Source organism: Dipodomys merriami, unplaced genomic scaffold (assembly GCF_024711535.1).
Source record: "Dipodomys merriami isolate MVZ:Mamm:240054 unplaced genomic scaffold, mDipMer1.0.p SCAF_787, whole genome shotgun sequence".
NCBI classification, from domain to species: Eukaryota; Metazoa; Chordata; class Mammalia; order Rodentia; family Heteromyidae; genus Dipodomys; species Dipodomys merriami.
This window is the reverse complement of record NW_027206387.1, coordinates 381110-453198: the sequence shown is the minus strand read 5'-3', so window position 1 is coordinate 453198 and position 72089 is coordinate 381110. Positions and strand designations below refer to the sequence as shown.

General features: G+C 38.9%; 2 non-coding genes across 2 annotated transcripts; one reads left to right on the top strand and one right to left on the bottom strand.

The window, feature by feature from the left end:
- Nucleotides 1–29152: 29152 nt before the first annotated feature.
- Nucleotides 29153–29259, bottom strand: LOC138818892 (U6 spliceosomal RNA). Its single transcript, XR_011369251.1, has one exon. It is a non-coding gene; the product is annotated as a U6 spliceosomal RNA (small nuclear RNA).
- A 38250-nt stretch (nt 29260–67509) lies between these two features.
- LOC138818890 (U6 spliceosomal RNA) lies at nt 67510–67616 on the top strand. Its single transcript, XR_011369249.1, has one exon. It is a non-coding gene; the product is annotated as a U6 spliceosomal RNA (small nuclear RNA).
- The last annotated feature ends 4473 nt before the right edge of the window (nt 67617–72089 follow it).

Here is a 72089-nt window from a genome sequence, read left to right as displayed (position 1 = left end):
ATTAAAGCTACCAGGTTCCCACCAGGGAGAGGAAGGGTGCACATTTGCGGCTGTGTGGCTCCATTACTCCAGGCCAGGGGCTATCTGGCGCCTCCTCCTCACCCAACCATGTATCTCCCCATTTCCTGGAAAACTGGCCCCTAGGGTTGGGGGGTGGGATCCTGGGGTCGCCACCCACACACACCACCCACCCCTGGGTGCATTTGTGGCAGAGCCAGGCCAGACTGTGGGGCATGGGGGAGGCACAGGCAGGAAGGGAGAGGGGAGGCAGGAGTCACGGGTCCGTGTCCTGGGGGAGGAGGGGAGAAAGGTGGAGGAGTGGTGGGGAGCGGGGTCACAGGGTGTGGGCCCTGTGGGCAGCCACTCAAGGTGCTGCTGGGAGAACTTGTAGGTGGTGGCTCTGGGTGAAGCGGGCCCGGAGTCAGAGGACCAGGGGCCAGGACCTGGTAGGGGCATCAAGCCGGCCAGGGTCGCATCATTTCCACCGGGAGACTGAGAGAGGCGCCACAGATCTGAGCTGGCAGTGCCATGTTTGAAACAAGGCTCAGCGAATCCTCTCCATGTCCAGCTCAGCCACCACCACTTCAGCTGCCTCCTCCTCAGAGGCCGCTGCCACAGCCGCTACCATTTCCACTCATGCCACCATCACCACCGCCACCGCTGCTGCCACAGCCGCCTCTTCACCTGTCTCCTCCTCAGCGGTCTCCTCCTCTATGGCTGCCTCCACCACCGTGCTCCCCATGCTGGAACCTCAGACTCAGGGCAGCCATGGCTGATGCACTTTCCTGGGGCTGTGCAAGGCGATGCGCCGGCTGCGCCAGCTCCACATGCTCTGTGCTCCTGGCCAAGACCTGCGTTTCAATTGTGGCCTCAACAAGACACTGAAGCTGCTTCCCCCAGTGTGTGTGCTCACTCCTCTCTGCTCTCTCTCTATCTGCCTCCACTCCTCTTGCGGGCCACCACTCCTCATCTGCGCATTTGCGCCTGGCCCTGTGAGACCCTGGCCACTGCTGCTAGCACAGTGAGGCCCCTGGTCCCTGGCTCCTCCTCTCCTCGGCCCCACCCGCTCTTCCCCTTGGCTCAGCCCCAACCCTTGCCCTCAAGAGCAGCCCTGACTGGGCCATATGTCTTCCATGCCATTGGAATTACATCATCACTTCAGCTCAGCATTCTGTCCCAACCATACCACTTGCTCAGGGGATCAAATATCCCCTCAGACCCACCACTGGAGGAGACTCTCCTCCAAGCCTCTTCACTCCACATATCAAGCATGTGCACGGTGACCCCGTGTGTGTGTGTGTGTGTGTGTGTGTGTGTGTGTGAGAGAGAGAGAGAGAGAGAGAGAGAGAGAGAGAGAGAGAGAGAGAGAGAGAGAGAGAGAGAGAGAGAGAGAGAGAGAAAGAGAGAGAGAGAGGGATTGTTGTGGATAACTACCTCTCAAGGACTCAGAACATAGCACGCTTTGGGATGACTCAGCACACAGCACACTTTAAAAAATAGCACAAAGCACCCTGTGTAAAGGACTCAGCAAGCACAATGTGCCCTTTGAAGGACGGAGTCCATAGCATGTAGTGTATAGGACCCAAGCAAGGCACGCTTTGAAAAACTGAGCACATAGCACTCTTTCCCAGGACTCAGCACATAGCACCCTGTTTTAAGTGTCCATACACACCACCCTTTGAAGGGCTAAGTATGTAACACACTTTGTAAAACATTCAGTGCACAGCACCCTTTGAAAAACTCAGCACATAGCACAGTTTTGAAGGACTCAGCACATACCACCCTGTGGAAGGACTCAGCACACAGCACCATTTGAAAGACAGTACAGAGAACCCTGTGTAAAGGATTCAGCACACAGCAATCACCTCATCCCTCTCTTCTCAAGGATGTAGCACATTGCACCCATTGGCATGACTCAGCACACAGCCCCCCCCCTTTGAAGGAATCAGCAAAAGTATCCTGTGTAAAGGAATTGGCCCACAGCACCCATTGAAAAGCTCACCTGTCCCTCCCTTCTCAAGGAATAAGCACATAGCACCCTTTGGGATGAATTAGCACACTGCACAATTTGAAGAACTCAGCATAAAGTACATTGTGTAATGGACTCAGCACACAGAACCCTTTGAAAAACCCATCATGGCCCACTCTTCTCAAGGACTCAGAACATAGCACCCTTTGGAATGACTTAGCACATAGCTCTATGTCACAAGTTCAACTGTCAGTAGAATTAGGGTGCTTTCTTCATTATCACCATTCTTCAGAAACACTCCACAAATCCTACTAGTTCTCATTGAGCTAATGTGTGTTTTATGGGGGAGGGTCAAAGCATGGGGGCCCTGTCCCTGAGCTCTTTGGTTCAATGCTAGAGCTCTACCACTGTGATCCACAGCTCCAATTTGGTTTTGTTTTGGGGTTGTTCTTTGACAGGCTTTATGGTGATCAGGAAAGCCAAGTTGGGGTGTCCATGGGCAAAGGCTCTTAGCTCGGCCTGGAGCTGACTTCTCACTTCCTTGTGCCCCTGGGAGCCAGGCCCCCTGGAGCTCTCTTGGCCTAGGGTGGACCAGATCTGCTCTGGAATCAGCACTCAAGGTGAGCAAAAGTCAGCTTGACCCTGGTCACTTCCCCAAATTGAACTCTAGAGGAAAATAGTCCCCCACAATGGCATGGGGCCACATGTTCCACGTCTGGCCAACAGGGGGCAGGAGGCGCCCACCATAGGCATTGTAACCTATGAGTGCGTTTACTCTTTTTTTTTTTTTTTAATATTATTTTATTTTATTTGAGAACATACTGTACAGAGGGGCTACAATTACATGGGCAGGATAATGCATACATTTCTTACCAAGCATTGCAGCCTCCTCCTTTGTTTACCCTTCACCTCCCTTCCCAGCCTCCTCCCTCCCCCCACCCAATTATACCACCCTCCCCCCCCCTCCACCGACATTGTAAAGCTGGTTTTGACATGACATTTTGTACTTCTCATTGTTGCAACAGGTCCACCTGAATCCTTAAACGACTTGTTTGCCCCCATCTCCTCCACATGTTATACTGACATCAAATATAGTGAAAGTGGGGGTTACACTGTGGGGGAGGGACATACAAAGCAACAAAGAAATAATCTTATAAATGCGTTAGAAACATATGCATGAAAGAAACGAAAACATTAAAATACATATTTAAGGGTTCATTTTCCTAACATCACATTATCTGACCTTTTCTTGTTTCCCTGGGGCCCCCATCATGCTTCTTTCCTGGACAAGAAAGACCTTGAGACTCTTACCTACAATTAACCATCGAAAAGCAAGTGGGGCTGTGATTCAAGTGGCAGAGCACTAGAGTTGAGCAAGAAAACTCAACGATAGGGCCTAGACCCTGAGTTCAAACACACACACACACACATACACACACACACACACACACACACACACACACACACACCACCTGCATGCAAAATTAGAGATTTCTACACTGAAATCTTTGGGTATTCTCGACCTTTTCCCCTCTGAGCCTGGTGGCTGTTGGCCTAGGTGTTTGATGCATCCAACACCACCTGGCATCTTTAATTTTGGGGAACAGAATGGCTAGAAGGCCATCTTTCCCCCAGCCCAGCTCCTTGATTGGGTCAAGGTCTATCCAGGCCCTTTGGGGCAACTTTTACAGACTCACCAAGATGTCTTCAAAAGGTATCACATGCTGGGCACTGGTGGCTCATGCCTGTCATCTTAGCTACTCTGGAAGCTGAGATATGGAATCACAGTTCAAAGACAGCCTGGGGAGGAATGTGTGTGAGACTCTTATCATCGATGAACCATCAGAAAACAAGAAGTGGCCCTGTGACTCAAGTGGTAGACTGCTAGCCATGAGAAAAAGAGCTCAGGGACAGTAGCCAAGACCTGAGTTCAAGCCCCAGGACTGGAAGAACAAATCTTTATTGGATGCTTGAAAACAATTTATAACTTTGGAAACAATTTATTCTTTGTGATAAGCATACCATGGGCCTCTTCTCTTGCCAACAATAGGCCATTAGATGTCCCTAGAATTTGGGCCGCCTCCTGGCAGCCTTTGCCCTACTCAACCCGCAGTTTACCATTCCCATCACCCAGCATATGGAGGACTGAGAGAAGGCCACCTGGCCACCTACTTGTGGTGGCTGCTGAGGCCTTGAAGAGTCAGTTTGTCACATAGAGAGTATCATCTACATCAGTCTACAGAAGAAAGGGAAGGAGCACTTCTCACCCAAGCCTGCGAGCTGTGGGTGGCTCTGGATGTGGGACATCTGCGGCAGGACATGCTCTGTGGGGGAGTCCTCTATGGGGTTGAGAACCCGTACCTCTCCTCTGGCAGTTTCCACACTGAGTTGAAGTGGCAATTCTTCAAAACCTTTCTGCTCCTCCCTCATTTCGCCCACCCTGGAGCCTGAGGCCACTGAAGCGGCGGTGGTGGCTGGAAGCTCAGCCTGCACTGCATCTGGAGCCCACTGTCCGTGTCTTCCCAGGTAAGGAGTGACAGCGGCTCCCGCAGCTCTCTCCTCTTCTCCATCTTCTCCTAGAACAGCCAGCACACAGTCTCAGGTTTTTTCTGACACAGCTCATCCAGAACGAGCATCTGCTCTTTACATGCCACGAGGGACTCATCGACAGTGTGATGTGTGCCGACAGCTGGCTGCAGCTATGTTGGAGATCACCCTCTGGACTATGGAAGTCCATCTCATCAGGCAGGTCATGGACAAAGTAGAGTTTCTTCTCAGATACCCACCTGTCCCGCTTCCCATCCCCACACAGGCTGTGGTGCCAGCTCACGGGATGGAGGGCTGGTGGCTGGAGCTTTCTCTGGCACTGAGCTGCCAGGTGAACCAGGCACCTTCAGTGGGCCTGCCACTCCTGCAGCAGGAGTTTCCCCCTGTGGATTTCAGCCAGAATGCTCATAAATCCACGTCCCTCTCGGTTTGGGGAATGTCTCTATCCTCTGCGATGGTCATGTTGGGGGGAGTAGCCTCCCCCTGCGTCTCTAGGGTTTTTTACTTCCCCTTCCCTAGGGAAAGCCAAGAAGCTCAGCTGGGCCTGCAGCCTCTCCTTCTGTGGTATGGTTGCTTTTAGGCACTTGAGAGTGTCCTGCCACTTTGGGGGGCACCACTTGGTCCCCCCAGTTGGTCGGGCCATGCACTTGCTTCAGCTGCTCCAGGAATTGGGTCTACCTCTCTAGGTGCTACTGTAGGGCCTCCTTCTCAGAGCTCAGCCACTCATTGGAGGTGATGTGCCACTCACAGGTTGCAGCTGTGCCAGGGACTGCTCCTGAGATGCTTGGCTTTCTCTCTCAGTCACTTCTTTCCATTCCTCTATCTTTTCCTCTGTGCAGTCCAGCTGTTCTCGCAGGTGTTTCTGCACCTGCTGCTCTGCGTCCAGGATGGTGGTGAGCTTCTCCTCACCGCTAAGCCTGTGGAGAGTGTCTTGCAACAGGGCCAGCTGTTCCTCCAGCTGTCTGTTGCACATATATGTGCATCATGGGATCATGGGGATCTCCTGCCAATCCTTGGCCTTCTCCTCCAGTCTCCACAGTTGCTCCTGCTGCTCTGCATTATGGTGATGAAGCCTCTGGTTTTCCTGGATCTGGATGTGAAGTTATTCGTCCAGGTTTTTCAACTCCATTTGCGTACAGTAGGCCTGGGCCTCCAAGTGCCACTTCGACTGAGATGGTCCCGCGGGGGTCATGGCTCTGCCAGCTTCCTTCTCAGTTCCCCCAGCTCATCCTCTAGGTCGAACACCTGCCTCGTCCCTCACTCCTTCTCCTCTGTCAGTTGGTTCACCCGCTGGGTCAGCTGCCAGGTCCTCCTCCTTCCACGCGGACCTCTCAAGGCTCAGGACTTCTGGGAAGGTTTCTTTCTCTAGATTTGCTGTGCTCACCAGCTAGCTCACTTTGTCCAGTAGTCTCTTCAATACCTCAAGCCCAACCAGTGCTTGTTGGAACTTGCAGATGCTGTTCTTCCTGTTGCTCCACTGTGTCCAGAGCACTTCCAGCTTCTCCTGCAACTTTGAGTTCACTTGTGCCAGGTCATCGAAGCTTCTGGTATTTTCCTCGAGCTGAAATGTCACATCATTCAGCTGTTAGAAGAACATTTCTGTCTCATTCTGTGAGCAGTGACCACAGAAGCTGACATCTACAGGTCTGCCATGCACTGTTTTGCAGCCTGCAGGCAGCTGGTGAGAGATTCGTGCTCCCTTTCTCTGTCATTGGTGGCCTGCTGCACGTGGGCGGGTGCCCATTGTAAATTGCTTTCTGCGGAAACCAACCTCTGTATATGGGTGCCTTGTGGATCTCTAGCTCCGTTTTCCATGCTGCGTGCACCTGGGCTATCTTCTCCCTCTCTTTCTCCCATTGATCCTGCAGGTCTCTCTTTTCCTGCTTCAATGGTTGGATCTTGGAAAAGAGTGCCTGGTTTCTTCTTTTGCTTGGGTCCAGGGTGGGCACCACGTTTTGGTAGCGCTTCTGTGGATCCTTGGTGGTATCAGGACCACTGACACTCTGGGCTCTGATGGCTGTGACTGTGTCCAAAGGCAGGGGAGCCCTGTGGTGAGCATCACCTTTGGCCGGACCCTCCATTGAATCACGCTCCCCAGTGGCGTTTGTATTGGGGATCCTTACCTTTTTCATGTTCTTTGTTTTCTTGAATGTTGCAGGTCTTTCAGGAGGATTCTTCTGGCGGTCTTCTGGCGGCAGTTTCTTGACCGCAGCTCTCTCATGGAGTCTTGTTTCAGACATCTGAGCGCTGGGATGGGAAAGATGGGCTGGCCACGTTCCCAGGCTCTGGGATATCCTCTGTTCCACTCACTGTCCACTCACTGACAAGGACATCAATTTCCTACTCTAATCCAAAGTCACCTGGAGTCTCTTGCTCACCACTTAGCCACCTCTACCTTTCTCAACTGTTTGTAGTAGTGTCAACCAACAGAGGGACTCCCGGTGCTATCAGGCAGCATGGAATATGGGTGTGGCCGCCATTCTTGTATCCCATTGGTCAGAAAGAACCATGAAAGAATTGGGGGTGTGACCAGAATCCTGTGATGCAGGCAGAATGGGCAAAGTCAAGATGACAGCAGCCCCTTTCCCAGGAAACTCTGTCCAATACAGTTGGGGACAAGAGTGTGACCTGCTTTAGCTGGATGGCTGCACAAATTGTTGTGTGTGTCTGTTTGTTGCCTGTCCCAGACCTTGAACTCAGGATTTGGCACAGTCCTTGAGATGCTTTTACTCTAGGCCAGGCCTCAACCTCTTGAGCCAAAAAGCTCTACTTCTGGCTTTGTTGGCACTGAAGTAGGACATGGGTCTGAAGGACTTTCTTGCCTAGGGTGACTTTGACCATGATACTGCTACCACAGCCTTGTAAGTATTAAGGAGGACTGCTGAACCCCACTGGTGCCTCCCTAATCACTGGTCTTGCTGATGTTCTTGGACAGACCTGAGTATTCCCTATACTTGGGTTGAAATGGTGGGAACTGGAGCCCACAGTTTGAATCCTGGTCCTGTCACCTCCAAATGGCAGGAGATCCTAAGAAACTCATTCCTATCCATATGAATACCAATGGAATGTGATATATGTCATGATTGAATGGGCAGTTCTTGAAAGATTCTAGGATAAAATTATACACAATTATATGCCAGGACACTGATTGATTTTAACTAACACTTTATGAAGCATTTAAACAATCACATTCATTAAATGGAGGCATAATGAAATACTTAAGAATTGGGTGTCACATAGTAGAAAGGTGCCATTTTTTCTGTCAGGACTGAGATTGGAACTCATGGTCTGGGTAATTCTGTTGCACTGTGTGGGAATGGGAAGCTCACCTCCTTGAAGTCAAGAAATTCAATTCTGTTCCTTAGGCCTGAAATCGATCCCCAGCAATAGAAAGCATCCTATTCGTGTACATTTTACATATATTACTTATATTTACATACATATGTTGACTCTATTGCGTTCAGTGTAGTTATTCATTTTATTTTTGTTTTATTCATGTGTTGACTGTTTATACATTGACATAGGATATAGGTCTGCATATGTATTCCACTTCATACCTGACACCCAGGACTTTCACAGAAAAAGAAAACATGTGTCATCATCAGCTTGTTACTCCACGATTCATTGTTTAGGAGTGCTGGCCCAATTCATGAATGGGTGAATGTCAGCACGCCATCCTTGGGCAAATTGAGCTGACAGGCAGTTCCCAGGATCTGAGATCGAGCCCCAGGGGTTGACAAAATAAGAACAGAGAGACATCCACATGGTAGTATGCTAATAAATATACATCTTTATAGAGTGTCAGAGATGTCTACACATTATTCAGTTATATAGTCTACATTCCTACCAATTCTTGGGTACTTATTATGCCTCCATGAATTTAATGTTATTGCTTTCATCCTTGTACCCAATTAAGTAAATCAGGCTCCTGAAATTATTGCATCCCTGTAAGAAATAGTAATCTTTTAATGTTTCATATTAAATAAAATCAGTCTACTGAAATTATGATATCTAATTTTATACAAGTAGCATTCATGATCAGCTCATTCAACTGTGACATTGATAATATTCCATCGTTATTCCTATGGATGGGAAGGAGTCTCTAGGATCTCCCACCATCTGGAAGTGGCATGACTGGGATTCCATCTCTAGACCTATGTTCCGGTACTATGGCTTCCCCAATAGGCCGCCAGACTTCAGCATGCAAGATGAAGTACCCTTTGGAGCCATGTCATTCAGACCCAAATGTTCACGGTGCAAAGGAAGAAAATGTAAAAATGCAATCATGCCACTTTTTTTTGGTCGGTCCTAGGGCTTGAACTCTGGGCCTGGGCACTGTCCCTGTGTTCTTCAGCTCAAGGCGAGCACTCTACCGCTTGAGTAACAGCGCTACTTCCAGGTTTCTAGTGGTTTATTGGAGATAAGATTCTCATGGACTTTTCTGCCTGGGATGGCTATGAACCGCGATCCTCAGATCTCAGCCTACTATGTAGCTTGGATTACAGTTGTGAGCCACCGGTGCCTGGCTCCTCCACTTTTTTTCAGTGCATATTTTTTCCCCACGCAAGGCCTGGAGGTCTAGGATCCAAGGATCGGCTATGGCTCAAGTGGCTGCACCCTAGCCTAGGGTGATGGAAGCTGAGGCAGACTTACCATGGCCTGAGTTCAAGACCTTGTTTTGCAAAAACAAAAACAAAAACAAAAACAAAACAAAAATAATTAGCTCCCTGGCTTGCAATTCACACCGTTTATTCTACTAGGCTTTGGATTTGATCTCAGGGTCTGGGTAACTCTGTAGCACTGTGGACGAAGGGGAAGCTCATCATATTTGAAGACAAGAAAGTCGGGCCTGGTCCCTAGGCCTGAATTCCACCCCCAGCCCTGGAAAACATAATATTTATATACATTGTTAAGATAGGATTTATACTTACCTATAGATGTTCAGTCCATATCCTTTTTGTGGTGGTTATTGATTGTATTTTTGTTTTATTCAATTATTTACAGTTTAGTGAATGTGATAGCATGCATTCCATTTATTATATTGATGACATCCCATCACATAGTGTATAAATTTGTAGACGTGTTCCCCATCATGTTTGACACCCAAGACTCTCAGAGAAAAGGAAAACAGGTGTAACAATTGTTTTTTTTTTATTCCACAATCCAATTGTTTGCAGTGCTGGAATCTGAACTCAGGGCCTAGCAGAACCAATTCATGCATGAATGTGTTAACACGGCAACCTCTAGCCAAGGAAGCTGCCAGATAGTTCCCAGAACCTGAGATTGAGTTCCAGGGGTAGACAAAATAGCCATACATTGATAGGCAGGTGGCAGTATGCCACTTAAATATATATTTGTATAGAATTCCAGAGACATCTACCTAGGATTCAATGAGATCAACTACATTCCCACCACCTCTTAGGCATTTATTAACCCCCATTGAAGGAATACTATGGTTTTCATGCTTCATAAACCATTCATTAAGATCAATCAGCATCCTAGGATCATTGCGTCCCATTTAGATTCGACCGATGCCTGCAGAAACTTATTCAATCATGAGTTTCCAAACATTCCATCATTATTCCCGTGCATAGGAACTAGTCTCTTGGGAAATCCCCCCATTGGTAAGTGTCAGGACCAGGATTCAAAATCAGGGCCTATGATGTCATATGGGTCTGTGGCTTCATTGAAATCCGCTAGCCTTGCCCAATGCAAAGCGAAGTACCGTTGTAGCCATGTTATTCAGACCCAGGTTGGTCATCATGCAAAAGAAGAAAATCTAAAATATCCATCTCATGGCTAGTTTTCTGTGAGGGTTTTTTGTTTTTCTCCTGCAAGGCTTCAGGGCCTAGGATCACAGGATCGTCTATTCACCAATTGCATCCCACCCAGCCTAAAGCGATAGAAGCTGAGGCAGAGTTGCCATGAACTGAATTCAAATCACTTGGTTGGCCAAAATATAATAAAATTAAATAAAAATAATAAATAATAAACTACCCTTGCTCAGAATTTGCACCATTTTTGTGCCGCAGCTGGGATTCCAACTCAGATCTGGGTAACACTATAGTACTGTGGGTGAAGCGGAAGCTCACCATCCTTGAAGACTACAAGGTCAGGCCTGCTCCCAGGTCTGGCAAAAATCATATGCCCACCTATTTTAAACATAGGGTCTCTATTCACATGCATGTGTTGAATGCATCATGATTTCAATGTAGTTATTCTTTTTATTGTGTGTTTTATTCAGGGATGCATTTTGTATTTTATTGATTATGATGACAGATATAACTGTGCTGGCAGGGATGCAACTTATTCCCATGTCTATAGCATTGCTTAAGCCTTCTCCATCTTAGCTGAGACTCAGAACTTTCACCAGGCAGGAAAACAAGTGGACGGATTAGATTCTCACATCTGCATTCCTCTTTTGGCAGTGTTGGGGTTGGAACTCACAGCTTAGCAGACCCAATAGGAGAAAGGGTCAATGTGAGGATACCATGTTGTGGGCAAATAAAGAACTAAGCTTTTCGCAGGACGTGAGATCCAGCCCCGGGAGTGGGAGGGGGAGAGCACAATACTCATCTACTCATAAGCTGAAGGTAGTCTGCATATTTGTATACAGTAGGAGAGATGGTGACCTGTGATGGAATCCAATATACCCCATGACTACCGATTCTTGGATCTTTCCCCATGCCTCCATTTCATGACTGTGATGATTGTGGTCATGCTTCATCAACTCTTCATGAAAAATAATCGATACCCCATGAGTCTTGCCTATCATTTCCTACTTGCATCCTGCAGAAGGTACTCATTCAAAGATGAGATTGATCGAATTCCACGACCCTTCCAAGTGCTGGAAACGAGCATCTCAGGATCTCTCGCCATTCCCTCAATGGAGGGGGACGACCGGGATTCGACCTTGAGGTCTCCGATATCCTGTCTCCTTTGGGCTTCTCCGAGAGCCAGCAGACCTTCAGCCACACCAAGTCACCTTCACTCTACAGGCTGCCGATTTCGAACCCAGCATGGTCACCATGCAAAGGAAAAAATGAACATAAATGCACCAGGTGGGACTTTCCACCACTTTTTTCCCCTCGCGGCTTTTTTTCCTGCAAGTCCTGGGGTCCTAGGATCCTAAGATGGGTTGTAGGTCCAGAGGCTGCAGCCTAGGATTATCAGAATTGAGGCAGAGTTGCCACGACTTGAGTTCAAGCCCCGAGTCTGGTTAAAAAAAAATACAAAGGAAGAATCCCAGCTCAGAATTCACTCCATTTTACTGCCAGAGCTGGGATTTGAACACACTTCTGGGTAGCTCTGTTGCACTGTGAGGGAAGGGGAAGCTCACCATCCTTGAAGAATACAAGGTCAGGCCTGGTCCCAGGGCCTGAAGTGAAGCCCCAGCACTGGCAAAAATCATATGCCCACCTACTTTACACATAGGATCTCTATTTACATATATGTGGGGAATGCATCATGCTTTCAGTGTAGTTATTCATTTTATTGTGTGTCTTAGTCAGAGATGGATTTTGTATTTTATTGAGTAGGATGACAGATATAACTGTGTTGACATGGATGGGAACCTATTCCCATGTCTATAGAGTTATTTATGCCTTCTCCATCCTAGATGAGACCCAGGACTTTCACAGGAGAAGAAAACAGGTGGACCAATGGGCTTCTCACATCAGGATTCATGTTTCATTACTGTTAGGATTTGAACTCAGAACCTAGAAGGTCCAATTGGAAAAGGGTCAAGGTGAGGACACTGGCCTGTGAGCAACTGAGGAGCTAGGCCATTCATAGGACCTGACATCGAGCACCAGGGAGGACCAGGATAAGCATAAATTCATAATTTAAACATAGGATATACATTGATATACATGTGTAGACAGCATATTGTGTTCGGTGCACTTCTCCTTAATTTGTGTCTAATTCATGGAGGTATTGTGTATTTTACTGAGTGTGGTGACAGGTATAACTGTGCTGACCTGGATGAGGACCTGTTCTCATGGTTATAGGTTTGTGTATGCATTCATTCTCCATCCTTTCTGAGACCCAGGACTTCCACACGAGAGGAAAATAAATGCAACAATTGGCTTCTGACATCAGGATGAAATTTTTGTCAGGGCTGTCATTTGAACTCAGGTCTGTTTAACCCCATTGCACTGTGGGGGAAGGGGAAGCTCACCATCCTTGAAGACTAGAATGTCTGACCTGGTCTAAGGTCTGATTTGAAGCCTCAGTACTGGATAAAATAACAAGCCCACCTTTTTTAAACATAGGATCTCTACTTCCATATAGGTGTGGTATGCATCTTGCATTCAATGTAGTTTTTTTTTTGTGTCTTATTCATGGATGTATTGTGTATTTTATTGAGTATGGTAACAGGTATATCTGTGCTGCCCTGGATGGCAACCGATTCCCATGATTACAGAGTTGCCTATATACCATTCTCCATCCTAGCTGAGACCCAGGACTTTCACAGCACAAGAAAACAGGTGCAACGATTGGCTTCTTACATAAGGATGAATTTTTGGTAGGGCTGGGATTTGAACTCAAGGCCTAGCAGGCCCAAGTGGTGGATGGGTCATGATGAACACACCAGCCTGTGAGCCACTAAGCATCTAGGTTGTTCCCGGGACCTGAAATGGAGCCTCGGTGGGGGCCTTTATAGTCATAAATTCATAATTAAACCAGAGGATCTCTATTTCCATACATGAGTGGGCAGCATCTTGGGTTTGGTGTAGTCATTGTCGTTTCGTGTTGTCTTATTCACAATGTATTGTGTATTTTCCTGAGTATAGGATGACAGATATATCTGTGGTGACCTGGATGACAACCTATTCCAATGAGTATACAGTTGCCTATGCATTCTCCATTCTAGCTGAGACCCAGACCTTGCACAGCACAGAAGAACAGGTGCAATGACTGGTTTCTCACATCAGGGTAAATTCTTTGCAGTGCTGGGATTCAAACTGGGGGCCTAGGTGGCCCAACTGCCCAATGGGTCCATGTGAGCACACCAGCCTTTGAGCCACTATGGTGCTGGGCCCTTCCCAAGAACTGAGATCTTGCCCTAGGGAGGCCACAATAGTCCTCAAGGCATCACTGAAACATGGGATGTCCATTCATATCCATGTGTGGACTCTTGTGCAATAAGTATAGTGATCCTCTCTATTTTGTGTGCTATTCATTGATGTATTGTGCATTTTCTTGAGTATATGATGACATATATAACTGGGTTGACATGGATTACAACCTATTCCCATGAGCATAGGGTGGCCCATGCATTCTCCATCCTAGCTGAGACCAAGGCCTCCCACAGGAAAGGAAAATAGGTGTAACCACTGGCTTCTGACATTAGGATGAATCTTTTGACACTGCTAGGATCAGAACTCGGGGCCTAGCATGCCCAATAGGCGAATGGGTCCACGTGAGCACAACAGCCTGTGAGGCACTAAGGAGCTAGGCTGGTCCTGGTCCTGGAGAGCACAATAGTCATCCATTTATAAGCTCAATATATTATGATAATAAGCACATATTTCTACAGAGTAGGAGAGATGGCGACCTGTGATGAAATCCAATCTACGCTGTGACTACCGATTCTTGGATTTTCCCCTATGCCTACATTTCAAGACTGTGATGATTATGATCATGCTTCATCAACTCTTCATGAAAAATAATCGATACCCCATGAGTCTTTCCTATCATTTCTTACTTGCATCCTGCAGGAACTACTCATTCAATGATGAGATCAATAGCATTCCATGACTCTTTCTGGGTCTGAAAACGAGTGTCTCAGGATCTCCCGTCATTCCCTCAATGTAGGGGGGTGGACCGGGATTCGAAATTGGGGCCTCAGTTGCCTGGTTGGCCTGGGGCTCTTCCGATATCCAGCAGGCCTTCAGCCATGCCAAGTAACCTTCAATCTGCAGGCCGCCAGGTTCAGACCCAGCAAGGTCACCATGCAAAGGAAAATAAACAAAAATGCATTAGGTGGAACTTCCTGCCTCATTTTTCTTCTCATGGCCATTTTGTTGTTGTTGTTGTTTTCCTGCAAGCCCTGGGGTCCTAGGATTCGAGGATGCTCTGTGGATTCAGAGTCTGCAGCCTAGGATGATCGGAGCTGAGACAGAATTGTCTCTACTTGAGTTAAATCCCTGGCTATGGAAAAATAATTAAAAAATTAAAAAAAATTATGAATGTAGCACCCTAGCTCAGAATTTGTGCCATTTTACTGCCAGAGCTGGGATTTGAATTCAGGTCAGGGCAACTCTGTTGCACTGTGGGGGAAGGGGCAGTTCACCATCCTAGAAGACTACAAGGTCAGGCCTGGTCCCAGGGCCTGGATTGAAGCCCCAACACTGGCAAAAATCATATGCCCACCTATTTTACACATAGAATCTCTATTTACATACATGTGTGGAATGTATCATGCTTTCCGTGTGTGTCTTAGTCAGGGATGCATTTTGCATGTTATTGAGTATGATGACAGATATAAAGGTGCTGACATGAATGGTAACTGATTCCCATGTCCATGGAGTTGCCTATGCCTTCTTCATTCTAGCTGAGACCCAGGACTTTCACAGGACAGGAAAGTAGATGGATCGATGTGCTTCTCACATCAGGATTCATGTTTCGGTACTGCTAGGATTTGAACTCAGAACCTAGCATGTCAATTTGCGAAAGGGTCAATGAGAGGACACAGCCTGTGAGCAACTGAGGAGCTAGGCTGTTCCCAGGACCTGATATCGAGCCCCAGGTAGGGCCAGGATAGGAATAGATTCATCCATGATACATAGGATCTATATTGACATTCATGTGTGGACAGTATCTTGCATTCAGTGCTCTCCTTCTCCTTATTTTGTGACTAATTCATGGAGGTATTGTGTATTTTACTGAGTATGGTGACAGGTGTAACTGTGCTGACATGGATGAGGACCTGTTCCCATGGTTATAGGGTTGTGTACATCCTATCTGAGAGCCAGGATTTCCACACGAGAGGAATACAGGTGCAACAACTGGTTTCTGACATCAGGATGAAACTTTTGTCAAGGCTGTCATTTGAACTTAGGTCTGTTTAACCCCATTGCACTGTGGGGGAAGGGGAAGCTCACCATCCTTGAAGACTAGAATGTCTGGCCTGGTCCAGGGCCTGATTTGAAGCCCCAGCACTGAACAAAATAACAAGCCTACCTCTTTTGAACATAAGATCTCTGTTTACATACAGTTGTGGTATCCATTTTCCATTCAATGTAGTTATTTTTTTGAGTCTTTTTCGCGGATGTATTTTTTTGTCAATAAAGAAGCAACTTTATTGAGAAGGTTCCTACACTGACCGGCCAGGGCCGCAGCACAGACTCGGGAGCTGATATTGCGACCTTGTGTATATTATTGAGTATGGTGACAGGTATATCTGTGCTGCCATGGATGACAACCTATTAACATGGCTATAGAGTTGCCTATATAGCATTCTCCATCTTCGCTGAGGCCCAGGACTTCACAGGACAGGAAACCTGGTGGATTGATGGGCTTCTCACATCAGGATGAATCTTTTGGCAGTACTGGGATTCGAACTCAGGGCCTAGCAGGCAAAACTGGTGAATGGGTCAAGGTGAGCACACCAGCCTGTGAGCTCTAAAGTGCTAGGCCGTTCCCATAACCTGAGATTCAGGCTCGGAGTGGGGCTGGTGCACCATATTCATCCATTCATGAGCTGAAACTTGTGTGCTAATAAATACCTATTTGTATAAGAAAAGAGATGTGGCAAGTTGTGTTAGAATCCTATCTACCATGTGAGTACTGATTCTTGGATCTTTCCCAATGCCTCAATTTCCTGAATGTAAGTATTGTCACACTTCATTAAGTCTTAATTAAAAATTATCATTGTGCCAAAGGTCTTGCCTATCATTTCCTATGTGAATCGTATATTATCTTCTCAACTCTTCCCTAGACTTGAATTCTAGCACCAGCCTGAAAAACCTAACATTTATAGACATTTTAAATATATGATTTATACTTACATCTATATATTCAGTCTATATCGTGTTTGTTGGAGTGATTCATTATATTTTATTATTGATTGGTTTAGCATTTATTTTATGGACTATCAGTGCACCTATAACATTTATTACATTTATTCCAATCTATTCCATAGCATGTAGCTTTGCAGATATGTTATGTAGATCATACCTGACACCCACTACTTGCACAGAAAAGGAAAACAGGTGTCACACATGGAATCTTACACCAGAAAGAAACTTTTGGCAATGATGGGACCTAGACCATCATTGGTCTAGGAGGCCCAATTCATGAATGGGTGAGTGTCATCACAGAGCCATTAGCCCATTCAACTGCCAAGTGGATCCCAGTACCTGGGATCAAGCCCCAGGTTTGGCCAAAATAGCAATAACTTTCTATGCAGATGATGGTATACAAATATAAATAAATTTAGATATTTAGATACTGTCAGAAATGTCTATCTGGTATTCAATGACATATATTACATTCCTATGGATTCTCAGGTCTTTAGTGAGGACTCCATCTAATCAATAGTGTTCTTTTAAAGCATAATAAACTATGAATTAAAATCAACGTATCCTGTGATTATTGGGTCTAATTTTATGCTAGACTGATTGATGAACTACTCATCCAACCATGACATTGATCACATTCCTCAGCTGTTCCTAGGGACAGGCAATAATTTTGTAGGATCTCGAGCCCTTTGTAAGTGACATAACGGGATTCAAACTCAGGGCCTAGGTGTCCAGGTTGGCCTATGGCTTCGATGTCAGGCCTCCAGCCTTCAGCAATGCCAGGTGACCTACAGGTTGCAGCCTTGCCATTTGGACTGGGGATGGTCACCATGAAAGGAAGGGAAACCCAAGAAACCACTAACCATCCGCAGTTCACAGCTTTTTTTCGATGCCATTTTCATTTTGCTTTCCTGTCATCCCCTGAGGCTTAGGATCCCAGGATGGACTGTGGGTCCACAGGCTGCACCATCCCAGCCTAGGGTGATGTTAGCTGAGGCAGAGTTGCCACTACCTGATATTAAGCCATGTGATTGGCAAAAAAAGATAAATAAATAAATAAGAAAAACATAAAAATGGTAAAGGACTAATGAAGCTCCCTGGATTGGAATGTGTGCCCTTTTTTTTCTGCCAGGCCTGGGGTTTGAACTAGGAATCTGAGTAACTCTGGTGCACTGTGGGGAAAAGGGAAGTTCACCCTCCTGGAAGGTAAGAAATTCAGTACAGTTCCTACATAAAGAAGGACAAGAAGAACAAGAACTGGTTATATAAAATGCTCCCTAACAGAGAACAAAGTAAATATATTAAAAGTAGATGAGGCACAGCTCCTAACAGTAGGTGTATAACATAGCAGGAATTATTAGATATTTCACAGTCTCAACTTTCAATATCAATGAACTTAAAGTTCCAATTAGAAATCATAGATTAGATAGTAGTATCAAAAAACAATACACGTCCATCCAGTGTCCACAAGAGATATATTTTATTGACAAAAACAAACGTACTCAAACTGAAAGGCTGAAAGGAAAAATTTCAAGCAAATGGACAACATAAACAGGCCACAGTAGAATTACTAACATAAGATAAAATAGAATTCAAATTAAAATTAGTAGGAAGAGACATTACATTTTGATAAAGGCAACATCAATTAGGAGGATATAACCAGTTTAAATATCAATGCCCTGAATCCTGGACCACCACACATCATCAACAAAATACTACATAACCTAAACACACATCTTAACCCATCATTGTCATCCATGGATTGGTTATACTGGAAAAACTCAACCAAGAAACTGAAGACCTAAATAACTACATTGACCACCTAGCCCTAATAGACATCTACAGAATATACATTCAGTATCAGTTTATACATTCTTCACAGCAGGTCATGGAAGATTCTCCAAAACAGAACCTATCCTATGTCCAAGTTGAAAGAAAATTCTGTCCAAGTTGAAAGAAAAATTAATTGAATTCTCATATCTTGTCAGACCACAACAGAATAAAATTAGAATTAAACAGCTAAAGCAAAAAAAAAGTCAAACCCATCAAAAGTGAACAACACATTGGTGTTTGACCAGTGGGGCACTGAAGAGATTAGAATGGAAAGCTGAACGTTTCTGGAATTTAACAAAAATGAACACACAAAATACCAGCTCCTCTATGACATATTAAATGCAGTACCAGAGGAAAATGTAGAACTTTGAATGCCTACATCAGGCAATTGGGGAAATCTCAAATCAGTATTTTAGTTATGTATCTCAAGTTCCTTGAAAAGAGGAACAAGTCCAAAACCAAGTAGACAGAAATAAATAACAAAATTAAATCAGAAATAACTAAAGACAAAGATCAACAAAACAGAGCTGGTTCTTTCAATAAATTAACAGACTTGACAGACCTTTATCATAGCTTACTAAAAAGAGACCTTATGTAGATAGAAAGATAAATAGAAAACATACAGATTGGGAGAAGATCTTTAGTTGCTCTGCGACACACAATGGCCTCATATCTCAAATATTCTAAAAGACTCAAAAGTTAACCCTCCCCCCAAAAAAACAAATCCTCAAAGAAACTACAACCCTCATAATATAAGTGGGCTTAAGATTTAAAGAGAGACCTCTCTGAAGAAGAATTATGAATGACCGATAGACACATGAAGAAATATGCAACATTTCTGTCCATAAAAGAAATGCAAGTCAAAGCAATATTGAGATTCCACCTCACCCCAGTTAGAATGACCATTATGAAGAAAACTAATAATAACAGATACTGGGCCGGTGGGCAATGTGGCCAAAAAGGAACATTACTGCACTATTCGTGAAAATGTAAACTTGTTCAAATACACTGTAAAGAAGTATAGAGGTTCGTCAATAGAGCTCCCCTATGACCCAGCAATGATGGATCAAGAAAATGTCATAGATATTCACAACAAAACTCTGTGCTTCCGTCAGAATGAATGATATTGCCCCACTTGTAAGGAAATGGAATCATATGGAAACATAACAAGTCAAATAAGCCAGACACAAAAAATCATAAGCTACATGTTTTCACTCATTTGGAAATGAGCTCCAAGAAATGGATACAAGATGATTGTATAGTGAACTGTTTTTACTTATTTCTATGTAGTTTTTACCCTTTGGTTTATTCCCTGTAGTCACTGATTTTGATTTCTTTACCCTTTGTCTTATACATGTTAATCTGATTTGGGGAAGGGAAGGGAAATCACAGAAATGGTGGGACAAAGATTAACCAAAGCAACGATGATATTCACTAGATACTATGTTAGAAATTAACTTTATAACTTTGTGGGTGTGGGGTGTCAGGGTTGAGGGAAGCAGGAAAAAATGGGGAAGGGATAACACTGTTAAAAATGTAGTAATTACTTATGTAACTGTAACCCACCCTTCTGTATATCACCTTCATAAAAAAATACCCAAAACAATAAAAGAACTCATACAAATAGAGAAAATTAGAGACAAAAATGAGACAACACAACAGATATAAGCAAAATTGAGATGGTTATAAGAGAGAACATTGAAAACTTTATGCCAATCACTTGGAGAATCCTGGAGAAATTGATGCTTTCCTATACTCGATCTGAACCAAGAAGTAACACATAAGATGAAATTAAAATGTAATGTCAATAAATCACTTCCCATTCCAGAAAAATCTAGGACTCAATGAATTTATCATGAAATTAAGGCCTGCAAAGAATTTACAATACTCAGATCTAACTCTTCAATGGAATAGAAAGGGAAATGGAATTATTAAACACATTCTATGAAGCTAGAATTAGACTCTTCCCCAAATCACATAGGGACTCACCAAAGAAAGAAAACTATGAACCCAACTGTTTGACAAGCAGTGATGCAGAACTTCTCAAAAAAAATTCTCACAAACCAATTTCAGCAGCTAACAAAAAAGTCATATTTTATAATCAAATAGGATTCATCCTAGGATACATTTGGATTCAATATTCTTGTCAGTAAACATCATACAAACCATCAGCAGAAGAAGGGACAAGAAACATGATTGTCTATAGGGATGTAGAAATAGCTTTTAACAAGCTCTAATACCACTTTATGATTAAAAGGTCTTAGAAGCTAGGAATACATGGAACATTCCTCAATATAATACAGAGCATGTATATGACAGATATAATTAGCATTTACCTATCTGTGGAAGCATGAAGACATTAAAATCAGGAATGAGAAAAGGATGTCCATTCTCTCTACTACACTTCAATATGGTAGTGGACTTTGTAGCAAGAGCAATATGCAAGAGAAAAACATAAATGGGATCCAAATAGGAAAGAAGTAAAATGATCCCTTTTTACAGATGAAATGATTCTGCATTTAAAGGATCCTATAGCTTCCTCCCTCAAGTTAGTGAAGTTGATGCTAAATTTCAGCAATGTAGCAGGGTATAAAACACACAAGAATCAGTAGTTTTTCTGTGTTACCAACAATGGAAAGATCTGGGCTGAAATCCAAAAAACAACCTCATATGTATTAGCCTCAAAATTAAATCAAATCTAAACAAAACAACAATAACAAAACTAGAAAGTAATTACTTTAACTAAAAATGTGAAAGACCTCTTCTCTGAAAACTTTAAAAATCTAAAAAGGGAAATTGAAGGAGTTTCAAAGAAATGAAAATCTTTTAATGCTTCTGCATGGCAGAATTTACACGATGAAACCGCAATACTGCCCCCAAGCAATTGACAATGCAATACTCGTCAAAATCCCAACAATATTATTCAATGCAGTAGAGAAAGCAATCCAAATTTAATATGGAATTACAAAATTACAGATGAAACAGTAGGCTTTCAAGTGAACTCATGGGCCTTTACTCATCTTACACACACACACACACACACACACACACACACACACACACACACACACACACACACACACACACACACACACATACAATGAAATTCTATTCACCCATCAGAAAGGATGACTTTTAACCAGTCTTAAGGAAAATGAAATGCTTGGGAAAATTATACTAAGAGTATAGAGAACGAAATGCAGACTCAGATTAATATAGGTTTAATGGATTTATTCATTTATGATAGCTAGAAAATGCCCACAAATCTACAATTAAACAAGACAGATTCTACCTAGTCCCAGTTAGAATGGCCATTATCAAGAAAACTAACAATAGCAAATGTTGGCATGGATGTATCCAATTGGGAACTCTATTACACTGTTAATGGGAAATTAAATTTGCTCAACCACTGTGGAATACAGTACGGAGTTATCTGAAAATCTAAATATAGATTTCCCATAAGACCTAGTAATTCCCTCATGGGCAGTAATCCAATAAATAACAAACAAGCTCACATGAAAGCTACTACCATAACGATTTTCAGAGCTGAGGCCCAGAGTTCAAGGAATGGAAAAAACTTACCACTGCTGGGTTTGTTTCCACAAATATGAACCTTTTGACATAAGATACCAAATCATTCTATTTGCAGTAGCTAGGATAGGAATTAAGTGTAGTGGGTGATAAAAAGGCTTCTTTGTTGAATGTTAGGAAAAGATGTAGGTAGTCCAAGAAAAGAGAAATTTTTGTTGTTGTTGTTGGTCAAGGGGCTTGAAGTCTGGGCTTGGGCACTGTCCCTGAGCTCTTCAACTCAAGGTGAGTGCTCTACCTCTTGAGTCACAGTGCCACTTCTGATTTTCTGATTATTAAGTGGAGATACGAGTCTCAGGGACTTTCCTGCCCAGGCTGTCTTTGAACCGCAGTTCTCAGATTTCAGCTTCCTGAGTAGCTAGGAGTACTGCTGTGATCCACTGGCACCAGGCTAAAAATGAGGAATTTTTAGAAAAGAAAACTTCAGATACCACTATTAGGATACTTCAACCTCAACTCATTTCATCAGACATTTGTAAATTTTCTCTTTTCCTTCATATAGGAATACTGCAGTCAATATCAACTCAGTTGTGGGACTAGATCAATTGTATGTAAATTGCTAGTACCTAAATCAAGAACTGTTACATCAAAACAAATGAAACTCTCATTTGGAATAATTGTTTTCTCTTTTTTATTACAAATCTTTGCTTGATTACTTCCTAATGTGATATTGGACCTAACAGAGTGATGATATTTTCTTTCCCTTCAGCAGTTGTCCTTCTTCCACATGTGGTCAAATATTTAAGATTTCAAAGATTTCCATTGATAATTCACTAAGCTGACATTTAAGAAATTGTGCTTTTCTGGAATTTGGTTTGCTGTCTTGTTCTTTCATACACAGGCTTTCTAAGATTTATTAGTTCTAGAAGAAATTCTACTTTCCATTTTTGGTATGACCAATTTCAGTCTCTCTCATCAGTCTTTAAGACCCTGTCTCTGGAGTCTAATTGCAGTCTGCCTCATAAAAAATTATATTAGTTATTAGCTAAATGACTCTCAGCTTCTGTTTCTTGCCTTCATGTCATCTGTGATAGCAGCCCTGACTGGCTGTGCTTACTGGAGTTTTTTGTTTGTTTTGTTTGTTTGTTTGTTTGTTTTAGAGGTCTAGGAATACTATTCAAAGTAGTAGCTTCTTTGGGCCCCAGTGATCCCTTGACCTATATTCAATGGGTTTTTCTCCTAAAGATACAAAGAACTGCTGACTAAATTCCTGTTTTAATTTTCTCAAAATGAGTCAATCTGGCATCCTTGCAAAGCCATAAGTAATCCTCTATAATCACTTACAGAAATGGTCTATCAAATTGGCTTTTCAGAGTTGAGTGTGAAAAATGTTCATTTCCAAGTCTCCACCACAAAACTGATCACATCCCTTGGAGGTTCCCCTTCCTTCCTTATCTTATGATAAATCAAACCATAATATTCTACAGTTGTGGTCAGCCTGGAGCACATTTCCCCAAGAATATTCTGTTGTGTATAAGAGGACCAACTATCAAAATAAAGGTGAAAATAATTGTCTACTACAGAATGATTTATTTATCTTGTTTATATCCATTGTTATTTTCATTACTTCCAACACATGGATAATTTATATTGGGATTAGAAAAGTGGCAAAGGATTAATGGAATAAACCTTCAGTTTACTTTCATATATCCAATATAATATACTTATCCCATTATGGAAAATTAAATTCAATTGTAGAAACAATGTTAGAAATATAAAATAAGCCTCAATACGTGTACTCTGGCACACATACACCATCTACTCAGAAATTCAGTCTCTTTATAAATATTTATTTGGTACAGAATAATAAAAATTTAATTAATGAATATGACTTTATGTGTCATCTGAAATACTCCTCGTGTACATAATTGTATGTAATTTTATAGATTTCACCTACACAGGAATTTAAAATGCATGTAGAAATCAAATTTCCATAATTTAAACTAGATGAGAGGAATCATACCCTCATGTACTGTGTGGTGTAAATTTTCCCACAGTGCTAAACTTTTCCACCTAATACCGAGTCATGTGCAATAATTTATTATTTGATGTTAAGATGAGTGCTAAGTGTAGAATGCACTTTGAATTATTACAACAATTCCCAGAATTAAAGCAGTAATGATATATTATTTGTTTATATTCTAATGTTTCTCAATTTCACTATGCATGAAATATATTATTAAAATTTGTTTCACTTAATTCTTTTCTATAGCTGCTAAAAGTAAAATTATATATTAAATATTCAACATTAAGAAATCAATAATAAGTAATCTATTATTAAAATGATATAGTACTAAACTGTGATTTTAACCATAGTTCTAACAAATTGTGATGTAAACAACATTTAATAGACTTATGGGTTAAATTTTTAAACTTACCAGCTTGTTATTTGTTTCCTAATTTTGTCATTTGTTATTTTTGGTCCAAGTTGTCTCTTAATTGTTTAGTTTTCTATTTTATCTCTATTGGTTTGCTGATTGTGCATTTTGTTTTCCCTTTTTAATGAGTGACATGAGGCTGAAAATCTGTATGCTAGTTTATTACTTGCTATGTTAAAGTAAAATTACTGCTCTCCAGACATGTTCTAATCTTTGTATAGTACAGTATTTTCCCCAGTTCCATATCCTATATTGCTGCTCTCATCTATTTTATTTTATTTTTTATTGAAATTTTAGTGTCAATTTAATGTACAGAGGGGTTATAGTTACATAAGTAAGGTAATGTGTTCATTTCTTTTATAACTTTTTACCCCTTCACCTATTTTTCTCCCTCTTCCCTCCAAACGGCCCCTCCAAGATTATTTCCAACATGTTGTCTTGTGTATATCTCTGTTGCATAGGTTCCTCCTTTGTCCTTTGTCTCACCATTTTTTCCCATTCCCTTCTCTAGTTCAGATCAACATATTTACAATACCTAGGGTATTAAAATCAAATACAGTGACTACAGGGGATAAACAATAGTTGGGGAAAACACAAAAGGATGAAAAAGAATCACATAGTACATTAAGAACAACAACAAAGAACATGTCTTGGAGTTCATTTCACTTAGAATCACGTTATATGGTCAAATGTACATAGCTATAGAGCTATTCTGCTCATCTACTAAACTTATCCTTGATATACACAATAATGCTCGCCAATTACCTAGTAATCCCACTTGTGGGCATTTAACCAGGTGACCACAAACAAGGCCACACTAAAGCTTCCAGAACAATTATGTTTATCACAGTATTATTTACCATAGGTAAGATATGGAATCACCCCAGATTCCCCTCAGTAGATAAATGGATCAAGAAAATGAGAAGCACACACGCACACATGGAATACTATGCTTCCATCAGAAAGAAAGATACCACCTCATTTGCAAGGAAATGGAAATTCTTGGGAAAAATCATATTAAGTGAAATAAGCCAGACTTAAAGAAACAGAGGTCCCATGGTTTTCCTTGTTTGTAATAATTAGTTAACATCAAGGATAACCTCATGTATTTTAATTTGACATTTTATTCTATGTTGAGCATCCAACATTATTGCCATATTGTTTGTTATTATTTCTGCAAATAGGCAGATATATATTTTTTAAAAATGTTCTTCTTATCCATTACTGAAAGAAGAACATCTAAAAGAGCAAACCCTACTAGGAAGAACAACTCCTACTTACTTAGCTTCATTCCTATGTAGAACCAGTGTTGTCCCTTGTATCCTCATGTCGTACCTTACAACTGTATTCCTCATCATCCTGTATATCTACTATCTTCTATATTGGGATCTAAATACCCCAGAAATTCCAATTTGCATTACTTTAAAAAAATTCTCTCTTAATGTTTGAGGTTGGTGTGTGTGTATGTGTGTGTGTGTGTGTGTGTGTGTGTGTGTGTGTGTGTGTATGTGTGTACAAAAATCAGAAGACAACATTTTTCCTCTTATAGAATACATCTTTGAGGCATTATAAGTTGTGGCTAATGGGAGAAGTCTCTTGCTATTTTAAGGATGAAACAGAAAAATATATTTGTGCATGCACACAGTTGCTTTATTAATCTGTAGTTGAATACTGAACTTCGATTTATATATTAGCTGTTGTTGTGAATAATGTGAATAACAATGAACTACAGATATGTTTATGAGTTACCCAGAGAGAAATAATCGCATGATTGGTGGGTCAGATGATATTTCAACTTTTCGTTAGAAAACGGCATACTAATTTCTACAAGGAGAATACAAACCTGCATTTTGACCACGAGTGTAGAAAATTTCCTTTTCTCTACACTCTCACCAGACATTATTATATTTTGAGTTTTTTTAAAGGGAAGGTTTTTACTGTGTGCAGTACCTAAGACTGGCCTTAGACTGAAATCCTTCTACTCCAAACTCCTAAACGCTTGGAATTACAAGTCTTTACCACCACATCTGGTTCCTTCGTTTTTTTGATAAGAGTTATAATAGTTATGAAGTAGTATCATAGTAATTTTGAATTACATTTCTCTAATGACTTCTGTTCACAAAGCATTAAGCCAGCACTGAAGTTTTATTAAACGCAACTTTTTAAATCGACTGGCGATATTCAGGGCTTTTTGGAAAACATGTCTATTCAGAACTTTTGTCCATTTTTAATCAAGTTTCTCGTTAATCTCATCTTTAATCTCTCTATACAAAATCAATAATTAATTCAAGGTAGTAGAAAGGAAAAAAATAAATTCCTAACATTTTTCAATTTCAATAACATGATACTGCTTAAATTATTTTCTGTTTATGCTTGAGACTTTATAACTCAATTTAGTTAGACCTTTTACAAGGCTATATGTGTTTTATTTATTTTACGTTGATGGTTCTTTATAAACCTGTGTGAATAATTTCCCTTGGTTTCTTTCTCTGTCATGTGGTTCAGATTTCAAAATGAAGAATAAATGGAAAGAAGCAAACAAAAATACAGTTCCTCTCATCTTATGATGCCTCTACAAAAACGAGGAAAGAGTTCATTTTTCTAAGGACATATGTTAGAATATCAAAAAGACAATTCATTCTTCTAGGTCTTCGTTATCTTTGTGATGTAACTTAAATGATGTAAAACACAATATACTGTTCAGATATTTTTATGTTTTATCAGGTTTGCACATCTTCATATGGTCTTCAGCTCAGTCTACAACATTCCTTGATGATTCTCTCCGTGATAGTTTTACACTACCAAAACATAAGATAATCAGTTTGATTTACAGCATGAGAATTTATCCACCTGGCTTCCTTGGAAGCAGAGCATGGTCAATAGATAACATTACTTCTGGTTGCTCACTGTATGTAATGGTTTCTCTAATACTTATTGTATTCTATTTAGGATTTAAAAAACTCTTGGCTCAACTCAAAGCACATTCATAGAAGTTTATTTTAAATATTTCATAAATTTTATGTCTCTTAATTCTTAGGATAACATTTGTTATAAAACTAACGTTATTACCATTTTAGTTTTGGGAAAAATTGTAATTAAAGACAGTAAGTGCATGGCCCAAAGACACACGGTGAGGAAGGAAATGATTCAAAGTTTCCAAAGGTCTTTAAGCAATACAAAAAAGGTAGGTAAAATCCCTATATTTTCTTACTCTCTCAATTCAATAGTCATATTGTCCAAGAAATAATAGCATACCAAATAATGCTCATGGTGATTGTTTTCTGTCACATTTTGTATTCAACACAGACTGTGTTGGTGACATTGGGTTAGCATGCACAGAGCTGAGCCGATAAATTGAGGTCCAAATAGAGGTAAATTTCTTCTGTCCCACAGTTCCATTATCCTTTTTAAAAAGTACTGAAACTTTTAAATATCATCCCTTACTGTCTTTTAAGAATCCAAAAACGAAATAAATTCACACATAATCACTCCTAAAGGCTTTCAAAGTAGGAGATTATTCTGAAAGCCTTGTATTAGTTGGTCCCACCTGTAATCCTATCTACTCGGGATATTTACTCAGGAGCCTGAGATCTGTGGATAACAGTTGAAAGCCATTCAGGGCAAAAAAATCATGGAATTATTTTTCAAATTTTTTAATGAACTAGCAAAGAGCCAGCAATGGAGTTGTAGCTCATATTGTAGCTCAACAATCTAGAGAGGAAAGGCCTAGCAAGACCTTGAAACCCTGATTTAAAACTCTGAGCATGCCAACACACATGCATATGTGTGTGGGTGCACGCATGAGGTCACAAACACATACACATTTATTCATATTTGCTCCATTCTTTTACTCTCTCAATTCAACATTCATATTGAATATTGGGGTTATATTTACATGAGCAAGTTAATTAGTAAATTTCCTAATAAGCATTGTTATGTCCTCCTTCATATTTCCCCTACCATCCCTTCCCTCCCACATCCAGAATTATGCTCCCTTCCTCCTTTCTCCCCACCTAAATTTTAAAGTTCATTTTTCAACATAGTGTCTTGTGCATCTCATTGTTACAATGGGGCAAACTGTATCCTTATTTGAGCATTTTTTCCCCTTCCCCTCCCCAAATTAGAGAAGTGTACATACAAGATGTAGGGGAACCAAGTTCAAATACAATGAAAACAGGGGTTATAGCGTGGAGGAGGAACATATAAAGAAACCAAAAATGACATAGCACATTATAAGTACGTTAGAAACAATAGCAAGAAACAAACCAACAAAAAAACTCGTGTCCTTATCTTGGTGTTCATTTCCCTTAACATCATCGTATCTGGTCATATGCACATAGCTTTTGACCTTTTCTGCTTATCCCAGACATATATTTGTTATTGAAAATAAGGGAAACCATGGGACCTATGTTTCTTTGGGCTTGGCTTACTTCACTTAATATAATTTTTTCCAAGGCTTTCCATTTCCTAACAAATGGGGCGATGTCATTCTTTCTGACGGAGGCATAGAATTCCATTGTGTATATTTACCACATTTTCTTGATCCATTCATCTACAGAGAGGCATCTGGGTTGGTTCCATATCTTAGCTATGGTATATAATGCAGCAATAAACATAATTGTGCTGGTAGTATTAGTATGTTCTTGTTTGTGATCATTTGGGTAAATCCCCAAAAATAAGATTGCTGGGTCCTATGGGATCTTTATGTGGAGTCTTTTGAGGAACCTCCAGACTGCTTTCCAAAGTGGTTGAACAGTTTACACTCCCACCAACAATGCCGTGGGCACATGCCCTCCAGCATCTGTTGTTGAATATATATGGAACGATCCAGGAATTTGCATGTCATCCCTGTGCAGGGGCCATGATAATCTTCTCTGTATTGTTCCAATGTTAGTGTATGTGATGCTGAATTGAGTACAGGATATTTTTATATAAAAAGTGTAATTAATTTTATTAAACTAGACAATTCAGCAAAAAGTATGTTCAAAACAATTGTCATGAAATTTTAGAACCAAATATTTCTTACATAAACACACATTTAAGTATAAAGTCTAGATTGATATGTCAAAAACAAAATAATTCCAGATATTTGTTGTTCAAGAGATTTGTAGGAGGAGGAATTCAATTATTCTATTCAAGGCACCTGTCATAATAAACACTACAGCAAGTGTTAAGGTTTGTTAAAAGTTTTAATGTTTTAAATATGTTTAATTTTGGGAATTTGCTTATATATGCCAAAATTAGGACAGTTTGGCAAGTATAAACTTTTCTATAAAGTATTTAAGATTTATGGTAGCAGACATATACTACTAAGTATGTACATTTCAGAGTTTATAGAAACTTTATTAATGAGAAGTTCCAAAGTATTTGTGTAAAGAAGCAGAATGAAGAGTTAAGACTTTAACTACACAGTTTCTTTTAAAACTTCAGGGATTCCTAACTTTATTTGTTAGCGAGAAACAAATGATGATGTAAGCCATAAACAAATGATGAGATGAGCCATAACTGGTAATCTTAGTGGCTAATTTTAAAGACTACTCATATTCTATAAAACTCTTTTTGAACATCATAAACTGCCGGAGCCTGCAGGCATTGAAAGGGAATCCTGAATTAGGGGGTGAGGACGGAAAAATAAAGACATAAGACAAAGGATGGGGTCGGGAGGTCTGTAGCTCAAGACTAGAGCACCGTTTATTTTTAACTCTCCTTAATATATACTATTAGAATTCAAGAGGTAACCTAAGGTCACCATAGTGCAGAAAAGGAAGGAAAATTTTAATAAAAACAAGGTGCAGATTGAAACAAGACAAGGTCAACTGATAGAAAGTAAAACTAACACTACAGACACAAACCTGGGCACCTGGTGCTTTTCATGAAAGCCAGTTCCTTGTACGCGCCTGCAAGGGAGCACAAGGGTCAAGATGACCTTGGAGCTTTACTGTCGGCTCCCAACAATAAACTTAGCCATAGTTAAATTTACAGGAATATGAGAAAATAGTAAAATCTAATATGCAGTATACTTCAAAGACTGAAATTGGTTTGTTCTTTTATTTTTTTAATCATTAATATTTAATTATTGGTTTCCTTTATTTGTAGCAATTTTTTACTTGCTATAATATAATAAAACATTTGTAAGTCATCATTAGGAGGTCATCATTGAGAAGGTTACTGGGATGTCCATACCATTTTTTATATGTGCATGTGAATTTACAAAGAGGAAAATTAAGAACAAAATATTTATTTAAAAATGAACAAATAGAGTCTGAATCAGGAGAGTTGGTAAATGTAAACACCTAAAATCTTAGCCCTAGGCTGACACAGCATTATTGCAGAGTTGAGGCCACAAAAGTGAGAGACTGTGTTTTGTTTTGTTTGGTTTTGTTGATTTTGTTGGTCATGGGGCCTGGGTTCTGTACCTCAGCTCAGGGCTAGCGCTACCACTTGAGGCACAGCACCTCTTCCATCTTTTTCTGCTTATGTTGTGCTGAGGAATCAAATCCACGGCCTCATGCATGCAAGCCAAGCCCTCTAACACTGAGCCACCTTTTCCACACCTGAGAAACTGTGTTTTAAAAAAATCATCTAAACAATATTTGCTTTCTGCTTTCGGTCATATAATGAAATATATGAATATCTTTTTATGTTTTTGTGAATTGTCGTACTTCTAAATTTATACTAACTTCAGCCTCTTTATCCTTTACCAAGTCATGAAATATATCTAAGAATTTGTTTCTCTGAAGATTGTTTTTCCATTTATAATTTCTTCTGCGTCATTTTTATTTTTATCAAAATAGCATTATATTTCATGTTGATGGGTTATCATACATCAAATATGAATATTCTCATACTGCTCTTGTTTATCTGTTATGCACTTTAAATATTATGATATTTCTCTCTCTCTTTCACTCTCTCATTTCCTCTTTCTCTTTCATGCTCCATGTCTGCTACTTAGAATTTCTGCTGGTCTACTATTATCCTTAAGGATCCACTGGTTTTGTGGCAGCATGATAGTGACCATCAGTTACTTTTGTATTCTTTAAGAGTTATAAAAGTGACGTGATATTATTCTTTGCGATTCTAAATGGCAAAACACCAGATCTCCCTTTTACTACTATTTATGTAAATTTTATCTCATAGGAATCATTGGGATAAATAAGATACTTTAACCTATAACCTAAAAGTACTTTTTCTTTTACAAACAATCTTTTTCTTTTATTATCAGTTAGTAACTTCCTGTAATGAAAACAGAGCTATCCTATGGAAAGTAGACAGAAATTGTTCACAGGGATGAAAAACAAAGGAATGGGGGAAGTGAGTACAACGGATGCACATCATACAGCGCAGATCCTCAGAGCAATTTATCTTGTACACTTTGTGAGAATGACAATGTGCTGGTAACTATAGAGTAAAACACTGAACAACAGATATATATGCACATATATTTATATGTGTATATTTATTTACATATGCATATATGTGTGTATATGCTCTTATATGTGTACACATGTATGTTACTATTCACAAACATACATATACACATGTATACATGCACACATGGAGAAAAACACATAGTTACAGCCAACACAAGTTTCACAAGTTGTTGAATATGACTTACACGGAATGCTTGGAACAATATATTCTGAAGATATATTTGTCCCTAAGATTTCTTTACCACTCCTCTTATCTCTTAAATCCGGTGGTTTTAGAGAGATTTTACTGGTAAAATGCAGTACAAGTGATAGCAAGTCACTCGGAAATCTCAGTAAGTATAAGTCATATTGTGTCACCCTGCTCCTCATGGAATGCTTGCTCTGGTAGACACTCTCAACAACCAAAGCAGCAGGAGAATATCATGGTAAAGAATAAAGTTATAAGGCTTTAAATGGCATGCTTCTTTGAGCTCTTTTCCAACAGGCAGCATCAATTCCTAAGCAAAAGAGTGAGTCCTCAGAAGACTGGATTCTATATATATATTTAACCAACCCACGTGAAAAGTCCTATGTGAGAAATGCTGACTGAGGTCTTGCTGATTTCCTGGTCAAGAAAATAAATAAAAAAGAAAGTATTTTTAATGTATTAATGTTTAAGAATAATTTGTAACCTGTCAATAAATGTGTAGAAAAAAATTATAAGAACTGACAAAGAATGATGTTTCATTTATGTGCTCTTGGATTGGTGAGTGATTTTAGGTGTGTCTACACAAGTAGAATCAGCATAAATCAAGCTATCATTACTTCAATTAAGATATAAGGAAAGAATACAGGTTGACCCATTGTAACAATGAGATGTACAAGACACTCTATCAGTGGGGGGGAGGGGTGAATGGGGGAGTTGGGGAGGTGTGAAAGAAAGAGATGGTAGGGGAAAAACAAAGGAGGGAGTAACAGTGTTTAGGAAAAATGTGCTTATATCTTAGCTATGGTAAATAATGCTGCAATAAATATAGTTGTGCTGGTAGTTGTAGTGTGATCTTGTTTGCAATAACAAGTATATGTCTGAGTCAAACAGAAAAGGTCAGATAAGTTGATGTTAGGGAAATGAACCCCAAGATAAGTATTTAAATATTTTTTTTTCTTTCACGGGATTGTTTCTAACATATTTATAAGATGATTTCTTTGTTGCTTTGTATGTCCTTCCCCCATGGTATAAAACCTGCTTTCATTGTACTTGATGTTGGTATAATTTGTGGAGGGGAATGGAAAAAAAAAAACAAATCGTTAAAATAAGGATACAGTTGGACCCATTGCAACAATGAGATATACAAGTCTTTATGTCAAAAAACGAACTTTACAACTTCGGTGGGGGGGGAGGATCAGGTTGGGGGACGTGGGAGGGTATAGGAAGGGATAGGAAGGGGAAACAAAGGAGGGGGCAACAATGCTTGATAAAAAATGTACTCATTGTCTTGCTCATGTCATTGTAACTCCTCTATACAGTATTTTCACAATAAAAAGAAAGAAATGTACCCATTACTTTACTTATGTAACTGTAACCCCTCAGTACATTATATTTTATGTATATACACGCACACAAACATAGATAGATAGATAGATAGATAGATAGATAGATAGATAGATAGATAGATAGATAGATAGATAGATGATAGATAGATAGATAGATAAATGATAGATAGTTAGATAGATAGATAGAAGGAAAATTTCTGTACTTATAAGAAGTTGTAGGGGGCGGGGGGAGGCTGGGAAGAGATGTGAAGGGTAAACAAAGGAGGAGGCTGCAATGGTTGATAACAAATGTACTCATTATCTTGCCCATGTAATTGTAACCCCTCTGTACAGCATGTTCACAAAAAATTAAAATTAAAATAAAAAAAAGAAGTTGTATTTGTCACTCAATATCAGTAAGGTATTGGTTTTAGGACCAGAGGTATATTAAAACTTTGGATACTCAAATTCTCTACATGAACACAGTAAATTATTTACATTAGAAGCTGCCCACAAGCTAGTGCAGTATAATTGCTATGATAATTTTTACTGCATTCTACGTTTGTAATGAAAAATAATAATATATGCACTATCAACAGATACAAAATTTTTCAAATAAATTTTGTCTGCAGTTTGTGGGTGGAATTGGGACAGCAATTTTGAAAAGCACAAATTTCATCACCAAGACCTGTCTGCAAATTATAACAAGGAGCTAATACAGCATCATTGAATAGTATGGAAGTCCACATTGAAGTACTTGAATTGAGACATTATCAGAAAGTGTAACAACCCAGGGACTTTGATTTTATTATTGTGAAAATACTGTACAGAGTGGTTACCATTACATGGGCAAGATAATGAGTACATTTCTTATCAAGCATTGTAGCCTCTTCTTTTGTTTCCCCTTCCCATCCCTTCCCACCCTCCCTCCGCCCCCCTACCCAATCCGCCTGGCGACCAAAGTTGTAAAGTTCATTTTTCGACATAACGACTTGTACTTCTCATTGTTGCAATGGGTCCACCTGTATCCATATTTAAACGATTTGTTTTTCCCCTTCCCCTCCACAAATTATGCGGACATCAAATACAGTAAAAGCAGGGATTATACTGTGGGAGAAGGATATCCAAAGCAACACAGAAATAATCTTATAAATGTGCTAAAAACAATTTTCAATATCTAGTATATGTCTGAGTCAAGCAGAAAAGGTCAGATAAGGTGATGTTAGGGAAATGAACCCTAAGGTATGTATTCAAACCCAGGGACTTTTTAGAAATGCAGCTGCTAGTTCTCTGAAGGAGAGTTTTCAGAACACTTATTGAAGCACAAATCAGAACCTCAGTGAAGTGTAGATGGTTTTCCCTCATCTTTCTGACATACTCAGTCATTATTAATCAACATGTAGCTCATCTTGAATAATCCTCTAATAACGAAATGTTGATGGAGTGTTTATATGCCGAAAACGTGGAAGGCTAACTTTTTCCATTTTGGACAGTCTGTATTCTATGATCCAGCAGAGAGAAAACTAAGTATCAATTTACAACCTTCTAAATAATTCTGATTTTGCCCACATCAGTTATTTATCCATACTTGTGCCTGAGTGAGATGATTTTAAAAGAATTTAGTCATTTAAAATTTAAATTTAGATATGGAATGAAATTAGTTCCAATGCATTACATTAAAATATTTAGCAACAACTGAAAAACCTAAAGGTCTATAAAAAAATTTTAATGGAATGAAGGGATGTTGGAATTTGGTACTCTTCAGTTTAAGCAATTTGCAAAAAGAATTGGCAAAATAAAATTTACATTTGCAGAAGACTTGACACTTATTAAAATTTGTATATTGAAAGGAACACAAGCCTCAACAATATGTTAATGCTATCCTCTTATTTATCTTTAAAGGTTTATGCTTCTGTTCTCTTAATAATAAAACTTCAAAAAATTTATTTTTACCTAGTTGTGCAAAGGGGTTTCGCTTCATCATGTCAGTGTTGAATAAAGTGTATGTGCATTTCAATGTATAGTGCATCTGGATCATTGTCAAACTTGCCATTTTTCTTCCTTCCCTTACCCCAACCCCACCTATCCCTATCCCTAATTATATTCTCACATATGTACATTGAGTGCTATATGTATATTGACTATATTAGTCCACCATTTCCCTCTCCATTATTCTGCCCTACTCCCTTCAAGCCCAGATCCCCTTTTAAGACTTGTTTGAACTTCATGGTATTTTGTTAAATATCTTTACCTTTGGAATTTGGCTATGGGCTTGCCACATCCACTGTTCCATGTTAGACCTACATAAATGTGTATATTTCTCTACATTTCTTATGTCTGAATGGCCAAGATAAGTCTCCTTTACTATTCACCTTCTCTCCTAAATTTAGAATTTGACCTTCAGGGCCATCCAATAGTGCTCTTTTTTTTCTCTACACTCTTAAGATGGAAGGGAAATAATTTCCATGTTCTTAGCATTATGGTTCCATCATGAATTTCCATCACATATTACTTTAGCAGTCTAAATTTAAAGTAATATTTTCTGCATTATATTCACACAGTTTAAGTGAATATCAAGGGTAATTTACCTAGTATTGGACGATCTTCAATTTCTGATGATAGAAGCAGGAGTCAGTTTTAATTATGCAGATAAAACTATTTATTGAGCCCTGTAGTCTAAATTTTTAATAAATTTCGAGTTACTTTTTATTAATAATTTTAAAAGTTTTATTTCAGTATTTGAAATGCTGCTCCAATTATTTTAAAAGTTTCACAATAAGTTAGACTGAACTTTTCCCCCATTTTCCCTTCTAGTTCAGATTGTCTCCTTTGGCTTTATTGTTTCAGAAGCCAAGGGAAGAGGATAAACAGAGAGATGATCATTACTCATGTATCCCCTTCCTTTTCTGTTTCTTCTATACTTGATCAGAGGAAGACTGGAGCAGAGTGATGCTTGACTTCACCATACAGGGAAGCATTCCTGGCATGTCAATTATTGTTTCTCAGAATCACTTAAACTGCTTACTCTTGCCTTCTCTGTAACAGTAACCTAACTGTGGCTACCTTGCAGCAGGAGGAAGCACACTAACAGGTTGTTACCTGTAAATCGTTATTTTAAATCTCAGCTTACTACTACCAAATATAGAAAGCTTTGTCTACAAATATGCAAAGGTACTGATTGTCCAAAAATACCTTAGTGAGGAGTAGACAATTCCACTCAGCTACCCCTCCTCTCGTATCCTCCCTTCCACTCCCCTCACCTCATTTACCCAGCCTTCCCTACTTATTTCTTTGTGTCTCTCTCCTCCATATTCATCTCTATCTTCTTTTTTTTTCTTTTCCATTAGCAAGTGATTTGGTTTATCACACGACACATAAATAATTGAACAAATATTTCTTTCTCCTCTTTTTGTGATTATTTATTCTTGAGAAGTGAGTTCTAGATCTCTCTGTTCTATTCTAGCTCTCTCTGCTACCTAGCTCTTTCTCTGTTCTTTTCTAACTCTCTCTGCTCTCTCTCACTGCTCTATTTTAGCTCTCTCTGCTACCTAGCTCTCTCCCTGCTCTTTCCTAGCTCTCTCTGCTCTCTCTGCTCTTTTCTAGCTATTTCCCCTCTCTTTCCTCTCTTTCCCAGCTCTCTCTCATTCCCAGGCCTTTCCCAGCCACGTGGAGTTCCAATCTTGCCAGGTCCCAGCAGGTCTACTGAATAAACCTACCCCTTACCTGAAAAAAAGTGAGTTCTAGCAGAACACCAATGGCTTAAACATAGATACTGGGTAGGTTCAAATTTGACAATTGCAATTCAAAGCTTTTCCAAGTAGACAAACCTAAGAGATTCTTTTCTCAACTTGTGGTAAAAGGAAGAAGTGAAGTTGTGGCCCAGGTGGTATAGAGCAAACATTGAGAATTAAAGCCCAGATAGAACTCAAGGCCAGGAGTTCAAAGCCCAGTATCAGCATAATATTAAAAAATGAATCCTTTGTGCTTGAAAAGGGATATTTCTCCCAAAATTCATACCCAGGACAATTTTCAAGGTCCAAGACTCTTTGAAAGTCTCTTTCACATATTAAACTGATTCAACTGTTTGATTCACATTATGGAAAATAGGAGTCACACTTCACATTAGAAAGTATGCCCACTGCTGAACAATTCTTACAATTTTTAATATAAAGGAAGCATGAGAGCAGAATTCACCTCACTTGGTTGAGTTAGGTTTGACTCACTGACATACTTTTGCAAGTAAATTAGGGACTTTTTACATGTAAGGAAGTCTATATAAATGGTTTTCTAGGAGAGAGAACCAGCTAGCTGCTGTCCAAGTTTGAAACAGAGTAAGTTTATTCCTATGATATGGTAAAGAGAAGCTCATCTCATAGAACACTATGCAGACAGTAATTCCAAAGGATTAAAAACCCATGTCTATGTTTTGAACAGCCAAGTTTTCACAAACAAGAAAGTTTTCTGAGTCAAGAAAATATAAGTTAGAGCAAAAGGAACTATGTTAAATATAGTTAATGGCTGAGTGACATGTGTAATCACAACCAAACTATAAAATTTTCATCATGTCCTTAACAAGAATCTCCAAGATAGGTCTTGCTAAATCTGTCATAGAGGACTGGGTTTATGCAATTGTCCATTTTGTTTAGGGTCCAATATCTTCTACAGTCACTTGGGTTGCAAACCGCTCACATGACATGCAATGTTTAGAGAAAGGTGCAGTCTTGTAGGCACCTACGGGATTTTTGTGCCACTGTGAATATTGATCGTTTTTCTTCTTGTAATTATACATGTCAGTGTGAAGTCCTTTCATGTAAGAAAATGCTTAACATGTTTTATAGAAATAGGTTGACTTTAGTCCAATGAGTTACTCTATGCTGCATTTTTATTTACTTTATATCCAGAAAAGCTAAATTCTTACCTTATGATTTTCCTTGGAATTAATACACAGGTTTAAGCTCTGATGGGTGACAGATAAAGATATAAACATTTATTAACAGTGGCTAAATTTAGGCTGAGGAATCTAGGTAGAACTATATTCATGCAGATAGTCCTCATAAGTCATGAGACCAAGATATCCAAATGTTAACCTATGCTTCCTGAAATCATGCTTATGAGATTTTGTGTATTATAAATAGTGGTTATTCGCATGTTTTATAAACTACATCATTTCATGTGTTAGGAATTGAAATGAGATATTATACTCAGAACAAAATTTAAGGAGGCATCCAAAATTAGTTATCAATATATACATCATTTAACACAATGTTTTTAAAATGCAAGATATGGAATTAATTTATGAAAAATAAACATTTACAATAAATATGGAATTAGTATGACTTATTTTTCTTTTATCCCAGTTGCAATATGGCTTGTATGATGACTTTTATGGTTATATGTTTGGTTAGAACTTGATATTTAGTTGGAGAACTTATGTTCTTTGATTTATTTATTTGTCAGATCAGAGGAAATGAATTCCATGCCAGAGTCAGCATCCATAATACAGTTGTATTCTACTACTTTGCCAAAATTTCAAATCACCTCAAGTAGCTTGGGTCTTTTTTGGATCTAAATAAATATGTATGCAATTTTGTCAGTACTAGATTTTGACCACCCTTTATTTAAATAATATTTTCCAAAAACTTCTTCTATTGTTTTTCATGAGATTTTTAAATTCATTTATATAATGTGCTGATGTTTTCCTTTAGATAACCCACATTCAGTCTTCTATAAGCAGTGTAATTTAGAGTACTTTTAAATTATGTACACTCGTGCACTTCTCAGATTCTATTCTTTGCATATTTTGTTGTAGTAAAGTCCGTAGTATTTAGTTCTCATTATGAATATTTTGGACTTACTAAATGCATTTCTGAATTTTTAAGTATGTCATGATCTTTTTGATTTGATAATGTAACATTTTTAATTTAAATATGTGCAGATCTTACTTCATATACAGTTACATTCATTTTAAACAATTTGATGCATTCAAGGGATTTGCTATATTAGGTTCATACAGATGAATTTAATTACAAATTAACAGAACCTTATTTTTGAGAGACAGTTATCCTTATAGCTCTACTCAAATTAACATGTACTTGAATGTTTTGTAGTTTAAAAAATAAACTGGCACAACATATTTTTGTTACTGGGCAAGTTCCAATTTGTTGGTTGTTTTTCCAGCTGTGATGGCTTCAACATATATGTGCATTTTATTTCAATTTTTTTGTGTCTATATTTTGATTCCTATAACAGAAAACGCAAAAAGAATCGGTGATTTAGGATTTTTCCAAATTGAATTCTAAGAGAGAAGCTTGAAGTTTTGTGGCACCTGGGAACAGGGAGGTCTTCTTAGTGGAGGGGTTAGCAGAATAACAGAGACGTTGTTTGACGTGATTTGAACTCTGCCACTTCTTGCCTCACTATTTCCAATGGCATTACTTCAAATTCTTTAGTGGAAAGAAAATAATTTTGTCTGTATGAACACAGAATTTTTGGTTTAATTGAGACACACTACATATTCATATTTGATTTTAACTCTAAAATATTTTTCCTTAGTTTAAAACCACAGATGTGAATTTATAATGCTAAAATAGCACCTAGAATTTCTATGAAATGGTCCAAACTACTTTCACTTCACACTATATGCAATATACAATGTAATCATAATAGTGTGTGAGATATAGTATGTAATAATTGACCTTGGGGAAAGTCCATTACAGTGGATTATTGTGAAATACTTCATAATAGTAAGAATTATATTTCATTCTATTAAAAAATTCAGTTACATCTAAAAATAACTCATAGTTATAAACTAATCTTGAAAAAATAAGATTGTTTACTGGAAAAAGCTAGAAGTTTCAATAAGCTTGCTTTTTTAACATTGACTTTGACACCAGTAAGGAGGTAAGAATTGACTTAAATTGTTTGTTCCATGTATCTGTTTCTGTTCTCAGAAAGTTCGAGTATGTAGGAGATGGTATGAGTATGCCTTAAAAAACAGCTTATGAGTAATGCTGGTATGTAATTTTTCGCTGTGATTTAACATTAAAACTAGCATGTCATTCTCTATTTTCATCTAATGCCGTGTCTTAAGCAGTCTGTGTATAATTTTGTAAGCAACTAAACAGGAGATTTGATCATCCATCTGAGGGATGCAGTTTAGCCCAGATCCTGCCTGGACCATCCCACCTCCACCACAGTACACTGGACTCCTGCCTGACTCCATCACACACAGCTGATTAATGGTAAAAGACTGATTTACATTTACAAAAACTAAGACTTTTGTGCGACACTCTCTGACCTGAAAAAAACCAGCTATGTTGTTATGCAATTGAAACATGTATAGGCCAGGAGAGCCTCTTATACACTTTGGTTATCAGGTTTTCCAGGCAGCCAAGCTATGCTCAAACTCTCATCCTATCTATTGAGTTTTGTCATTCCAGAGTTCTGGCAACTATTTGTTGATCAATTCTTGACGAGATGCACCTAAGTTTTACTTGTTCCCATGGATCTCCTTTTTGCTTTTACTGGAAATAATGAGGGGTTTTTGGCCAAGATTGCAGTTCAAAGTCAGGCCAGGCAGAAAAATCCCTCTGAGATTCTATCTTCCAACTAATCAGCAAATTGCCAGGCTGGAAGCTGGCTCAAAAAATTAACCAGCCAAATGCTAAATGTGGCCTGTGATTCAAAAGTGTAGGAGCAGAAGTGCTCAGAGAAATTGCTCAGGCCTTGAGTTCAAAGCCCATATCCCAGCCACAAGCACCTAGATCCCAGGACAAGGTGGAAAAGAATAAGAGAAAATGATGTCACATCAGCCACTTTGTGCCTGCCCTTTCAAAATTAACCAGAGCCAGGAGGTCAATAGAAACAAGTGAGAAGCTTGTCCATCTAATATCCATATCTGTCTAACTTCTAACTAGACAGGAATTTACATTCTTGCCTTTGTTACTTGCTATTTATAGGAAATGATCAAGGTCTCTCACCAGGCCCTTAACTACTCCAATCCAGTCCTAGTTTCTGACTGGTTATGGGCTCATGATCCAAATGGAACTTTTCTGACTTGATCGCAGGGTGTACTATGTGACTCATATCAACTAGTCCTGCCACCTTGTCAGTCTTTTGCTTGATCTCAGCGTTTTCAAGTATCTCTCTTACAGGATAACATCCTTCACTAAAGACCTGGGACCAAGTCAAGGCCATCCTATTACTACAGACAACCAGAGGCTTTGCTTACAGGGCCCTGTACACAGCACACACCTGGACCTGAAGACCGCAGCCCCAGTAACTCCTTGACACCCCCATGCCAGCTGGAAGTAGCCAGAAAAGATCACTATGCCCCTCTACCTTTTATACTCCAGAGTTTAAAATGATGGAATCTGTTTTGTTCTCATAACTCCATGATACTCCTCTCTCAGCCCAATTCTTTTTATGTATCCAAAGATCTTATATGAAGAATTTGTCTCTCCTCCCTTGGCCCTATCATTTTATGTATCTAAAGATGGAATATGAAGGATTGACTCCCACCCTACTGTCAAGTGCCCATACAGACTCCAGAGAAAATCCCAGGTATATGTGAACTCCTTTGAAGTGTAGGCAGGGCAATCCACCTAATCCCAGCTGTAAACATCCCATTGTTGCCCCAACTGAAAGGCCCCCACATTCCTTGACTTTGGGGCTTTTCATTAGCCTCTACCACCTTGCTCAGACCTCCTATAAAAACCCAGATCCTGTCCCAGTTCCCTCACAAAACCTCCAAACTTGCTGGAAGGGCTATGCCCCTAGCTGTTCATCAATAAACACTTCTCACCTGTTGATGATCAAGTCTGGCCTCTCATTTTCCATTCTCCTCCATTTTCCTAACACGGATAGTCTGCATTCTATGATCCAGAAGAGAGAAAATTAGGTAAGCATCCATTTACAACCTTCTGAATAATTTTGATTCAGCCCACATCATTTATCTGTCCATACATATGTCCAAGTGAGAGCATTTTAAAAGAATTTAGGGTTTTAAAATTTAAACTTAAATGTAGAATGAAATTGGCCCCAATGCAATTCATTAAGTTGTTTAGAAACAACTGAGAAACCTAAAAGTCTATATGAATTTTTTTATTGGAAGTGTAGGGATAGTGGAATTTGCTACTCTATATTTTAAGCAATTTGCAACACAAATTGGCAAAATAAAATATACATTTGCAGCAGACTTAACACATTAATTTTTGTATATTGAAAGGAGCACATGCCTCAACAATATGTCAATGATATCCTCTTATTTGTCTCTAAAGGTTTATGCTTCTGGTCTCTTAATAATAAAACTTCAAAATTGTTTTCATCTTCAGCAAGTTGTGCAAAGGAGTTTTGCTTCATCATGTCAGTGTTGAATAAAGTGTATGTGCATTTCAGTTGAATAAAGTGTTCATTTCAATGTACAATACATCTGGATTATTGTTAAACTTTCCACATTTCGTCCTTCTCTTACCCCAACCCCACCTATCCCTTCAAGTTTCCTATTTAAATTCTCACATATGCACATTGAGTTTTATGAGTGTATTAGTCCACCATTTCCCTCTCCATTCTTCTGCGCTACTCACCTTAAGCCCAGCTCTCAGTTTTTAGACTTATTTCAACTTCATGGTATTTTGTTAAATTTCTCTGCCACTTTGGCATTTGGCTTTGGGCTTGCAACATTCTCTCTTCCGTGTTTGACCTACATAAATGAGGCTATTTCTCCACTTTTCTAATCTCTGAATGGCTGAGATAGGTCTCCATTACTATTGTCCTTCTGTCCTAAATTCAGAATTGGTCCTTCAGGGTCATCAATTAAAGCTTTTTTCTTCTCTACACACAGATAATGGAAGGAAAATAATTTCCATGCTCTCAGCATTATGCTATCCATCATGAATTTCTATCACTTATCACTTCAGCAATCTATTTTTTAAATTTATCCATTTTTTATTGTACAGAAGGGTTACAGTTACATGAGTAATGTTTTCTGCATCATATTCAAACACTTTAAGTGAATATCGAGGTTAATTTATCTAGTATTGTATGTTTAGTAGCAGTCTTCAATTTCTGATGATAGAAACATGAGTCAGTTTAATTATGTACATTCCACTATGGAATGAGTCTTTTAGTCTTCTAAATTTTCAATACATTTAGAGTTACTTTTTATTACTAATTACAAACATTTTATTTCAGTATTTGCAACACTACCCCAATTATTTTAAAACTTTCACATTAAGCTAGACTGAACTTTTTCCTGCCATTTCCCCCACCGTTTCAGGTTAAGTCTCCTTTGACTTTATTGTTTGAGAGGCCAAGGGAAGAGGGAAAAGAGAGAGATGATCATTACTCAGATATATCCTTCCTCTTCCTTTTGTGCTATTCTTGTTGAGAGGAAGACTAGATTAGGGAACAAGAGTGATGCTTGACTTAACCATAAAAGGCAGCATTCCTGGCATGTAAATAGTAGTTTCTCAGAATCATTTAAACTGCTTGCTCTTGCCTTCTTTGTAACAGTACTTCACGGTGTTACCCTTGGTGCAGAAGGAAGCACACTAACAGGTTATTACGTGTAAATTGGTATTTTATATTTCAACTTATTACTACCAAAAGTATAAAGCTTTGGCTACATAAATGCAAAGGCACTGATTGTCCAATAACACCTTATAAACAATTCTATTCAGCACGCCTCTCCTCTCACATCCTCCCTTCCCCTTCCCTCATTTACCCTCCTTTCCTTTTTCTTTCTTTGTGTTTCCATCCTCCATATTCATCTTTAACTTCATGCATTCTATCTCCCAGTAGCAAGTGATTTGATTTATCAGACAACACACAAATAATTGAATTTTTTTTCTCTTTTTTGTGATGATTTATGTTTAAGAAGTGAGTTCTAGCAGAGCACCAATGGCTTACAAGTAGCTACTAGGTAGGTTCAAATTTGACAATTGCAATTAAAAGCTATTCCAAGTAGACAAGTAAAGGTGGGGGTGAGGAGGTATAGTCCAAACATTGAGAATTAAATCCCAGATATAACTCAAGGCCAGGAGTTCAAACCCAAGTAACAGGACAATATAAAAAATGAGTCCTACCTCTTTGAATGGGGAAATTTCTCCAAAAATTCATGCCCAGGAAAATTTTCAAGGTCAAAGACTCTTTCAAAGGCTCTTTCACTTCTTAACCTGATTCCTCTGTTTAATTCACATTATGCAAAATAGGAACCACACTTTCCATTAAAAAGTATGTGCATGGCTAAACATGCACATGTTTACCATTTTTAATGTAAGGGAAACATGGGAGAGGAATTCACCTCACTTGGGTGAGTTAGGTTTGAATCACTGGCAGACTTTTGCAGGTAAATGAGCATTTGTTGACATATAAAGAAGACTGGACAGATGGTTTTCTAGGGGAGGGAATAAACTAGCTACAGTCCAAGTTGGAATTAAAGTAAGTTTATTCCTATGATACTGTAAAGAAAATTTCATCTCATAGAACACTATGTAGACAGTAATTTCAAAAGGATTAAAAACTAGAAGATGGCAGAGGAGAAGCTGGATGCTAAAGAGCGTCTTGCAAAGAAAGCAGTTTTAGAGTTCCAGTGAACAGTCCTAAGCCAGAGAAACACAAAAAATCCCTTAGGTGTTTAGCTAGACAGCAATTGTTTCCAGACACTGCATGTGGTGTGAGCAGTTTGCAACCCAGCGACTGTGAAAGATATTGGACCCTAAAAAAAACTGACAATAGCATAAACCCAGTCCTCTGTGACAGATTTAGCAAGGCCTATCTTGGAGATTGATGTTAGGGACATGACGAAAGACTTATAGTTTATTTGTGAATACAGAAAACATTTACACATATCACTCAGCCATTAACTCTATTTAACATAGTTCCTTTTGCTCTAACTTATTTTTTTGGCTCAGAAAACTGTTTTTTGTTTGTATAAACTTGGCTGTTCAAATTATAGACATGGGGAAGTGGTGCTGTAGCTCAAGTGGTAGAGTGCTTGCTTTGAGCTGAAAAGCTGAGGGACAGCACCCAGGCCCAGAGTTCAAGCCCCACGACCGACCAAAAAAAACAGAAAAACAAAAAAAACCAAAAATATAGGCATGGGCTTTTAATCCTTTTGAAATTACTGTCTGCAAAGTGTTCTATGAGATGAGCTTCTCTTTACCATATCATAGGAATAAACTTACTCTGATTCAAACTTGGACAACAGCTAGCTCGTTCTCTCGCCTAGAAAACCATATATATATATATATACTTCTTTACATGTAAACAGACCCTCATTTAATTTTAAAAGTCTGTCAATGAGTCAAATCTAACTCACCCAAGTGTGGTGAATTCCTCTCTCATGCATCCTTTACATTAAAAATGGTAAGAACTGTTCAGTAAATGTGCATACTTTATACTATGAAGTCTGACTTCTATTTTCCATAATATGAATCAAGCAGAAGAATCAGTTTAAGATGTGAAAGAGCCTTAAAAAGAGTCTTGGACCTTGAAAATTGTCCTGGGTACGAATTTTTGGAAAAATATCAATTTTCAAATGTAGAGAGCTGCGAGAGGCCGCACCTGGAAGATGGCGCCGGCTTCCGCCCTCCGCCTTCCCGATGGCGAGTGCTCTCGTGGTAAACAACTCCTGATATGGCTAAGGCGAAGAATCTGGCTTGCTTCTGTGCACCTGAACCTATTGGCGGTTCCCACGTGGCGTATCAGGGTTGGCTACCCAGCGGGTATTTAAGGCTGTGGGGAATTCTCCCCAGGGTGGGGGTCAGAAGATTACAAAAAGGTCCTGAGTAAACTGCAGAGAGAAGAGTTCGGTTTCGCGTCGTCATTACTGGCCGAGGCGGTAGCGACACGTGGTGGCCCATACGGGGACTCAGCCACAACCCCAACGAGGACTCAGAACTCTCTGTGGTCAGGGTGGTGCACCGGTAAGTTCCCAGGTAAAAGGGGAATCCGCCACAAGAGCGGGGATAAGTCCCCAGGTAAAAGGGGAATCCGCCACAAGAGCGGGGGGATTTTTGCTCTTCTCAGTAGATAAAGAGACAGCGAGAACCCGGGGCTAGTCAATAGAGTAGCCAAAAGTGAAAGTAAAAGTTTGTTTACCAGCTTTAAATGTTTAAAACATGGGCGCTTCTTCTTTGCACCCAATTTTTTTGGCTCTCAATGAGCTACTGCACTCAAAAAAGGTAAAAATAAAAAAGAGTACTTTAGAGAGATTTTTGAATGAATGTGACATCGTTGCCCCGTGGTTCGCTGTCTCCGGAAGCCTCACGGTGGCCTCTTGGGAGAAACTAGGGAGGGACCTAGATTTTGCCTCTGAACAAGGAACGCTTAAGAGCGGAGTGAGACCAATATGGAAACTGATAAGAGGCTGTCTCGAGGACCAGTGTTGCAGTGAGGCGGTAGAGAATGGTCAGGCCGCCCTAGAAATGCTGCAGGAAGAAAGATCGGAAAGGGCAGACAGCGAAAAGGAGGAGAGCAGGGGGGGGTTATACCCCAATTTTGCCGAACTAGAGACCTCTGAGTCTACAGACTCAGAGGAACTACAATCACTCATAGAACAAATAGAAAAAACAAAGATAAGAAAGAGGAGGAAAGGGAAGGAGAGAGAGGACCCAGATAAAGACGAATGCACACCCTCCGTGCACCGCCCCACACCTTCGGCCCCTCCGCTCTATGCGGAGGACCCTGGAAGTGGCAGCCCCGGCTGTTCTTTCAGCCCAGGCGTGTGGAAAGCGGTCAGAACCGAGTTACATCTAGCCTGTCCAATATTTCAGGATCCACAGGGACAGCGGTATCATGAACCCTTAGATTTTAAGGTTATAAAATCTTTAGCTGAGTCTGTGCGGACATACGGAATCACAGCCTCCTTTACTGTAGCCCAGGTGGAGGCCCTAAACAGACACTGCATGACACCCGGTGATTGGAGTGGGCCCGCATGAGCTTGTTTGAGCCCAGGTCAGTATTTAGATTGGAAGGCCTTTTTGATTGAATTTGCTAGTGAAGAGGCTGCGGCCAATCAGGCTGCGGGGAACCCAGCTTGGGACAGAGATATGCTGCTTGGACAGGGGAGATTCGCCAATCAGCAGATAGGCTACCCGGTTCAAGTTTATGAACAAATCAATAAAATTGGCATAAAGGCATGGAAGGCCTTACCAAATAAAGGCGAGGTGAGTGGCAATCTCACCAAAATCCTGCAGGGCTCTATGGAGCCGTTTTCGGACTTTGTTGCTCGTATGGTCGAGGCCGCTGGCAGAATTTTTGGTGACCCAGATGCAGCCATGCCATTAATTAAACAGCTTGTTTACGAGCAGTGCACTAAGGAATGCAGAGCCGCCATAACCCCATATAAGAATAGGGGACTAGAAGCATGGATGAAAGTTTGCAGAGAGCTGGGCGGACCACTAACTAATGCTGGATTAGCTGCTGCTGTGGTGCAATTAACCCAGAAGAATGGGGGCTGGGAAGGTGGCTCAGTGGTAGAGCGCTTGCCTTTCATGCCTGACGCCCTGGGTTCGATTCCTCAGCACCACATAAGTAAGAAATGAAAAAAGCCGGAAGTGGCGCTGTAGCTCAAGTGGTAGAGCGCTAGCCTTGAGCTGAAGAGCTGAGGGACAGCGCCCAGGCCCAGAGTTCAGGCCCAGGAAAAAACCTATTTAAAAAACGCTGCAAATTTGTCTAAACAGTTGTTTAGTTATCTTTTAGGTAATTGAACTGGGGAGTTCGACAGCCTGATGGAACAGCTCAGGGTTGCCATCGTCGTGGTGAACTCGACCCAAGTGGATGCCGGATTGGCGGAGGGGTTATCTTCATGGATCTCCGCTGCTATGAATCATCTCAAGGAGGGGGCGGGTTTGGGAGCCCTGACAGGCCTCCTGGTGTTAGCCTCCTTGGTATGTCTGAGGTGCATTTGCCAAATTAGAGGTTCTCAGCGTCGCAGTGCAGCCATGGTTATCCAAGCCTTTACAGTCATTGGAGCAGGTCAGTCCCCCTAAGCGTGGCTTGCCACTCTAAAACAATGAGCACAGATTGCAAAGCCAAAGTACTGCAGTCGAGAGGCATGAGTTTTGCCCTCGAGGAGAGCATGTTTGATTGCACACGGGTTCGATTCGCCTTTTCCCGTCCTTGTGAAAAACGAATCAATGGACAGGCTGAGTCATCCCTAGAGAAGGTACCCTCTGGGAGAAGGCTTGTATGCAGTCCTTGCAATTGCACAACAGGGATCAGACCTCTGTTCTCATCTGTGTTCTTTAAACAAAAAAGGAGGAACTGTAGAGAGCTGCGAGAGGCCGCACCTGGAAGATGGCGCCGGCTTCCGCCCTCCGCCTTCCCGATGGCGAGTGCTCTCGTGGTAAACAACTCCTGATATGGCTAAGGCGAAGTATCTGGCTTGCTTCTGTGCACCTGAACCTATTGGCGGTTCCCACGTGGCGTATCAGGGTTGGCTACCCAGCGGGTATTTAAGGCTGTGGGGAATTCTCCCCGGGGTGGGGGTCAGAAGATTACAAAAATGTCCTGAGTAAACTGCAGAGAGAAGAGTTCGGTGTCGCGTCTTCCTTGCTGGTCGAGGCGTTAGCGACATTCAAAGACAAAGGACTAAATTTTTTTTTTAAGTATTGCACTGGTAATGGGGTTTGAACCCCTGGCCTTGAGCTCTATCTGGTCTTTAATGCTCAATGTTTGCTCTATACCACCTGAGCCACACCTTCACTTCTTCCTTTTACCACAGTAGAGAAAAGAATCTCTTAGATTTATCTATTTGGAATAGCTTCTAATTGCAATTGTCAAATTTGAACCTACCTACTATCTAGGTGTAAGCCACTTGTGCTGTGCTAGAATTCATTTCTTAAGAATAAATAATCACAAAAGAGGAGAAAGAAATATTTGTTCAATTATTTATGTGTTGTCTGATAAACCAAAGCACTTGCTACCGGAAGCGAAAAAGAGAGAAGACAAAGATGAATATGGAGCAGAGAGACACAAAGAAAGAAGAAAGGAAGGGAGGGTAAATGAAGGGAGGGAAGTCGAAGACAGGATACGAGAGGAGGGGGTAGCTGAGTAGAATTGTCTACACCTCACTAAGGTATTGTTGGACAATCAGTACCTTTGCATTTATGTAGACACCGCTTTCTATATTTGGTAGTAGTATACTGAGATATAAAATACCAATTTGCAAGTAATAACCTGTTAGTATGCTTCCTCCTGAACTAAGGAAGCCATTGTGAGTTTACTGTAACAGAGAAGGCAAGAATAAGCACTTTAATTGATTCTGAGAAACAATAATGGACATGCCAGGAATACTCCCTTGTATGGTGAAGTCAACCATCACTCCTGTTCCCTGCTCCAGTCCTCCTCTCAACAAGAACAGCAGAAACAGAAGAGAAGGAGATACTTGAGTAATGATCATCTCTCTGTGTATCCACATCCCATGGCCTCTCAAAAAATAAAGACAAAGGGGCCTTAACCTGAACTAGTGGGAAACATGGGGAACATGGGGAACATGGAGCAGTATTTCTAATACTGAAATAAAACTTTTTAAATTATTAATAAAAACTAACTCGAAATTTATTGAAAATTTAGAAGACTACAGGGGTCACTATATAGTGGAATCTGAAAATTAAAATTGACTCCTGCTTCTATCATCAGAAATTGAAGATTGTCCCTAAACTTCCAATACTATGAAAATTACCCTTGATATTCACTTAAACTGTGTGAATATAATGCAAAAAATATGACTTTAAATTTAGACTGCTGAAGTGATAAGCGATGGAAATTCATGATAGATAACATAAAGCTGAGAGCATGGAAATTCTCTTCAGTGTGTAGAGAATAAAAAATGCTCTAATGAATGGCCCTGAAAGTACAATTTTAAATTTAGGACAGAAGGTGAATAGTAAAGGAGACATATCTCAGCCATTCACAGATTAGAAATGTGGAGAAATATACTCATTTGTATAGGTCAAACATGGAAGAAAGGATGGGGCAAGCCCATAGCCAAATGCCAAATTAGAGATATTTAACAAAAAACCATGAAGTTGAAACAAGTCTTGAAAGGGGATCTGGGCTAAAAGGGAGTAGGGTAGAAGAATGGAGAATGAAATGGTGGACTAATACAGTCATAGCACTTAATGTACACATGTGACAATATAAGTAGGAAACTTGAAGGGATAAGTGTGGTTAGGGTAAGGGGCCGAAGAAAAATGGAAAGTTTGACAATGATCCAGATGCACTGTATATTCAAATGCATATACACTCTATTCAACACTGACATGATGAAGCAAAACCCCTTTGCACAACTAGATAAAGATAATTTTTTGAAGTTATGATATTAAGAGACCAGAAGCCTAAACCTTTAGAAATAAATAAGAAGAGAGCATTGACATATTGTTGAGGCGTGTGTCCCTTTCAACATACAACATTTAATGTGTCAAGTCTGCTGCAAATGTAAATTTTGTTTTGCCTAATGCTTTTGCAAATTGCTTAAACTAGAGAACCAAATTCCTATATCCCTTCACTTCCAAAAAAATATCTTATAGACCTTTAAGTTTCTCACTTGTTTCTAAACATCTTAATGCAATGCATTATTGGAATTAATTTCATTCCATATTTGAATTTAATATTTTTTGTTGTTGTGAAAATACTGTACAGAAGGGTTACAGTTACATGGGTAAGATAATGAGTACATTTCTTATCAAACATTGTAGCCTCTTCCTTTGTTTCCCCTTCCCATACCTACCCATTCTCTCCAAGTTCCGCCAATTTAATCCTCCCCCCCCCACAAAAATTGTACAGTTCTTTTTCGACATAACATCTTGTACATTTCATTGTTGTAATGGGTCCAACTGTATCCCTATTTAAACGATTTGTTTTTTCCCTAACCCTCCACAAATTATACCAACATAAAATACAAGGAAATCAAGGGTTATATCGTGGGGGAGGGACATACAAAACAACAAAGAAATAATCTTATAAATGTGTTAGATACAATCACATGAAAGAAAAAAATTCATTTGAATTCACATCTTAGGGCTCATTTCCCTAACATCAACTTATCTGCCCTTTACTGCTTGACTCAGATATATACTAGTTATTGCAAATAAGGGAAACCATGGGACCTACGTTTCTTTGGGCCTGGCTTACTTCACTTAATATAATTTTTTCCAACTCTTTCCATTTCCTAACAAATGGTGCAATATCATTCTTTCTGATGGGGACAGAATTCCATTGTGTAAATATAACACATTTTCTTGATCCATTCATCTACTGAGGGGCATCTGGGTTAGTTCCATATCTTAGCTATGTTAAACAATGCTGCAATAAACATAGTCGTGCTGGTAGCTTTAGTGTGGTCTTGTTTGTGAACATTTCAGTAAATACCCAAAAGTGGAATTGCTGGGTCATAAGGGAGCTCTATGTGGAGTCTTTTAAGGAACTTCCATACTGCTTGGCAAAGTGGTTGAACAAGATTACACTTCCACCAACAGTGCATTAGGGCTGCCTTCTGTCCACATCAACTCCAGCATCTGTTATTTGAGTTCTTGATTATAGCCGTTCCAACTGGAGTGAGGTGGTAACTCAATGTTGTTTTGATGTGCATTTCTTTTATGGCTAGGGAGGTTGGGCATTTCTTCCTGTGTCTATTGGCCATCCTTCTTTCTTCTTCAGAGAAGTTTCTCTTTAAGTCTTTCGCCCACTTTTTTATTGGGCAGTTGTTTCTTTGAAGACTTGTTGTTGGGGGGTTTAATTTTTTGAGTTCCAAGTATATTTTAGATATGAGACCCTTGTCTGTTGTATGGCTAGTAAAGATCTTCTCCCAATCGGTGTGCTTTCTATTGATCTTGCTAGCTATGGCATTTGCCCTGCAGAAGCTCTGCAACTTTATGCAATCCCATTTGTCCAACCTTTCTTTGATTTGTTGTGTTTCCGGGTCTCTATTCAGAAAATTTCGGCCTGAGCCAAGGAGACCTAGGGTTTCTCCTATTCCATCCTGTAATGATTTCAGAGTGTCTGCTTTGAGTTCAAGGTCTTTGATCCATTTGGAGTTGATTCTGGTGCAGGGTGATATATAAGGTTCTAGCTTAAGTTTTCTACATGTAGTTAACCAATTTTGCCAGCACCATTTACTGAAGAGACTGTCTTTCTTCCATTCTACTGTTTTAGATCCCTTATCGAAGATTAGATGGCTATAGGACTGTAGGTTCATTTCTGGGTTTTCAATTCTATTCCATTGGTCCTGAGGTCTGTTCTTATGCCAATACCAAGCTGTTTTGATTTCTATGGCTTTATAGTAGAGTTTGAAATTTGGTATTGATATTCCTCCAGCAGTGTTCTTTCCGTTGAGGAGCGTTTTTGCTATTCGGGGTCTTTTATTTTTCCATATGAATTTTTAGATTGCCTCTTCTATTTCCTTGAAGAATGAGGTTGGAATTTTGATAGGTATTGCGTTGAATTTGTAGATAGACTTGGGAAGAATTGCCATTTTCATAATGTTAACCTTTCCAATCCAGGAGCATGGGAGCTTTTGCCATTTTTTAAGTTCTTTGTTGATTTTCTTTGTTAAGATTTTAAAGTTTTCATCATAGAGGTCCTTCACTACTTTAGTTTAGTTAATTCCTAGGTATTTTATTTTTGTGGGGGTATTACAAACGGAGTTGCATTCCTAATTTCAGCCACACTTTTCTCATTGTTGGCATACAGAAAAGCCATTGATTTTGGGGGGTTAATTTTATAAACTGCTACTTTGCAAAAGTTTTGAATCAGCTTGAGTAATTTGGGAGTGGAGTCTATGGGATTCTTTAAATACAAGATCATGTCATCTGCAAAGAAGGAGAGTTTTATTTCTTCTTTCTCTATTTGGATCCCCTTTATGTCTGCACCTTGTCTTATTGCTGTAGCTAGGCATTCTAATACTAGACTGAAGAGAAGTGGAGAGAGTGGGCATCCTTGTCTTGTTCCTGAGTTAAGAGGAAATGGCTTTAGTTTTTCACCATTGAGTATAATGCTGGCTGTAGGTTTGTCATATACAGCCTTTATTGTATTGGGGAATGTTCCATGGATTCCTAATTTTTCCAAAACCTTCATCATAAAGGGGTGTTGGATCTTGTCAAATGCTTTTTCTGCATCTATTGAGATAACCATGTGGTTCTTATTCTTGCTCCTGTTGATGTGATGTATAATATTAATTGATTTGCGTATATTGAACCAGCTTTGCATCCCTGAAATGAATCCTGTTTGATCATGGTGTATGATTTTTTGGATGAATTATTGAAGTCGATTCGCCAAAATTTTGTTGAGAAGTTTTGCATCAATGTTCATCAAAGAAATGGGTCTATAGTTCTCTTTCTTTGATGAGTCCCTGCCTGGTTTTGCGATGAGGGTTATGATGGCTTCATAGAATGTGTTCGGTAGTGAGCTTTCTCTTTCAATTTCATTGAAGAGTTGGAGGAGTATTGGTGTGAGCTCTGCTTCGAAGGCCTTGTAAAATTCCGCTGTAAAATCATCTGGTCCTGGACTTTTCTTAGCTGGGATGTCTCTTTTTTTTTTTGGGTCTGGTCATGGGGCCTGAACTCTGGGCCTGGGCGCTGTCCCTCAGCTCTTCAGCTCAAGGCTAGTGCTCTACCACTTGAGCCACAGCGCCACTTCCGGCTTTTTTTTTTGTTTTTGCTTATGTGGTGCTGAGGAATCGAACCCAGGGCCTCGAGCATGCAAGGCAAGCGCTCTACCACTGAGCCACCTTCCCAGCCCAGCTGGGATGTCTCTTATTAGTGTTTCTATTTCAACGCTTGATATGGGCCGGTTGAGCTGGTTTAACTCATCTTGGTTTAGTTTTGGTATGTCAATTTTGCTAGGAAAAGGTCCATTTCTGTCAAGTTGTCGAACTTATTAGCATAAAGTTTTGAGAAGTATTCCATTATAATGTTCTGAATCTTGGTTGTTTCCATGGTGATGTTTCCATTCTCATCTCTGAGTTTATTAATTTGGGTGTGTTCTCTCCTTTTTCTGATAAGATTTGCTAATTGTCTGTCAACTTTGTTAAGTTTTTCGAAGAACCAACTCTTTGTTTTGTTGATTCTTTCTATAGTATTTTTGGATTCTAATTCATTTAATTCTGATTTAATTTTGATTATTTCTTTCCATCTACTGGATTGGGATTATCTTGCTGCCCTTTTTCAACGAGGTTTAGATGTGTCATTAAATTGCTAGTTTCAGATCTCTCCAATTTGTTGATGTAGGAGCTCAGAGCAATAAACTTGCCTCTGAGTATTGCCTTTGCTGTGTCCCAGAGGAGCTGGTAATTTGTGTGTTCATTTTTGTTGAATAGCATGAACATTTGAATTTCTTTTCTAATCTCTTCCATGACCCACTCTTGATTCAGCATTGTGTTGTTCAGCCTCCATGTGATACCGGAGTTTTTTGGTGGCGTTTGGTGCTGAGTTCTAATTTTATTCCCTTGTGGTCAGAGAGAATGCAAGGTATAACTTCAATGTTTCTGAATTTAGACAAGTTTGCTTTGTGGCCTAAAATGTGGTCTAATTTAGAAAATGTTCCATGCGCTGCTGAGAAAAACATGTATTCTGATACTGCTGGGTGAAATGTTCGGTTGATGTCTGTTAAGTCTAGTTGATCTATGCAGCTGTTTAGTATTGCGGTTTCTCTGTTGAGTTTTTGCCGAGTTGATCTATCTAGTGGGGAGAGTGGTGTGTTAAAATCACCAACAACTAAGGTCTTTGGATCTATATGGGATTTGAGGGAAAGTAGTGTTTCTTTGATAAATTTGGGTGCTCCATTGTTTGGCGAATGGATATTTAGAATTGTAACATCCTCCTGAAGGAGAGATCCTTTAATTAGTATTTAGCGACCTTCTGTATCTCTTCTCACGAATTTTAATTTGAAGTCTATTTTATCTGATATTAGGATTGCAACTCCCGCCTGTTTATGAGGGCCGTTTGCTTGGTAGATTTTGTTACAGCCTTTAACATTGAAAATGTGTTTGTTTTTACGGGCAAGATGTGACTCCTGCAGGCAGCAGATAGAAGGGTCTTGTTTTTTAATCCAACTAGACAATCTATGTCGCTTAATTGGAGAGTTCAGTCCGTTAACGTTAAGAGATAGGATTGAGAGGCATTTGGGAGTTCCTGCCAAGTTATCCACCTTCTTGGGGGCTGCGAAACCTGGGTTCTTCCTATGGTTCTTGGATTCTCAGTTTGGGTGCATTTTCTTGGCCTTTGTTGCAGTCTTATTGGTTTTCTATGTGTAGGACATCTTTAAGAATCTTTTGTAGGGCAGGTTTGGTGGAGATGTATTGTTTCAATTTTTCTTTGTTATGGAAGGTTTTTATTTGGCCTTCAGTTACGAAGGAGAGTTTAGCTGGGTACAGTATTATTGGTTGATAGTTGTTTGTTTTTAGGGCATGGCATACGTCATTCCAGGCTCTTCTTGCTTTGATTGTCTCTGCTGAGAAATCTGAGGTGATTCTAATTGGTTTCCCTTTATAGGTGATTACCCTTTTCTCCCTGACAGCTTTAAGGATCTTTTCCTTGTTCTGAGTTGATCCTGTGTGGATTATAATGTGAAGGTGGGATGTCCTATTCTGGTCTGCTCTATTTGGGGTTCTAAAAGCTTCTTGTATCTGAATAGGCCTATCTTTTTGTATGTTTGGGAAGTTCTCTGCTAGGATCCTGTTAAACAAATTTCCTAGACCATTAACTTCTGTTTCTAGGTGCTCCTCTACACCCATTATCCTTAGATTAGGTCTTCTGATGGTGTCTTCCAGGTGTTGGATAAATCTATCATATTTCTTGGATTTGTCTTGGATGGTTGTATGTTCTGTCTCTATAATATCTAGGCTGTCTTCAATCCCTGAGATTCGATCTTCTGCATGGTCTAACCTGCTGTCAAGACTCTCTACTTTGTTCTATCTTTTCCTTCTAATTGGTCAGATTTGATGGCTTCAAGTTCTTTGTTGAAGCTCTGTTTTAGGTCTTGTATGAATTTCTTTACTTCCTTAATTTGGTGTTCAGTGTTTGTTCTCAAATCACTTAGTTGATTGGTTATGGTTTCTTTGGACTCCCATTCCTTCTGTTGGGTTCCATTCAGCATTCCCTTTGTGGTCTCCCTGACTTCCTTCAGCTCTTTGTTAATGGATTCCATGAATGCCTTTAGTGATCTTTGTGTATTCTCATCCTGGTCTCTCAATTCCTGAATTACTCTTTGATTAGCTTCCTCCCGTTTGTGGGATTCCTATATTAATAGAAGGGTAGGGACATAGAGGAGAAGTTAAAATCTTAAGAAAATGCTTAAAATATTATATAGGTATAAAGAGGTAGTACTGCTATTAAGGAATTTAAGTCTCAGAGGTTTTGAATTGGGTAATAAATTTGTGGATTAAGTGTGTACACAATGGGGGATAGGGTCTACTATTTAACTACGGGTTAATCTGAGGATGTGCAGGACAAGAGTTAAGTCACATACAGAAGATCAAAAGAGAGGAAAAGGCTAAAAGGATTAGAAAGGGAGAGAAAAAGATCAGAAGTTCAGTAGAGCTAGACAAAAAAACAAAAAGATAGTTAAGAAAGAAAGAAAAAGAGAAAGAAGACAAGAAAAGAAAGGAAAACGCACATTCATGTATTCCTAATATAAAAATTATAAGAGGGAAAAAAGTTACTGGAAAACAATTATATTTTCAAAAAAGGCAAAAATTAAAGATTAAAAAAATTTTGTAAAAGGAAAAAAATTATATATATATATATATATATATATATATATATATATATATATATATATATATATATATGTTACCAAAAAAAAAAAAAGAAAAAAAAAAGAAGAGGAAGAAAAAAAAAAGTTCTTTGATTTTTTTTGGGGGGGAGGGGTGGGAAGAATCCTGTATCTCCCTTTTGTCTGTAAACAGCCTCTTGTTGGAGTCTCTGGTCAGCTTGAGGTCCTGTGGCTTGATTGGTTTCTTAAGTCAGTTTGTTCGAACAGGCAGAAAAATGCTCTGCTTTACCCAAGATTTTGAGATCCCCCTCCCAGATTAGTTTACTGGGAGGTTGATGTGCTTTGAGAATCACAAAAGAGGGGGATGCAGTGGTGAGGCTAGGTTCTGGGTAGAGTTGAGGCCTTTCAACAATCAGTAGCTTTTTCCTGGGGCTATTTTGTGAAAAAAAAACTCACAGAGCCCAGCCTGGAGCCATTCTCAGGGTTTCTGTTTTTCAATTGATTGTTGAGGCTGCTAGAGGGAGGGGCAGCCTCTGGCTCTGATTACCCAGTGAGGAAAGCCACTCCAATGGCTGTTTCCTGAGCTGGGTGACTTTTCCCTGGATGGAGCCGAGTCTGGCAGGTCACTTCGCCGCCATTAACTTCTTGTGACCTGCTAAATGACTCGTTTTATTCCAAGGCCTGGGTTGGAGCTGGCAGCTCCTCCGAGCTTTGTCGGTATCCAAGATGGAGATCACCGGTGCTGGGGGAGGGGAGGGGTGGCCTTCCCTCCTCTGCTCCCTGAGAAGGAGTGAGGATGTCGGGCTTCTACTCACTTCGAGTAGAAGCCATCTCTGGTCTACGAATTGTAGGATGAAGATGTCCACTCCTTGTCGGTTCTTGTTGTTGTTGAGTAGAATCCTCTTGCCCGCTGCGTCTGGCTCCTTTGTCCTGGACTCTCTGTGTGAGCGCTCAGTTATGGCCCCGGCTGCGTTCTCCGCCGCAACCCTGCCGCCGCTGCCGCAGCGGCTGCTGGCAGGCGCTCAGATGTGTCTTTTTGCCTTGGCTTCCCCTCTCTTGTCTAACTCTCTGTCCTGTGATGGCACACTTGGTGTGATTCTCTGGCTTAGGACTGTTCACTGGAACTCTAAACCTGTGAGAGCTTGTTCAGATTCCAGCTTCTCCTCCGCCATCTTCCCTCTCCTGAATCTTGGTTGTTTCTGTGGCGATGTTTCCATTCTCATCTCTGAGTTTATTTATTTGGGTGTGTTCTATTATTTTTCTGACGAGATTTGTTAGGGGTCTGTCAATTTTGTTAATTTTTTCAAACAAATTCTTTGTTTTATTGATTCATTCTATGATTTTTTTTTGTATTCTAATTCATTTAATTCTGATTGACTTGTAATAATTTCTTACTGTCTACTGGAATGGAGTTTATCTTGCTGCTCTTTCTCAAGGAGGCTCAGATGTCTCATTAATTTGTTGGTTTCAGATCTCTCTAATTTGTTGGTGTAGGAACTGAGAGCTATAAACTTGCCTCTGAGTACTGCTATTGCTGTGTCCCAGAGAAGCTGCTCTTTTGTGTGTTCATTTTTGTTGAATATCTTGAAGATTTGAATTTCATTTCTAATCTCTTACATGATCCAATCATGATTCAATAGTGTGTTGATCAGCCTCCATGTGTTACAGGACTTTTTTGGGTGCTTTTGGTGTTGAGTTCTAATTTTATTCCCCTGTGGTCTGAGTGAATGCAAGGTATAACTTCAGTGTTTCTGAATTTGGACAAGTTTGCTTTGTGGCCTAAAATTTGGTCTATTTTGGAAAATGTATCCATGTGCTGTTGAAAGAAACGTATAGTCTCATGCTGCTGGGTGAAATATATGGTAGATGTCTGTTAAATCTAATTGATCTATGCAGTTTTTTAGATCTGCGTTTTCTCTCTTGAGTTTTTGCCGAGTTGATCTATCTAGTGGGGAGAGTGGTGTGTTAAAGTTCCCAATAATTATTGTCTTTGGATCTATGTGGGATTTGAGGGAGAGTAGTGTTTCTTGGATAAATTTGGGTACTTCGTTTTTTTTTATCATAGATGTTTAGAATTGTAATGTCCTCCTGAAGGAGAGATCCCTTAATGAGTATGTAGCAACCTTCTTTATCTCTTCTCACTAATTTTAATATTAAGTCTATTAATCTGATATTAGAATTGCAACACCGCCTGTTTATGGGGGCTGCTTGCTTGGTAGATTTTGTTCCAGTCTTTCACATTGAAAATGTGATTGTTTTTATGGGTAAGATGTGAATCCTCAAGGCAGCAGATAGAAGGATCTTTCTTTTTAATCTAGAGACTCTATGTCCTTTAATTGGAGAGTTAAGTCCGTTAATGTTGAGAGATAGGACTGAGAGGTATTTGGGATTTCTTGAACCCAGTTGCTGTGGCAACTGGGTTCTTCCTATGGTTCTTGGATTCTCAGTTTGGGTGAGGTTTTTTGGAATTTATTGTGGTCTTGTTGGTTTTCTCTGTTTAGGACATTTTAAAGAATCTTTTGTAGGGCTGGTTTTGTGGAGATATATTGCTTCCATTTTTCTTTGCTATGGAAGGGTTTTATTTGACCTTCGATTATAAAGGAGAGTTTAGCTGGGTACATTATTCTTGGTTGATAGTTGTTTGTCTTTTGGGCCTGGCATACACCATTCCAGGTTCTTCTTGTTTTGATTGTCTCTGATGAGAAATCTGAGGTGATTCTAATTGGTTTCCTTTATAGAGAAACTGTAAGGATCATTTCCTTGGTCTGAATTGATCCTTTGTGAATTATAAACTGACGATGTCATATCCTGTTCTGTTCTGGTCTATTTGGGTGTCTAAAAGCTTCGTGTATAGGAATAGGTCTTTCTTTTTGCATGTATGGGATGTTCTCTGCTAGCATTCTGTTAAACAAATTTCCTAGACCATTAACTTCTGTGTCTAGGTTCTCCGCTACACCCATTATCCTCAGATTAGGCCTTCTGATGGTGTCTTCCAAGTGTTTATTAAATCTATCATATTTCTTGGATTTGTCCTGGATGGTTGTATGTTCTTTTTCTATATATCTACGCTGTCTTCAATGCCCGAAATTTGATCTTCTGCATGGTCTAACCTACTATTATTTCTTTTCACTCTAGTTGGTCGGTTTTTATGGCTTCACATTCTTTGTTGGAGCTTTGTTTTAGATCTTGTATGAACTTCTTTACTTCCTTAATTTGGTGTTGTGTTTAATCTCAAATCATTTAGTTGATTGATTATGGTTTCCTTGGACTCCCATTCCTTCTGTTGTGCTCTATTCTCTTTGTGGTCTCTTTGACTTCTTTCAGCTCTCTGTTTGTGGATTCCATGAATGCCTCTAGTAATCTTTGTCTATTCTCATCCCACTCTCTGAATTCTTGTATTATTCCTTTTTTAGCTTCCTCACTTTCATGCAATATCTGTAGTTCTCTTTGAGTGTTCTCATCCTGCTCACGCCATTCCTGATTTTCTCTTTGTCTGTTCTCAGCCATCTCACGCAATTCCTGTCTATCTCTTTGGCTGATCTCAGCCTGCTCACGCCATTCCTTTATTTCTCTTTGAGATTTATCAAGCTGCTCATGCAATTCCTGTATCAGTCTTTGAGTAGCTTCTTCATCCTCATGATATTCTTGTATAGATCTTTGCTTTGCATCCTCTCTCTCCCTGTCATGCTCACACAGAGTCCTTTGCAGATTTTCAATATTTCCATTTACCCTGTTTACCAGTAGTTTTTAGAGAGCTTTTTGGGATCTCTCCTCTGAATTATTCATTATCTGTCCTTTCCCCTGATTATCGTGAGTGGGAATTGAGATACACGGACTTGCCATTTTTGTTATGTTTTTCCAGCTTGATCTGCCCATTTGGGATGAGAGTAACACCAGTTTTGTTCTAGAACACTATCTTAAGGCAAGCATCAACCAAAGTCTTTAGTTTCACAGTCAAAAGTGTTCAACAGAAATATCTATTAAACCTCAAACTACTATGTATTAATGGGCTACCAACCACAAAGAATTTGGCAAACCAGAAATTATAATGTTTAGGGAGAGATGTGGGTAAAAATAGGAATAGAGGGATGTGGAAAGGTAGAAGGAGAGTTAACTAAGTCCTAATCTCAAAGCGGGAAATAGGTTGGATAACTGATATTAGAGAGAAAATAAAGGAGAAAGAAAAAAAGAGACAAGAAATGATAGAAAAACAAAAATTAAAATTAAAAAGTGAAACACTTTAAAATTATGCAAATTTAAAAATGCAATATTCAGAGAAGAACAGGAATAGGATAAGAGGAGAGGGATAGAAAGGAGACATGAAAAATTTAAAAATAAAAATGCTTAAAATATTATATAGATATAAAGAGGTTGTACTGCTATTAAGTAATTTAAGTCTAAGAGGTTTTGAATTGAGTAATAAATTTCTGCATTAAGTGTGTACACAATGTGGGGTAAGGTCTACTAATTGACTACGGGTATATTTGAGGAGCAGAACAGCAATTCAGTCACATAAAGAAGAATGAAAGAGAAGAAAAAGTCAAAAGAATGAGAAAGGAAGAAAAAAAGGATCAAAAGGTGAGTAGAGATAAAAAAAAAGAAAAAAAAGCAAACACACATATACCCCTAAAATAAACATATTAGAAGAAAAAGAAGTTAATAGAAAAAAATTTAAGTTAAAAATTAAAAATTAAAAAAATAAAAAAAATTTTAATAAAATTTATAAAAAAAGAGTTCTTTCCTTTTTATTGGGGGGGGGGCGGGATGGGAAGATCCTGTTTCTCCCTTGTGTCCATAACAGTCTCTTGCTGGAGTCTCTGGTCTGCTTGTGGTGTTTGATTTTCCTGTTCTTGGCTGGTTTCATAAATCAGATTGTTTGTGCAGGCAGAAAAATGGTATGCTTTACACAGGATTTTCTGATCCTCCTCCCAGGCTAGTTCAATGGGAGGGAGATCTGCTTTGAGTATCACAAAAGAGGGAGATGGCTGTTTCCTCTAGTTTGGAGATGCTGCGATGAGTGTAGGTTCTGGGTAGAGTTGAGGCCTTTCAGTGAACAGTAGCTTTTCCCTGAGAGGCTAGCTTCTGAGACACTCAGAGAGCACAGCCTGGAGACATTCTCCAGATTTATGTTTACCGAATTTCAATTGATTGTCAGGGCTGCTAGTGGGAGGGGCAACCTCTGGCTCTGTTTACCCAGTGAAGAAAGACATTGATTTGGATGGTGGCCCAGGCTGGGTGATTTTCCTGGGTGAAGCTGAGCCTGGCAGGTCAGGTAAGCTTCCTGTGACCTGCTAAATGACTGTATTGTTTTCTTCCAAGGCCTGAGTTGGAGCTAGATGCTCAGCCAGGCATTTGTCAGTATCAAAGATGGAGATCTTCGGTAGTGGGTGGGGAGGGGTGGCCTTCCCTCCTCTGCTCCATGAGGAGGAGTGAGGATGTCAGCCTTCTACTAATGCCATAGTCTTGGTTCCTGGGTCATCTCTGTTCTGTGATCTACAGGATGAAGATGACTGCTTCTTGTCAGTTCTTGCTTGAGTTGAGGAGAATCTGCTCACCCGCTGCATCTGGCACGTTTGTCCTGGCCTCTCTGTGTTTCAGGTATGGTGGCTATGGATGCTGCAGCTCTCGCGGCAGCCGCAGTTGCTGGCAAGTGCTCAGATTTGTCTCCTTGCCTGGATTTTCCCTCTCTGACATAACTCTCTGAACTGTGATGGCACACTTGCTGTGATTCTCTGGCTTAGGACTGTTCACTGGAGCACTAAAACTGCTTTCTATGCAAGAGCTTGTTAGCCTCCAGGTTCTTTGCCGCCATCTTCCCGGAACCATAAATATAAATTTTAAATAACTAAATTCTTTTAAAATCCTCTCACTCGGTCACAGGTATGGATAGATAAGTGATATGGGCAGAATCACAATTATTCAGAAGGTTATAAATGGATGCTTACCTAGCTTTCTTTCAGCTGGGTCATAGAATAGACTCTCCTAATTGGAAAAAGTTAGCCTTCCCAGCCTTTCTGCATATAAACACTCCATCAACATTTTATTAAAGGATTATTGAAGACTAGCTATATGTTGATTAATAATGACTGAACATGACAGAAAGTTGAGGGAAAACCATCTACACTTCAGTGAGGTTCTGACTTGTGCTTCACAAAGTGTTATGAAAGCTCTCCAGGAGAAATCTAGCAGCTGCATTTCTAAAAAGTCCTTGAGTTGATACACTTTCTGATATTGTCTCAATGCAAGTACTTCTCTTTGGAGTTCCATATTATTCAATGATGTTGTATTAGCTCCTTGTTAAAATTTTCAGACTAGTCTTTTTGATGAAATTTGTTTTTCAAAATTGCTTTCCCAATTCCATCCACAAACTGCAGACAAAATTTATCTGAATAAAATTTGTATCTGTTGATAGTGCATATACTTTTATTTTTCATTACAAACATAGAATGTAGTAAAAATTCTCATAGCAATTTCACTGCACTAGCTTGTGGGCAGATTCTAACTTAAATAATATATTGTGTTCACGTAGAGATTTTGATTATCAAAAGTAATAACCTGTGGTCCTAAAACCAATACCTTACTGATATTGAGTGACAAATACAACTTCATATAAGTGTAGAAGTTTTCCTTGTATCTTTTTAATATATATTTTTGTTGTAAATATACTGTACAGAAGGGTTACAGTTACATAATGTAATGAGTACATTTCTTATTGAGCATTGTTACCCCCTCCTTTGTTGTTCCCCTACCATCCCTTCCCTTCACACCTCCCCACCTCCCTCCTTCACCTCCCACTCTGGTCGAGTGTCTTGTACATCTCATTGTTCCAATGGGTCAACCTGTATCCTTTCTTTATATCTTAAATAAAGAAATGCTGGCTTGATTTATGCTTATTCTGCTCGTGTAGACACACATAAAACCACTCTCCATGTCCAAAAGCACATAAATGAAACGCCATCATTTTTCTGTCAGTTGGTATAATTGTGTTCTACACATTTATTGACAGATTACAAATTATTCTCAAACTTTAAAACATTAAAAAGTACTTTCTTTTTTTCTTATTTTCTTGGCCAGCAAATCAGCAGGACCTCAGTCAGCATTTCTGTCATAGAACTTTTCATATAGGTTGGTTAAATGTATATGTAGAGTCCAGTTTTCTGAGGACTCACTCATCTGCTTAGGAATTCATGCTGGCTGTTGGAAAAAGCTCAAGTAAGAATGCCATTTAAAGCCTTATACTTTATTCTTTACCAGGGTTTTCTCCAGCTACTTTGGTTGTTTAGAGTGTTTACAAGAGCAAATATCCCATAGGGAGCAGGGAGACAACACATGACCTATACTTACTGAGACTTCCGAGTATTTTGCTGTCACTTGTACTGCATTTTGTAAGTCGAATCTCTCTAAACCTACCAGATTTAAGAGATAAGAGGAGTGGTGAAAAAAAACTCTTAGAGACAAATACATCTTCAATATATATTGTGCCAAGCATTCTGTCTAAGGCATATTCAGCAAGTAATGAAACTTGTATTGGCTGTAATTATGTGTCTTTCTCCATGTGTGCATGTATACATGTGTATATGTATGTGAGTATAGTAACATACATGTGTACATGTATAAGGAAATATACACACATATATGCATATGTAAATAAATATAGATATCTAAATATATGTGCATATATATATATATATATATATATCAGTTGTTCAGTGATTTAATCTATAAATCCCAGCACATTGTCATTCTCACAAAGTGTACATGATAAATGGGCATCCTTTGTACTCACTTCCCCCAGTCCTTTGTTTTTATCCTTGGGAATATCTTTAGTCTACTTTCCATAGTATAGCTTTGTTTTCATTGCATGTACTTACTGATAATAAAAGAAAAAGTTGGTTTGTAAAAGAAAAAGAACTTTTTAGGACACAGGTCACTGTCTTTTATCCATCCCAATGATTGCTACGTGATAAAATTTATAATAGTAGTAAAATTGAAAAGGAATTAATAGATTTGTTGTTTTGCCATTTAAATGTTAGAGAATAATATCACATCACTGTTATAACTCTTAAATAATGCAAGGGTAAGTGATGGTCGCTATCATGTTCACACAAAACCCCTGGATCCTGAATGATAATAGTAGACCAGCAGAAATTCTAAGTAGCAGACATGGAGCATATAAGTGAAAGAGAGGAAATGAGAGAGTGTGAGAGTGAGAGAGGAATATCATAATACTGAAAGTGCATAACAGATAAACAAGAGCTGTATGAGAATATTCATACTGCTATCTTTAGACTCTACTTGTACATTTGAAGATATTTGATGTATGACAACAAATCAACATGAAATATAAAGTTATTTTGAGAAAAATAAGAGTGACTCAGAAGAAATTATAAATGCAAAAACAATCTTCACAAAAATAAACACTCAGAGATATTTCATGACTTTGAAAAGGATGAAGTGGCTAAAGTTAGTATAAATTTAGAAGTATTAAAATTCACAAAAATATAAAAAGTATTCATATATTTCATAACATAACCCAAAGCAGAAATCAAATGTTGTTTAAATGATTTTTTAAAACATAGTCTCTCAGGTGCTGGGAAGGTGGATCAGTGGTAGAGTGTTGCTTTGCATTCATGAAGACCTTGGTTTCATTCCTCAGCACCACATAAGCAGAAAAAGATGGAAGTGGTACTGTGCCTCAGTGGTACTGCTAGCCTTGAGCTGAGGTACAGCACTCAGGCCCCAGAGTTCAAGCCCCATGACCACCAAAATCAAAAAAAATAAACAACAAAATGTCTCTCAAGTTTATGGCTTTAACTCAGTAATACCGCTGCTTCAGCCTAGGGCTAAGCATTCAGGTGTGGACATTTATCAACACTCCTGATTCAGACTCTACTTGATCATTTTTTAATAAATATTTTGTTTTTAATTTTCGTCTTTGTAAATTCACATGCACCTATAAAACCTGGATTGGCGATCCCAGTAAGCTTCTCAAAGTACCTCCTAATGATGACTTACCAAATGTTGTATTATATTACAACAAGGAAAACAATGCTACAAATAAAGAAAACCAATAATTAAATATTAATGATTAATAAAATAAAAAACAAAACAATTATCAGTATTTTCAGTATTTGAAGTGTAGAAATATTAGATTTTATTATTTTTTCAAATATCTGTACATTTAACACTGGCTAAGGTATTGATGTTCAACCAGAGTTTTATAGAATATGCATACTCTTAAAGTTTCCCACTAAGATGACTATTTATGGCTCATCTCATCATTTGTTTATGACTTACATCATCATTTTTTCCTCACTAACATATAAAGGAAGTTAGCCCTAATGTTTTAACAGAAACTGTGTAGTTAACATAGTCTTAACTCTTCAATCTACTTCTTTACACAAAGACTTTGCAACTTCTCATTAATAAGGTTTCTATAAACTCTGAAATGTAAGTATTTAGTAGTTAATATCTGCTACCATAAATCTTAAATACTTTATAGAAAAGTTTTATACTTCCCAAACAATCCAAATTTTGGCATATATAAGCAAAATCCCAAAATTAAACATATGTAAAACATTAAAACTTTTAACAAAACTTAACACTTGCTAGAGTGTTCATTATGACAGGTGCCTTTTATAGAATAATTGAATTCCTCTTCCTGCACATTTCTTTTTTTATTTTTTATTTTATTTTATTTATTTTAATTTAATTTAATTTTATTTGTGAACATACTGTACAGAGGAGTTACAATTACATGGGCAGGATAATGTGTACATTTCTTACCAAGCATTGCAGCCTCCTCCTTTGTTTACCCTTCACATCCCTTCCCAGCCTCCCCCCTCTCCCCCAATCCCAATCCTTCTCCTTCCCCCCCTTCCCCTCCCCCCCCGCACCTACGTTGTAAAGCTCATTTTGGACATGACAACTTGTACTTCTCATTGTTGCCACAGGTCCACCTGTATCCTTAAACAACTGGTTTTTCCCCATCTCCTCCACAAGTTATACTGAAATCAAATATAGTGAAAGCAGGGGGAAGGACATACAAAGCAACAAAGAGATAATCTTATAAATGCGTTAGAAACACATGCATGAAAGAAAAAAACATTAAAATACACATCTAAGGGTTCATTTTCCTGACATCACATTATCTGACCTTTTCCGCTTGACTCATACATATACTAGATATTACAAATAAGGGAAACCATGGGACCTATGTTTCTTTGGGCCTGGCTTACTTCACTTAATATAATTTTTTCCAAGTTTTTCCATTTCCTAACTAATGGGGCAATGTCCTACACATTTCTTGAACAACAAATATCTGGAATTATTTTGTTTTGACATGTCAGTCTTGATTTTATTCTTAAAAGTGTGCTTATGTAAGAAATATATGGTTCTAAAATTACACAACAATTCTTTTGAACTTACTAGTTTTGAACTTACTAGTTTAATAAAAACTTACTAGTTTAATAAAATCAATAAAAGTATACTTTATATATAAAAAAAGTTCTTTGCTCAATTCAGCATCACATACACTAATATTGGAATGATACAGAGAAGATTAGCATAGCCCCTGTGCAAGGATGACATGCAAATTCGTGGAATATTCCATATTTTTACAAAAACAGATGCTGGAAGGGATGTGGCCCCCAGGGAACAGCACTGCATTCTTGGTGGGAGTGTAAACTTGTTCAATTACTTTGGAAAGCATTATGGAGGTTCCTCAAAAGACTCTACATAAAGCTCCCCTATGACACAGCAATCCCACTTTTGGGGATTTACCCAAATGATCACAAACAAGACCATACTAAAACCAGCAGGACAACTATGTTTATTGCAGCATTATTTACCATAGCTAAGATATGGAACTAACCCAGATGCCCCCATTAGATGAATGGATCAAGAAAATGTGGTATATATACACAATGGAATTCTATGCCTCTATCAGAAAAAATGACATCTCCAAATTTGTTAGGAAATAGAAAGACTTGGAAAAAAATTTATTGAGTGAAGTAATCCAAGTCCAAAAAACATAAGTCCCATGGTTTCCCTTATTTTCAATAACGAATATATATCTGGGATAAGCAGAAAAGCTCAAACGATATGTGCATAATACCAGACAAGATGATGTTAAGGGAATTGAACCCCAAGATAGGGACACAAGTGGTTTTATGTTTCTTGCTATTGTTTCTAACTTACTTATAATGTACGATGTCATTTATTTTTGTTTCTTTGTATGTTCCTCCCCCACACTATAACCCCTGTTTTCTCTGTATTTGAAGTTGGTGCACTACATCTTGTAGGAAATTTGGGGAGAGGAAGCGAAAAATGCTCAAATAGGGATGCAGTTTAACCAATTGTAACCATGAGATGCACAAGACACTATGTTGAAAAATGAACTTTACAATTTAGGCAGGGGGATAGAAAATGGGGAGGGGAGTGTATTTGTGGAGGTGGGAGGGAAAGGATAGTAGGGGAAATATAAAGGAGGAGGTAACAATGCTTGTTAGAAAATGTACTAATTTCCTTCCTCATGTAAATGTGACCCCTCTGCACAGTATTATTACAATAAAAAACATATAAAAATGTTGAGATGGAAGAGTTCATTTCCTCTATTTTACCCATATATTATCGTTAACAAAGAAATTAATGCAGAACACTGATATGAAGGTAATTTGAATGTGTGTGTGTGTGTGTGTGTGTGTGTGTGTGTGTGTGTGTGTGTGTGTGTGTGTGTGTGTGATCTCGGCAGCGCACCAGCAAACATACGTGAGCATGCAAACGCACCCAATGCATGTGTGTTGGAGTGCTCAGAGTTAAAATCAGGGCTTCAAGGTCTTGCAAGGCCTTTCCTATCTAGCTTGTTGAGCTACTATATGAGCTACATCTCCATTCCTGGCTTTTTGCTAGTTCATTAAAAATTTTGAAAAATAATTTCATGAAGTTGTTCTTTTTGTTTTTGTTTTTGTTTTTGTTTTTTGGACCTTATTGGCTCCGGAATGTTATCCACAGATCTCAGGCTCCTGAGTAGATATCCAGATTAGATAGGATTACAGGTGTGACCAGCCAACACAAGGCTTTCAGAATAATTTTTAAAATAGAAGAAAATTTACTTCGTGGGGCCTGTTTTATTATCTCCTACTTTTAAAGCATTTTAGAGTGATTATATGTGAATTTATTTCGTTTTTGGATTCTTAAAAGACAGTAAGTGATGATATTTAAAGGTTTTATTACTTTTTAAAAAGGAAACTGGAACTGTGGGACAGAAAAAATTTGGCTCTCTTTGGACCTCAATTTATAAGCTCTGCTCTGTGCATGATAACCCAATATCACAAACATAGTCTGTGTTGAAGACAAAATGTGATAGAAAACAATCACCATAATAACATAGCAAGTATTGCTATGCTATTATTTCTTGGTCAATATGAATATTGAATTGAGAGTGTAAGAGAATGGAGAGATTTTACCCACATTTTTGATATTTCTGAAAGACTTTTGGAAACTTTGACTCATTTCCTTCCTTACTGTGTGTGTCTGTGGGACATGCACTTACTGTCTTTAATTACAATTTTTCTCAACAGTAAAATGGCAATAACATTAGCATTATAGCAAATGTTATCTTAAGAATTAAGAGAAATAAAACTTATGAAACACTTAACATATACTTCTATGAATGAACTTTTAGTTTAGCTATGTCTTTTTAAAATACTAAACAGAATGTGATGAGTAGTGCAGAAACCATTACATGTAATGAGCAACCAGAAGTAATATCTATTGACCATACTCTGCTTCCAAGGAAGCCAGGTAGATAACTTCTCATGCTGTAAATCAAACTGGTTATCTCATGCCTTGATCGTGTAAAAATATCAGGGACAGAACGATGAAGGAATGTTGTAGACTGAGGTGAAATACATATGAAAATGTGCAAAACTGAAAAAACATAAAAGTATCAGAGCAGTATATTGTGTTTACATCATTCAAGTTACAAAGATAAGGAAGACATAGAAAATGAATTCTCTTTTTGATGTGCTATCATAGGTCCTTAGAAGGATGAACACTTTCCTCATTCTTGTAGAGGAATCATCAGATGAGGGGAACTGTATATTTTTTTGTTTTCATCCTTACATTTATTCTTCACTTTCAAATCTGAACAACATGAGACAGAAAGAAACCAAGGGAAATTAGTCACACAGACTTTGGAAAGAAAAATCAAAGTAAAATAAATAAAATACATATAGCCTTGTAAAAGGTCTAACTAAATTGAGTTATATAGTCTCAAGCGTTAACAGAAAATGATCTAAGCAATATCATGTTATAAAAAATTGAAAAATGTTAGGAGTTGCTTAATGTTTTCCTTTCTACTACCGTGAACTAATTATTGATTTTGTATAGAGAGATTAAAGATGAGGTTAACAAGAAACTTGATTAAAAATGGACAAATGTTTTGAATAGACATGTTTTCCAAAAAGCCCTGAAAATCGCGTGTGGGTTTACAAATTTGTATTTAATACAACTTCTATGTGGCTTAATTCTTTGTAAAGAGAAGTCATTAGAGAATTGCAATTCAAAATTACTAAGATACTTACTACTTCATAACTATCATAACTCATCAAAAATATCCAAGGAACCAGGTAATTCCAAGCGATTAGGAGGTTGGGGTAAAAGGATTTGAGTCTAAGGCCAGTCTTGGGTACTTCACACAGTAAAAACCTGCCCTTTAAAAAAACTCAAAAGGTAATAATGTTGGATCGCGAGACTGTGGAGAAAAGGAAATTTTCTACACTCTTGGTCAAAATACAGGTTAGTGTTCTCGTTGTAGAAAGTAGTATGCAGTTTTTTAAAGATATCCAAAGTTGAAATATCATCTGGCACACCAATCATGTGATTATTTCTCTCTGGGTAACTTGTAAATACATCTGTAGTTCATTGTTATTCACATTATTCACAACAATAGCCAAGATATAGATCGAAGTTCAGTGTTCAACTACAGACTAATAAAGCAACTGTGGTACTTGCACAAATATCTTTTTTCTGTTGATCCCAAAGTAATTTTTTTTATTATTTTCCTGTTATCATGTGATTAACCTCTAAATTATAAATCCAGATATATGATTTAATTTAACCAAAACTATTTATTGAGTTTAAGGACCTTCTACTCTCTACATTCTTCACAGTAAGATCACCAAATATGATGAGTCTGAAATAATTAGTCTCTTTTTGGCCTATGTTAATATTATTTACAATGTGTGTGTAATGTTTAAAAAGTAGTATTTATTTTAGCTTAATTGCTCTGAAGAGATAGTAAATGATATTATCAAAGCCTAAAAATGATTAGATTTAAAATTTAGAATTCAGGAAACGGCTTTGACCACGCTGCTTACTGGAGCCTTCACTACAACCTGTGGGTGAACAAGAAAGATGGGGGTAACAATACTCAGCAAGAAATGTACTCCTTACCTTACACATGTAACTAATCCCTCTTTAAAGCATCTTTACAACAAAATAATTTTTTGTTAAATAATGAAAATAAAACCTAACGGGAAATAGAAAAACAATTTAAAAATTTAGGTTTAAAACGCAAGTAAAATTTAGGCCTACACGCTGAGCAAGAGTTATGATAAATGTGAAAAAAAGAGGATTATATTAACATGATGGTTCGGTTATATTTAGGCTTAGGATTAGGCAAGGTGTTCCAGTTAGAGCTGGGGTTAGGATGAGAAAAAGATGTAAGGTATTGTGTAAAACTGCCACACATTTTAAGAAGAATGAATGGCAAGAATGAATGAAAACCAATCTGTGTTACTTTAAACATTCAGTTATAATTTGGTTTAATGTGTGAGATACAGTTTTATTCTGGTTAGGGTTAGGGAAGGATAAGTTTTAAGGTAAATTTTAGTTTTCCACTAAGAAGTAGAAGCCAAAAAATGTGTGATTGAATAGAATCTAGACAATTTTCTTTACATTAACCATTTGGTGTTAAATCAAACTTTGATTAGGATTAGGTTTCTGGTTATCCGGGGTTGAGGATAGAGTAAAGAAATGGTTTAAACTGGTGGCTCGCACCTATTATCCTAGCTACTCAGGAAGCTGA